The sequence below is a fragment of the Telopea speciosissima genome, chromosome 9, assembly GCF_018873765.1.
Source record: "Telopea speciosissima isolate NSW1024214 ecotype Mountain lineage chromosome 9, Tspe_v1, whole genome shotgun sequence".
NCBI classification, from domain to species: domain Eukaryota; kingdom Viridiplantae; phylum Streptophyta; class Magnoliopsida; order Proteales; family Proteaceae; genus Telopea; species Telopea speciosissima.
In genome coordinates, this window is record NC_057924.1 from 61,748,647 (window position 1) to 61,820,221 (window position 71,575).

At 38.7% G+C, this 71,575-nt stretch overlaps 6 protein-coding genes across 10 annotated transcripts in view; 4 read left to right on the forward strand and 2 right to left on the reverse strand.

Annotated features, from left to right (window-relative positions):
• The window catches only part of LOC122639589 (G-type lectin S-receptor-like serine/threonine-protein kinase At2g19130), a 2,527-nt gene extending 2,278 nt beyond the window's left edge, over nt 1–249 (reverse strand). Inside the window, exon 1 of the mRNA XM_043832457.1 lies at nt 1–249. This exon is cut by the window's left edge and continues 2,278 nt beyond it. Within this exon, the coding sequence (XP_043688392.1) occupies nt 1–231 (231 nt within the window). The 5' untranslated portion in view covers nt 232–249.
• Nucleotides 250–16,397: 16,148 nt separating this feature from the next.
• LOC122639532 (G-type lectin S-receptor-like serine/threonine-protein kinase At2g19130) lies at nt 16,398–19,094 on the reverse strand. Its single transcript, XM_043832394.1, has 2 exons — nt 18,992–19,094; nt 16,398–18,830 (listed from the first exon to the last, which is right to left on the reverse strand). The coding sequence occupies exons 1-2, from the start codon at nt 18,998–19,000 to the stop codon at nt 16,605–16,607; spliced, it is 2,235 nt and encodes a 744-aa protein (XP_043688329.1). The 5' UTR covers nt 19,001–19,094; the 3' UTR covers nt 16,398–16,604.
• A 5,104-nt stretch (nt 19,095–24,198) lies between these two features.
• LOC122638566 (trafficking protein particle complex subunit 1-like) lies at nt 24,199–50,664 on the forward strand. 5 transcript variants are annotated; one of them, XM_043831416.1, is made up of 7 exons: nt 24,199–24,227; nt 24,824–25,060; nt 26,209–26,323; nt 27,492–27,610; nt 30,146–30,203; nt 47,107–47,112; nt 50,584–50,664. In XM_043831416.1, the coding sequence occupies exons 2-5, from the start codon at nt 24,837–24,839 to the stop codon at nt 30,192–30,194; spliced, it is 507 nt and encodes a 168-aa protein (XP_043687351.1). In that variant the 5' UTR covers nt 24,199–24,227; nt 24,824–24,836; the 3' UTR covers nt 30,195–30,203; nt 47,107–47,112; nt 50,584–50,664. The 5 variants fall into 5 exon arrangements, with proteins under 5 accessions (XP_043687351.1, XP_043687353.1, XP_043687355.1 ...); XM_043831418.1 differs by lacking the exons at nt 24,199–24,227; nt 47,107–47,112 and adding an exon at nt 40,142–40,161 and having other exon boundaries at nt 24,791–25,060; nt 30,146–30,196; nt 50,584–50,654; XM_043831420.1 differs by lacking the exons at nt 24,199–24,227; nt 47,107–47,112; nt 50,584–50,664 and adding an exon at nt 33,290–33,300 and having other exon boundaries at nt 24,791–25,060; nt 30,146–30,198.
• Nucleotides 40,951–45,675, forward strand: LOC122639233 (disease resistance protein RUN1-like). The gene is made up of 5 exons (XM_043832054.1): nt 40,951–41,569; nt 41,681–41,795; nt 42,071–43,169; nt 43,724–44,453; nt 44,801–45,675. Exons 1-5 carry the CDS (start codon nt 40,951–40,953, stop codon nt 45,673–45,675), a joined length of 3,438 nt encoding a protein of 1,145 aa, XP_043687989.1.
• A 5,435-nt stretch (nt 50,665–56,099) lies between the features above and the next one.
• Nucleotides 56,100–56,813, forward strand: LOC122639234. Its single transcript, XM_043832055.1, has one exon. It carries the CDS (start codon nt 56,100–56,102, stop codon nt 56,811–56,813), a length of 714 nt encoding a protein of 237 aa, XP_043687990.1.
• A 9,525-nt stretch (nt 56,814–66,338) lies between these two features.
• Nucleotides 66,339–68,419, forward strand: LOC122639235 (disease resistance protein RUN1-like). The gene is made up of 2 exons (XM_043832056.1): nt 66,339–66,916; nt 67,270–68,419. Exons 1-2 carry the CDS (start codon nt 66,339–66,341, stop codon nt 68,417–68,419), a joined length of 1,728 nt encoding a protein of 575 aa, XP_043687991.1.
• Nucleotides 68,420–71,575: the final 3,156 nt, after the last annotated feature.

The window sequence follows — 71,575 nt, forward strand, 5'->3', positions numbered from 1 at the left end:
CCTTTCTGAGATATTTCTGTACCAAATGCCTATGTAATAGTTTTGAGATTTATTACCTGTAGCGAAAAAGCCCAATTCAAAGTTCCCATCTGGTTCAGAGATAATGGTCTGGTCTCCAGAAATAGATTCACCAGCAGAGATGGTGCTAGCTCCATTAGAAAGAAGGGTTGTGAAAGAGAAGCAATAAAACAGAAACAAGAGTAAGAACCATGAACTTTCTGTGATACTCATTTGGGCACAACCACTGACAGACAATTTAGATACTTCAGTTTGCAATACGAGGATGAGATAAAGTATAGTCTTTATAAGAAAGAATGAATCACCAAATATATGCCCACCTTCAAAGTAACTTGTACTGTAATTCAACATTTGAACGAGTAAAAGGAGCAACACAACTTCGAAAACATCTCCAAGGTACACTGAATCTTGACGAAATATGTAATGGCATGGGATTCTCCATCTGCATTGGTCTCCCACCTCTGTGACTGAAGAAAAGACGAAGTCTATACTTCTTTCACCTGCTCCCCTCACCTGCACTGTATCTCAACGCATAAGACTACTGTTAAACATTCATTTGAATCTTAGATAACAATAAAATAGTGAATTTATATGGCTTGTAGTGGTTTACTTCAAGCTTTCTTGTTCCTCTTTCCTTTTGGTCCACCTATATCAAACGCAACCCAAGTCGAGGTTTTGGTGTCTTGCCGTCTGATGATGGACTGATGTGTGGAGCCTCCGGGGGACTATATGGGTATTTTCGGTAAATTTCCTGTATAGGGTTTTCGCTATAAATCTATAGCGAGAGTTCTTTTTCTATATTGCAAATCTGAGAGAGGTGTGAGAAACGAGCGACTGTAACCCTATTCTCCATTGAAAGTGAAACAGATTTCATCTCACCGTGGACGTAGCCAACCTTGCCGAACCACGTAAATCCTTATGCGCATTGTGTGATTGTGTTTGCGATTTCCATTCTTCTCTACAACGTGTTAGGTTTTACACCACATTTCCATTTAAAATGACTTGCTTGAGTTCTAGCTAACTTGATTCGACTACATCTTGTTCGAATTTATATTTAGCTTTCTAGGTTGATCTCTTCTTAGATGTTTGATAGACTTCCAAGTCTTGGCTTCTAGGAAGATGCTTAGTTAACAAATATGCAAGTGCTTCTAACAATATCAAAGCATGCATGGATGGTCTACTCCGTGGTTTGAGGTATCAGTATTGGATTGGCCGTATTGGGTGATCTACTGGTATCGGCACAGGCCAGTCCCGATACCTAGCTGATCCTATATTGATGGAATGGTATGGATCATGGGTAAAATTATAAACAAATAATAAAACCAGTTTTTTAGAAAAAACTAGAGGCAAAGCTGTCCAATATGGGCCGATCTGTGCCAATCTTATAGATATTATACTGGTTTCCAGGATGACCAATATCCGTTCTGATACCGTGCACTAAATCCATAGTTTGTTCCCCACAAAATATTATTTGTAAGAACCGCTTCTCCCTCCTCCTAACATTATAAAATAATTTAGTGCGTAGAACACTTGTGGCGATGGTGTTGCTAGGGCCGCGGTTATGATAGATCCGCTCCACATGGCAGTGGGAACGGCTGATGGTCCTGGAGTTTTCTTCAATGACTTGCACTAGGTTTTGGAGTTGATCTTGTAAGGCATTGAACTGCACCGTCGTCAATGGTTGAAAGCACGACTGTGCACAATGCAAGGCCGTGTACAAAACTTTTTGCCTTTTCATAATATTGGATTTATAATGTTCATATATTTTGGAAAAATCTAATCATATATGGGCTAATAGGAGATCTGGCTTGGTTTTATTTATTTGTTTTATTTTTTTCCCTTTATACAAAATTTTACCATTTTCTTTTTATCCTTGGTTTAAACCACCTTGTTAATTGTGTTGACAAGGCTATCGCAATCACTGTGGGTCTTTGATCCAAAACCCAGAACCTCCATGCTTACCCTATCTTTCATCGTTTTAAATATTTCACAATTTTCACAATGTTGGATTTATAATGTTCATATATCTTGAAAAAAAAAATCTATTCATGCACTGATTGAAGATTTGATTCGATTTTGATCATTTATTTTATTTTTTCCTTTCATGTAAGTCTTTTTACTATTGGTTTAAAGCACGTTACTTGTATGGCATTCTTTGTGAGTCTTTGATCCAAAATCCAGATCCTCCGTGCTTACCTTACCTTTCCTCGTCTTAAATATTTGACCATTACTTTCAAATCATTTTTTACCATTTTCTTATCGTTGATTTAAAAAACATGTTAATTGTAAGAACAATGTTGCGGCAATCGGTGTGCATCTTTGATCCAAAATCCAGATCCTCCATGCTTATCCTATTTTCCCATTTTTTAAATATATGACAATTTTCCATATATATTGAAAATATATATATAATCTTGAGCACTTATTGGAGATCTGGTTGCTGGTTCAATGTTATTTAATTGCTTTTATTTTTTTTCCTTTTTATATGTATATATATTTGTACCATTGGTTTAAAACACATATTTAGACAGATTTATTTCATTAATTATTTTTTTTCTTGAAAAGATCCAATCATGCATTTTGATTGAAGACTTTTCTTCAATTTCATTAATTGTATATCCAAAGGTTCTCTATAAAAGGGGATGAACTCCAACTTTCTTCTCAGCTTCTCAATTTTACTATTATTCTGAATAGTACTTTGTCTTCCTTGCCCAGTTCTGTTGTCATTATCTATGTCGTCCCTTCACAAAGAATTTTCACCTATTGGTATCTATTTAGTGATCAGTTTGCTAGTTTCTTTGATCCCACTTGGTGTTCTTTTACTATTTGCTTCTTATAGTTCTACCTATCTAGAAAAATTGTCGGCCCATGAATGTGGTTCCGATCCTTCCGATGATGTCAGAAGTCATTTCGATATACGATTTTATTTGGTTTCTATTTTATTTATTATCCCTGATCTGGAACTAACCTTTTCCTTTCCTTGGGCAATACTTCTTTGTATTCTCTACTGGTTGAATATCTGACCTGTGTTGAAAGGCACTGCCCCTTGCATGTTATTTCATCTCCATTGGTACAATTTAACGGTTGCTGGAATGCCAACCGTTGAGCTAGAGTCGAGAAGCCCACTGGGTTATAATGAAAACTCCAAAAATGCAACCTGGGAGTTCTACGCATCAAAAGTGGTACTCACTGCAAGTCTTTGAGATAATAAGGAACCAAAGTGGAAACTCATGGGCAGATGTCGTCCTCGACCTCCAGGGGATAAGTCAAATTTTTGTTGCCATTTTTGAGGCGTTACCATATTTGCAAAATCAATGTGTTATATTAGGCATATACTGTAAGACAAAGCAGATATACAGAAATAGAGAAATACCTGTTATTGCACACCAGTTGCAGAGTGAAACGAACCAGAAAGGACGAAGCACGGACAATCGAGTTGAGTCGTATCTGTAAGATACTTTCCTTAAGGATTTAGATGCCCCCTCTTCGCACGGGGTTGACCTTGCACTTTACCCTCCAAGATAAATACAACTCCTAAACGTATAGGTTGCGAACCTAATACGAGTATCAAGGATATCAAACGGCTATACAACCCTCTTATTACTTAAGCGAAAATACGTGATCTCTGGGCAATTGCGGGGACAATACGTTTACGTTGTCTATATCAAATGCGGGAATGACATGGTGTATATATATAATCTTTGGAGTACCCTTTCATGAAGGGATACATCCGTATGAATACGGGTGATATACGTACGGGGTGTAACCCTTACATGGGAGGTGTGACCGTATGTATACCTCCACGTCGGGAGGGGGTGTAACTATTCATATATATGTACGAATAGACAAGTGTGGTTCAACCGTATAGATGAACCACGGGTGAACCAAATCGAGTTTTAAACAAAACATTAAAACTCCTATAAGGTTTTGGTTACACCCACACCCACACCCCCACCCCGACCCGACCTCGGCCTCGGCCACGGCCCGCCTGCTCGGTGATGCTGCGATTCAAAGCACCCAAGGACCCCCACACACTAGAGAGTAGGGTGTCTTCCTCTCAAAAGGCTCACACCTTAAGGAAACAATCCTATATATATACCCCTCAAGTAACTCTCCCACAACCAATGTGGGACTATTCTTGAGCTCAATTCTAGCCTCTTGCACACAAGAGAGTACAACCAATTTCAAACAAAATAGAGGAGGGAAACAAAAAGGAGGGAATGAAACAAAACACAATTTTGAAACTTTGACACACACTTGAAAAGTGCTTTTTGAAACAAGTGCTTTGACCCAAAGTGCTTCTATAAAATAATAATACAACAATTCCCCCATAAGTTTCAAAATAGTGATACATATCGAGTGATAAGTATATTAGACATAGTAGGACACATCGTTGCGGGTGTCTTGAGGACTTGAACCTACACTAGGTCGATGAACACGCCCGCAGTACGGTGAAGTCGGACTTCTTGAACCTTTCCTCATCGGTGTAGCCGACAAGTTCTGACCACATCCTACTAGTCGACCGTTTGTGATATCCCTTTTATAAAGATGGACATTTTTAAGCGGCCTTGTCCCCTATCCTGGTCTCATAGATGTTTAGAGAATTCGCTATAAAATTCTCATCGGTAGGCGGCCTCACCTCCTACATCTATTTAGGTCAGTCCATAGTGTGCACCACGTTAACACACCCCACTTTACATGAGATCCGACTAGATTAAGAGTCTATAAGACTCATCCTCCTTCCTTTGTGGTGGTACTACTTTTCCTATCTACCTAGAATGAGCAAAAAATGTAGTAGTACTAGACGGATCATCCAGTGACTTCGTTTGTACCCTTTGAACCTAATTCGGAATTTACCTCTTCACATAGGTTGGGTGTCCATCACATGACCTATGTCACAGCCTATAAGCTCATTCCCTTAGATGAATCATGAATTATTTTTGTAGGCAACGGTTTTGTGAAAACATCGGCTAAGTTGCTTTGATTTCACAAAATCAATAGCTATTGTTCCTTCATTAATATCTTGCCGTACAAAATTATGTCTTAGGCGGATGTGGCGCTTCTTTCCATTGTACATTTTATTCTTAGCTTTAGCTATTGCCGCTTGATTATCACAATGAAGTGATATCGAAGGCAATGGTTTTGCCACAATGGAATATCGCCATCAAAGTTCGAGCCACTTTGCTTGAGTTCCGCCTTTTCCAAAGCTATAAACTCAGCTTCCATGGTGGATCCTGTGCCACAGATTGCTTACCGATTTCCACGAAATCGCTCCACGCCTAGTGTGAAAATATATCCACTAGTTGCTAATGTTTTCTTGGTATACGAAATCCAATTAGCATCACAATAGCCCTCTAACACTTGCTGGTCTTCCCTTGTAGTGAAGGCCATAGGCTATCGTTCCTTTAAATATCGCAATAATCTTGTCATAGCATGCCAATGCTCTATACTTGGATTATGAGTGTATTGACTCAATTTCCCAAGCTGCTAAAGCGATATACAGTGCAGTGCGAGTTCATTAGATATGAATGAACCAATGATTTGTGAGTATTTCTTTTGGGAGACAGGTTCCCCAAATTCTTTTGTAAAAACAATTAATGTCCAAAGGTGTTTTAACCGATGATAAATCATTATAACCATACTTCTTTAGTATGGTTTCAACATAATGGGATTGGGATAATATAATCTCTTTTTCTTTTACGATGATCTTAATTCCAAGAATTACATCAGCCTCCCCATGTCCTTTGTATCAAACTTAGACATTAAGAAACCTTTAGTTTGCTTTACAATGTCTAAACTCGTTCCCATTATCAACATGTCATCTACATAAAGTACGATGAACACACATTTGCCTTTATTGAACTTACTATATAAGCACCTATCAGCATCATTTATGAGAAAACCATTCGATACAAGTACCGAATCAAGTTTTTCATGCCCTTTTTTGGAGATTGTTTGAGTCCATAAAGTGATCTAACCAACTTACATACCTTGTGTTCTTGTCCAGGCACAACATAACCTTCAGGTTGCTTAATGTATATTTCTTCTACCAAGTCGCCATTTAGAAACGCTGTTTTCATGTCCATTTGGTGTATAACCAAATTATACATAGATGCAACACCATCATTACTCGTATAGTAGCTATTCTTGCTCTTTGGAGCAAATGTGTCAAAGTAATCTATATTCTTCTTTTGTCTAAAGCCTTTTACTACTAACCGGGCTTTAAACTTATCTAGTGATCCATCTCGGTTTCAATTTCTTTCGAAATATCCACTTAGTATCCAATACTTTGGAACCTTTAGGTAAGTCAACTAATATCCATGTGTGATTGGCTAAAATGGAATCTAGTTCACTTTTGATGGCCTCTTTCCAAAACACGGCATCTAAAGATGTCACCGCTTCTTTATACGATAAAGGATCATTGTCTAAAAGATAGACAACCCAATCACCATCCAAAAAAGTAGCTTTCTTTTGCCTTTTACTCTTCCGTAATTGACTTGAATCACTAGATATAGGTTCAATATTCTTTGACACTTCTTGGCCAAAAGATGATACACTACTATCAACCTTCCTTTCTAATAGGTTAGACTTAAGAGGAAATACATTCTCAAAGAATTGCATCCCTTGACTCAATGATATCATTTTCGTCAAACACATCATCTATGGTTTTAATAACCATAAATCGATATCGATCTTGAGCTGCATATCCAACAAAAACACAATCACATGTCTTTGGTCCTAGTTTCCTTTTCTTTGGTTCGTATAGCCACTTTGGCTAGACAACCCCATACCCTTAAATGCTTTATGGTAGGTTTTCTTCCATACCATAATTCAAAGGGTAACAATCCGGTTTTCTTGTGCGGAACTCTATTTAAAATATAACATGCCGATAACATGGCATCCCCCCCACATGTCTAGGGGTAACCCTGAGCTTATGAGCATTGAATTCATCATTTCCTTCAATGTTCGATTCTTCCTTTCTGCCACCCCATTAGACTCAGGTTGATAAGGGGCGGTGGTCTCATGAATAATACCATTGTCCTCACAAAACTGAGAAAGATTAGAGTATTCGTACCTCTATCGTTCTAAGCCTTTTCACTTTCCTCCCTAATTGATTTTCCACCTCGCCTTATAGGATATAAAAGCATTACTTGCTTCATCCTTGGACTTAAGAAGGTAAACCATGGTAAATCTAGAGTGGTCATCTATGAATGTAACAACATATTTTTACCTCCTCTAGATTCAAGTGACTTATAGTCACAAAGATCACTATGCACCAAATCAAGAAGGCCACTTTGTCGTTCCATTGACCTATGTGGTCTTTTAGTGAATTTTGCCTCCACACATGTGGGGCACTTTGTCAATGGTTGCTTAATATGATTGTCTATTAAGCCTTTCTTATGCATATAAGAAATATAAGATGCATTGCAGTGACCTAATCTACCATGCCATAAATCATAATAATCAATAAAGTACGGAAGAAGCACTAGGCTTTTCTTTTATTATCTCGAAATACTTAGTACAAATAAACCATCACTAAGATACCCCTTGCCCACAAATACATCATTTTTCGAACTACAAGCTTGGGGCTCAAAAAGTAACTTCATTCTGCCTTGTTGAGAAGCGGCCCGAAATAAGATTGCGTCTTATTTACGGCACATGCAAGACATTGTCCAAAACAAGTGTCTTTCTGAAGAGAGCTTCAAAGTAATTTTCCCTTTGCCGATAACCTTGGTTGTGAGAGTTGCCCATATAGACCTTATCATCTAAAATAGAATAACTCAAAAAGAGTTTCGGTCCCCACGGATGTGCCTCGTAGCACTTTGTGTCTATTATCCGATCATTTGGTTTTTCAACCAAAAATACTTGATTATCATTGCTTGCAAAGACTTCCTCTTCAAGCAAGATTGACTTTGCCTTATCGGCAAAACCTTCTTCTTGTTCCCAGTCTTTCTTGAAGTGACCCGGCTTCGCACATGAAGACGTTTCCTTTCTTCCTCTTTGAGTTTGAACTTTTACGAGCAGGATTGCCTTTCCTCTTAAGATTTGATTTCTTCTCTGTTTCCACGGATGGGCATTGGATCGAATGTATCCAATGGGCTTTTCACCTGTGTCTTTAATGCGGTTCCGTTCCTCTATTTTGATGCGAAATACCACACGATCAAAAGACCAGTCCTTCCTCTTGTGTTTCATTGTAGTTTTGAAATCCTTCCAAGAGTCACTAGTTTATCAATTAAAGAACTCATGACAAAGCAGTCTGGTAAAATCATGTTCTCTTTAGCCAAATTCCCAACCATAACCTGGAATCTGTCTACTTGAGAAGAGATGGTTTCACCTTGATCATCCGGAAGTTGGAAAATTTGACACCACATACTTCTTTAAGCCGTATCTTCCGAGTATATTTGTTGACCAAAGCATTCCAAATCATGTAAGCATGATCAAAGGAATTGTAAACATTATACAATTCATTCGATAGAGCATTAGAATCCTGTTCTTGCATTGAAAGTCGCTTCGATCCAAGCAAGCCTCTTCATATCAAGATCAATATCCTCTGTCCAGGAGGCTTGGGATCGATCAATGCAACGCCACCCCTATTTGCGTTAATGCAAATAGCATCATCTGCTTCCACCGTTTAAAATTCACCCGTGAATCTGTGCTATCTTATCAAACTACGAGACTATTCTCGAGTTTCTCCATACTCGGTTGTATGGTAGCGGCGATATTTTGGGCAGCGGCAGCAGAGGTGGAAGGTCCCAGAGCGATAGTATCCACGAGTATTATTCCCGGCCATAGTCTTACACAGAAAATAAGCCAAATAAGGTCTAAATCCTTAAGATTGTTATATTAGGCATATCTTTGTAAGACAAAGCGGATATACGAAATAGAGAAATACATTATTGCACACCGGTTGCGGTGAAACGAACCGAGAAAGGAAGAAGCACGGACAATCGAGTTGAGTCGTATCTGTAAGATACTTTCCTTAAGGATTTAGATGCCCCCTCTTACGCAAGCGGGGTTGACCTTGCACCTTACCCTCCAAGATAAATACAACTCCTAAACGTATAGGTTGCGGAACCTAATACGAGTATCAAGGATATCAAACGGCTATACAACCCTCTTATTACTTAAACGAAAATACGTGATTCGAACGGAGCATTGTTGCGGGGACAATACGTTTCATTGTCTATATCAAATGCGGGAATGACATGGTGTATATATATATCTTGGAGTACCCTTTCATGAAGGGATACATCCGTATGAATACAGGTGATATATGTACGGGGTGTAACCCTTACATGGGAGGTGTGACCGTATGTATACCTCCATGTACAGGAGGGGGTGTAACTATTCATATATATGTACGAATAGACAAGTGTGGTTCAACCGTATAGATGAACCACGGGTGAACAAATCGAGTTTTAAACAAAACATTAAAACTCCTATAAGGTTTTGGTTACACCCACACCCACACCCGACCCCGACCGGCTCGGCTCGGCAGCGCGCGATTCAAAAGCACCCCAAGGACCCCCACACACTAGAGAGTAGGGTGTCTTCCTCTCCAAAAGGCTCACACCTTAAGGAAACAATCCTATATATATACCCCTCAAGTAACTCTCCCACAACCAATGTGGGACTATTCTTGAGCTCAATTCTAGCCTCTTGCACACAAGAGAGTACAACTAATTTCAAACAAAATAGAGGAGGGAAACAAAAAAGGAGAGAATGAAACAAAACACAATTTTGAAACTTTAACACACACTTGAAAAAGTGCTTTTTGAAACAAGTGCTTTGACCCAAAGTGCTTCTATAAAATAATAATACAACACAATGTAATGTGCAATAATTACCCCCATATCAATTCTTGCTGTATCACTTCCATCAATGGCAAAACTTAGGAAAGAAACAGTTGTTAGCTTCATTGATCCATACTATCGATTTTTGAGTCCTATTTTCTATACTGATAAAAACCCAAACAGTAGTTATTGTTCATAATTCTGTGTCTTGGAAATTCGACAAGGATGAAGATCGAATTCTTTTTGAAGCTGCCATGCTCAAGGACGTTGGAGCTGGAGTTGGAGCAAGCAAGCAGGGTGTGATTTAAGGTGGGATAAGAATGAGGGTAGCAAATTTACATCCCTAGTCCCTTTAAATAATTGATGTGTAATTTTATGAGGGTAAAAGTGTATGGTTATAAATTCTGTTCGTAACTTTTTTGGTTATATATATGTTTTGATAAAATGGTAGGACTTTCACTATCTCTTTTTTTTTTTTTTATAAAACCCGAATATTATCTGGGACCTGGGCCAACCCCTACGATTTTATTAAAGTGAAACCAAAATAATAATGAATACAAAGGGGGGTATATTTCCCCCTAACCCCAAGCCCAAGCGAAAACACTAGCACACAAACACTCAAATAAAGAGCTCACAACCAAACCCAAACATATATAAATTTATAATCTTAAAACTGGAAGACCACTTGCATCCTCACGAGAAATCCTTCGAAGATCCTGAGGTAAGTTAGATTCTCTGTGAAAAACCGTATCCCTCTTCGAATCACAAGCCAAATCAGCTTCAAAATCCGCAGCCCTATTCCCTTCACAGTATGTGAAAGAAATCATAGGTTTAAGAGAGTCAATCAGCCCCAAAACTTCCTAAAACCAGTACCAACCTTTCCAAAATCTGCATTTTCTTTTCGCAATGCACAAAATAGTTGCCGCCGAATCTGAATTAAAATAAAAATCCTTAATTCCCAAACTCTCACAAAGCTTAAGACCATCTCTCACTGCCCTTAGCTCAGCAATGGAATTGGTGCACTCACCATAGAAGTTTGCAAAGGCAGCAATAACCCTTCCCTCCATATTCCTTATGATACCCCCACCCCCTCCTACTCCCAGATTACCTTTGCAAGCACCACCATCCACATTAAGCTTAAGAGGGGAAAAAGGGGGGCACCAGAACACCGGAACCAGCGTTTTAAAGGCTCTAGAGTGATGAGTCACACAAAAGAACTGAAGCATAAGAGATTCCCTGAAAGAAGGAGATTTAACAAATGAAGAATAAAAAAGGAATCTCATTAATCCAATTTCTAATTACCTTCACAATGCAGCCGGCCGATCGAGCCTTCTCCCCATGCCTGTGATTATTCCTTTCTTTCCATAGTTTCCAAATTATGAAAGACGGAAGCAAACCAATAACCATACCACACAAGCTATTGACCTTTGCATGACTATGCCAAAGCAAAATACAACTACGCACCTCCTGCAAAGGAACAAGTTCCACTTCACACAGCTGAGAGAAAAAGCCCCAAACTTTACGCACTGTCCCACCAGCAACCAGACAATGAGTCGCCATTTCACACCAAGTAGGCCCACAATACTGACACTTCAAAACTAATGGCACCCCCATCTTCATGATGGTATCATCTGTGGGAACCCCCCCCCCCCCCCATTCAGGACTTGTCAAGAAAAGAAACCAATCTTAGAGGGGATCATTTGATTCCAAAATCATTTAGCAAATGGTTTATCGATCGAACCAAATCTGATTTCATTCCACAAAGACTTTGTTGATATCTTACCATCACTCGTTAGCGTCCAAGCAAGGCAATCCTCCTTGTCAGACAGAGAGAAAATTCCATTCAACAGGCTATCACAAACAGTACTTGAGTCGATCTTAAGCATCACTTCCTGATTCCAGCTCCCATCCACATTTAAAACCTCCTTAACCCGAACAGTTAAATCAAGATGAAGAGCACCATCTACAAAATCCACCAGAGCTCCCCAACCGGACCAGTTATCCAACCAAAAATAAACATCACCTTTTCCAATGAGCCACCGAGAATTTGACAACAGAATCTCTTTATGCAATAAAGCCTTTCTCCAAGACGTCGACCCACCCGCCTTCAAACCTGTTAATAAAACCACAAATTTGTTTCAATGAAATCTTCAACCCTTTGGAAAATATTATTGTATCATCATCAAATAAACTGTGCAAAATTCCCGGGCATCCCCTAGGAAGCTGAAAAAATTTCGCTCTTCCCTCCACAAATAAGGATCTCAAACCCTTGCTAAGGACCTCCTCTGCAATAATAAAAAGAGAGGGCGACAAAGTGTTCCCTTGACGCACCCCCCTCGAAGATTTGAAAAAACCTGAGGGAACACCATCAAGAACCATAGAAAACCAACAATTTTCCACCGTCTTCTTAATCAAGTTGATCCACTCTTCTGCAAAACCAAATTTATGTAAGACTTTATACAAAAGGCTCATTCAAGTCAGTCGTAAGCCTTTGCCATATCTAGCTTAAGCACCACATTACCACCACGGGTTCCTCTATTTATGTCTAGAACTACCTCTTGCACCAATGCTATATTGTCATGAATATTCTGACCCTGAATAAAGGCTCCTTGCTCCTTCGAAATAATAGAGGGGAGGATGGTGGCTAACCTTGTCGAAATAATCTTAGTAATTATTTTATAAGCAAAGTTACACAAACTGATAGGGAGAAAGTCCGACATTACCTCTAAGTTATCCTTCTTTGGAATTAACACCAAGTTGGCCGAAGTGTAACACCGCAATTAAAAGCCCCCAACAAAAAAATCCTTAACCATAACCCAAACAACATTTCCTATAATCTCCCAACAAGCTGTAAAAAAATACCCCGTGAAACCCATGCGGCCCTGGGGCACTATCCGCCGATAAACCTAAAATCGCCGCTTTCACCTCCGCTAAAGGAGGAGAAACCAAAAGAAGCGCATTTTCCTCTTCATAAACCAACGGGTATGTACTGGAAAAGGTCCTCATCCTGCTAACAATTTTGAGAAGAAAAAATGTCTGAAAAATCTCACCGCCTCAGTAGCTATATCCGCGGCATCTGTGACCCAACTGCCATTGACATCTTTAATTTTATTCACACATTGATGCTGTCTTCGAATATTGACTTTCACTATCTCCGAATCGCTTTTAATGTAGCAATCAAACATTTAGAACTACTTTGCCGCAAAGCAATCAACTTTTACACAATGATTTTCATGATTACCCTTCGCAAATCCAGGTCTCTAACAATTAGAACTATTGGCAAAAGAATGAGTTTTTCAACACATAAGATTAAGAGGTTAGCAAACTTGTCACTTCCCTTTATACAAAATTTTACCATTTTTATCATTGGTTTAAACCACCTGTTAATCGTGTGGAAAATGTTGTGGCAATTAGTGTGGGTCATTGATCCAAAACCCAGATCCTCCATGTTTACTAAGGGTGTACTAAGGGTGTCAAAACCAAACCGGAACCGAATACTGAACCCGAAACCGAGCCAAACCAAATAAATTTGATTTTGTTTCGATTCTAGTATATGAGTATTTAATTCGGTTCGGTTCGTTACGGTTTTAGTTCAAAAACCATCGATTAGAATCGAAACCAAACCGAATAATCTACTTAAATCCAAAACCCTATATGACCTTTCGTATTTCCCCTTTATTATCTTACGGTTTTACACTTATGCAAATCACCATGAAGGTACGTTCTGTATTATTCTCTAGCATACATAACCCTTACTCAAATCAGTACGAATGTACGTTCTGTTTTCTCTAGCATTTTCAGCTTTCTTTCCATCTCTTTGCTTGCCTTCTTCTTCTTCATCTGCTCTTCTTGAGTGCAACTTCCATCTAATATGGAACTGAATTGGAACTATAACCAAACCGAACCGAGCAGGTTCGGATTCGGTATCCAATTCTAGAACCGACTCGGTTTCAGATCACACCATCAATCTATGGAACCGAACCGAACCGAAATCGATCCGATTGACACCCTTATTCCTTACCCTACCTTTACTAGTTTTAAATATTTGACCATTTTCATAAAGTTGATCGTTGGATTTATAATATTCACATTTGTTGGAAAAATCTAATCATACACTAATTGGAGATCTGGTTCGATTTTGTTTGTTTGTTTTATTATTTTCCCTTTTATACAAAATTTTACCATTTTCTTACTGTTGATTTAAACCAGCTACTAATTGTGTTGACAAGGCTGTGGCAAATCAATGTGGGTTTTTGATCTAAAACCAGATCCACCATGCTTACCCTATCTTTTCTCGTTTTAAATATTTCACGATTTTCACAACATTGAATTTATAATGTTCATATATCTTAAAAAAATATATATATTCATGCACTGGTTGAAGATCTGATTCGATTTTGTTCATTTATTTTATTCTTTTCCTTTCATATAATTATTTTTACCGTTAGTTTAAAACACATGTTACTTGTATGGCAATCGTTACGTGTCTTTGATCCAAAATCCAGATCCTCCCTACTTATCCTCGTTTTAAATATTTGACCATTATGAGAAAAATCTAATTTGATATGGTTTGATTTTTTTCCTTTCATATAGTTTTTTACCATTTTCTTACTATTGGATTAAAACACATGTTAATTGCAGGGACAGGGTTGTGGCAATCGGGGTGGATCTTTGATCCAAAATCCAGATCCTCCATGCTTACCTTACTTTCCCACTTTTTAAATATTTGACAATCTTCATATCATTGAATTTATAATATTTATTGAAAAAAAATATAATCTTGAGCACTTATTGGTGATTTGGTTCGATTTTTATTTATTTGCTTTTATTTTTTCCTTTTATATATATTTTTTACCATTGGTTTAAAACACATATTTAGATAGATTTACTTCATTAATTATTTTTTTTCTTGAAAAGATCAAATCATGCCTTTTGATTGAAGATTTTTTTGATTCAATTTCATTCCTTATATATCCAAAGGTTCTCTATATAAAGGGGGATGAACTCCAACATTCTTCTCAGCTTCTCGGCTTTACTATTGTTCTGAATAGTACTTTACCTTCCTTGCCCAGCTCTGTTGTCATTATCTATGTTGTCCCTTCACAAAGAATGTGCACCTACGTCTATCTATTTAGTGATCAGTTTGCTAGTCTCTTTGATCCCACTTGGTGTTCTTTACCATTTGCTTCCAATAGTTCTACCTATCCAGAAAAATTGTCAGCCCATAAATGTGGTTCCGATCCTTTCAGTGATGCCAGAAGTCGTTACGATGTACGAGTTTATTTGGTTTCTATTTTATTTATTATCCCTGATCCGAAAGTAACCTTTTTCCTTTCCTTGGGCAATACTTTCTTGTATTCTCTACTGGCTGAATATCTGACTTGTGTTGAAAGGCATTGCCCCTTGCATGTTATTTCATCTCCATTGGTACAATTTAACGGTTGCTGGAATGCCAACCGTTGAGCTAGAGCCGGGAAGCCCACTGGGTTATAATAGTTACTCCCCAAATGCAACTTGGGAGTTCTAAACAGCAAAGTGGTATTCACTGTATTGTGCAATAATTACCTCCATACCAATTCTTGCTGTATCACCTCCATCAATGACAAACTTAGGAAAGAAACAGTTGTTAGCTACATCGATCCACACAATCGATTTCTGAGTCCTATTTTCTGTACTGATAAAAACCATGCTGAAGGGGCTGCAGAGGGACAATGGTAGATGCTAAGAGTGGTTGCAAGAGCTGACACCTGCTGGAAAATTGTTATTGTTCATAATTCTGTCTTGGAAATCCGATAAGAATGAAGAATTCTTTTTGGAGCTGCCATGCTCAAGGACGTTGGAGCCCGAGTTGGAGCAAGCAAGAGGGTGTGATTTAAGGTGGGATAGGGATGAGGGTAGCCATCCACTACCATCACAGATCTCAGAAAAAGTTCCATTTGGATCGCTACCAAAAATATCGGAGCAAGTCATTCTTTGAAACGGGTACAAGAATTCGAGACATACATAACAGGCCTCTTGTGCAATAATTGCTTTCCAATCTTCCTTTTTGTATAAATAACGACTTGAAGTCATAGTCCAATGGTTCCGCCATAGACTGCTAGCAGATGTTCATGTGGCTACATAGACATAATGTGAGATTATTTGGGGTGGAGCATGGACAACCACTTTTTCTGCTTTATATAAATAATTTCATCATTGTTCTTTCTTAATCCCATCTCTTTATGGAAACCGAACTACATAGACAATTCATGGGATCATATAGGGTGAAGAATGAAGAAATTTTCTTCATATGAACACTACTAACCAACAAGAAGATCGATTGAAACTGACAGAAAGCTATAATGCTGTTGATGTAAAGAAGCTCTGCTTTTTATTGACTGATACCTGATGTCTTAATATATCACATTGGCAACTATGAAAATAGAAAATAGAAAATAGAAGTCTGTATATAAACTAAAGCAAACAACATATTAAATTTAAATTAATGTATAGAAATCTAGAGTAATCTACAGAAGAGGGAAGATTTATTTCCACTTATTGGTTGAAGAAGCCCCAAAAAACTAAATGAAAAGATATGAGAAGATGGATGCAATACTAACTAGTGTCTTTAAATCTTATTCCTACAAACCTTTTATAGCTAACGACATAACTGACTATAGAAACAAGTTGCGAATAGAACAAAAGAAGATATTTAAAACTATAGCTCTAAGCTTTGTTGAACTGCAGAATATATACTATGCTCTCACACCATTGTGTGAACTGCTTAAGTACTTCATCTCAGTTTCAACTTATTCATGTCATGGAAATTGTTGATGACGTAGTGCTCTTGGCCTGAGAAATATGTGTTTGCAAACCCCAAATTGATGATGACTTAAAGGCATCTTCATTGATCTCTGCAAAAGTTTGGAGAGTTCTGGGGAGCGGAGGTGGGTTAACATCCATTACCCCTTCAAGCATCTGAACCACTAGCCCCATCGATGGCCTATGAACTTCATCATCTTGGATACACCAACAAGCAACTCTACATGCTCTGGTGAGTTCTGCATGATCAACATTACCTTCTAACCTGTAGTCCAGGAGGCTAATGACTTCTCTGTTTTCACTGATTTTTTTTGCTGCCCAAGTAGGAAAGTATCTAACTTTCAAATCTCCACGTTGATTGGAGTTTCTCCTCCCTGATATAAGCTCGAACAGCATCATACCATAGCTGTAAACATCAGCTTTGGCTGTGATTGCCACACCCGAAATCCACTCTGGTGCAAGGTATCCAAAGGTCCCTCTCATGCTTGTCAACACCCGACTGAATTCCCGGCCAACAAGCTTTGCCATGCCAAAGTCTGCCACCATGGGACAAAATTCAGCATCTAAAAGTATGTTCTCAGGTTTGATGTCACAGTGTATGATGCAGTCTCTGCACTTCTCATGTAGATAAGTTAGTCCTCTTGCTGTTCCAAGAGCGATTTGGTATCTTGTTTTCCAATCTATAATCTCAAAGTCCTTTTTGTCATGAAATAGATGGGAATCTAAAGAGCCCTTTGGCATAAAATCATAGACCAGCAATCTTTTTGTACCTTGACAGCAGAACCCTCGAAGGCGAACGAGGTTAATGTGTTGAATCATCCCAATCGTGCTTACTTCAGATCGGAACTGCTTCTCTCCTTGACTGAAGCCTTCAAGTTTCTTCACAGCTACAAGCGTCAAACCAGGCAATGTTCCTTTAAAGACGCAACCAAATCCTCCTCTTCCTACCTGTTCGGAGAAGTTCTTGGTTGCAATTTGTAAGTCTCTGTACGAAAACTGAACCAAAGAATCCTGAATTTGATTTGAAGGTCCGAATACATTCCTTCTCCGCCGCCTCCAGAATAGCACCAAAACAGATCCCAAGAGCAGTAAAACTACAACTCCTGAAATAACACCAACAATGACACCAGTAATTGGTCTCTTCTTCTTACCTCCAGACTTTGAAAGCTCAGAAGCAGCAAGTTTGAGATATAGGTTTCCTCCGCCACCGTCACCTTCTGAAAGTTGTTGCAGATTCAAGAGATCTCCTTTCCATACTGAACACCCACCATCATATGCATATGCAGTGCAAGAACAGTTATTCAGGCAAGCCAATTCGCATGCTTGGGCACTCTCAACTGCCAAAGATTGTGGATTTATTGGCAAGCTCATGTTGGCCATCGCTAAGAATCCATCTTTCCCCCCATTCATAGAAACATTGTTTACACAATGCAAAGGGGTTCTCCTCACGCAACCCCCAGACCAATCGCTCAGATTATAATAATCTGCTGTTGAGTGTGGAGTAAAACCTTGCAAACATTCACAGAAGTGTATATTTTGCTCGTTGCAGGTACTAAAAGCCCCACAGAGAGCATAAACGTCGCATATCTGTTTTGGCTGAGACCAAAACAAATTCCAGCCAACACCATCCAGCCATAGTAGTTGCTTGACCTGCCCCGTTACATCCATTAAAAATCTAGTGATGATAGAAGTATTGTATACATTATAAGTGAAATAGCTCTCGTTCTGGTTTGAAACATAAGAGTAGTAAAAGTAATTATTGCCCTCCATCTCAGGAACTAGGCTGAAGATATGCCCATTCCAAGACCCACTAGTCCAGTACCTTTGAGAACTATTCCACAATAGGAAATACTGACTGCTTCCGGCGGGGTCCAACTCGCAAGAGAAGATCCCCATAGCAGGATCCTCTGAATTCTTCCACGAAGTAAGCATCTGTGAAGTATTGGTGAGTTTATTCAGCCCAAGTTTCCCACCCGGTAACCAAGTATTAGTTTGGTGATCAAAACTCTGCCAAATGAAAGCAGAGGAGTTTAGTTTGTGTCTCAAAACCAGATTTCCAGAGTCAAGAAGCACTGCCTCTGTAGAATTCAAGGTTATGGAGGTCAAATTGGTAGACCAAATACGGGTTTTGGATGAGTCGAAGAGAACTAGATTGCCATCCTCTAGGAGTTTCAGTTGTGAAGAAGACTTATCAGAGATGGGTTTATCTCTGTTTGCCTCCCAAACAATTGTCCTTTCTGAGATCTTTCTGTACCATATGCCTATGAAGTAGTTCTGAGATTTATTACCTGTAGCGAAAAAGCCTAATTCGAAGTTCCCAGCTGGCTCAGAGATTATGGTTTGGTCTCCAGAAATAGAATCACCAGTAGAGATGGTACTAGCTCCATTAGAAAGAAGGGTTTTAAGAGAGAAGCAATGAAACAGAAGAGAGAGGAAGAAGAACCATGAACTTTCTTTGGCACCCATTTGTGTACAATCACTGACAGACTAAGACAGACACTTCAGTAAGGAGAAGAAGAGGATAGGGATCGTCTTCTTGAGACGCAATATATACCCACCTTCACAATACCTCGTTTTGTTATTAAACATTTGAACGAGTCAAAATGGAGCAACAAACTTCGAAAACATCTCCAAGGCACCTGAATTTTGACAAAAATTTAGTGACTAAATGACATGGGAATCGTCATCTGCAGTAGTCTCCTCCCCAAGTGACTGAAGAAATGACGATGTTAACAATTACTTCTTTTGTCTACTCTGCCCACCTGCACAGTATCTTACTCTCTCATCTTGTAGTGAGTCAAGAAATGTCCACTTATGACTTGTAGACTTGACTCTTTTACTGAATTCTTATTCAAGTTCAGCTTCTGTACTAGTTTCTGTTGTTTTCTGTATAATGTAAATGTTTATGTCTTGCAGTGGATTTGAGAGAGAGAGAGAGAGAGGATACAAAATATTGATGAAAAAGCCTATAATGGTCTGTCAAATGAAGGCACTGCACTCGTTGTCCCAGGTTCCCAGCTGCGCGCAGGAAAATGTGTACGGTCGATTCCTTCTCTTTGTAGTCAATCTTAGCTTCTCATGTTAGAGGGGAAAATCGAAGGAATTACCTGTGAAAATAACTTTTTGTATGTGGGTAAGTCAAAAACGGACTGCTAGCATTAATTTAGTATTATGCATTCAATGGCTTTTGAATGAAATTAACGAAGAAGAAAACGAAGAAGGAATTGGAGAAGAGTGGGGCGGACGCCTCGAAGTGGAATGAACAAGTTTCTCCTCCACTCCATATATCGCCTATAAATAGAGGGTGACGGGAGATGTTCGACACTTGTAGGAATATTTTGGGTGTGACTGATATTCCTTGTTGAGTTTTCATGTACATGCTGTGGGTGAGGTGTATGAGTTGTGATTTTAACAGTAATAATGAAGGAATTTTTATCCTCTCAATTATACTGTCTGTATTTGACGTCAAGTACATCTAATAGTTGGAGGGATCCACCTCGGATAGTGTGTTCAGACAGGGGGGTAGGATAATCATTTTTGCTTCCTCTGTTAGATGTACTTGATGTCAAGTATGAGCAGTGTAATTGAGAGGATAAAGATCCTGTAATTGCCTCGTGGATGTAGGCCAACGTGCCAAAGCATGCATGGTTTGAGGTATCGACATCGGTTTTATAGTTGTCCAATCCCGAGATCAAGTGGATCCTGAAACATTTTCACGGATCGGGTATAGTATCGAGTGGTATGTGCAGCCTATCCCCTAAAGTGCGCTAAATTATAACGTTAAACTTCTAACACATGAATTTCAATCATGCATTAAGGCTTTCCAAAGTCCTGATGTAGTGACCCTTGGCCAATGAGGCAATGACACTTGTATAAATAATTGTATTTTTTTTAAAGAAAACTTTGAAACTAATAGCAAATAGAACAAGATAGTTGAACATTTGATCGGCATTTTTGTGATTTTATTGATTCCTCGCCCCCCTCCTCCTCCTAATCTCTCAAGATACGGGTTTAATCATCAAAAAGTCTCAAAAGGTAGTAACGTGTTACATAATTCTCAACATCCAACTATCGAATAAAGTGGTTTTTTTTTTTTTGGTAAATGGAACAAGGTGGTTGAATGATTGGAAATCTACGGATCTTTCTCCTCTTGAGGCGGTTTTTTCAAAAGATCAAAACTGAAAATTGCAAATAATTTCCATGATAAATTTCGAATTTTTCCTGATTTTAATTGCACAAATTATGAAGTTCAACATGATTTGTCACAGTTAATACATGTATCAAACAAGTGATTGTTTGCATTTATCATACAAAATTAATTGATTTTATAGATTTTTAGTTAAATATTCTTTTTTATTATTTATAGGATTTTTTAGAATTTTTTGGACTAAAGTTAGTAAATTAAGAAGAAATTTGTAAATACCAAGCTCGGTTCTCTATATAAATTCACATTTGATGGAAGTCTTGTGGGCAACCCACATTACATTACAAGAAGACTCCTCACCCTTCTCTTGGCCCTCCTCGTTTCAGGTATATATGTTCACTTGGCTTCTTTATTCTTTTACTTTCTTGTCTCCTCTTTCTCCATAAACTCACTCAGTTTAAGGAGATTAGTTCTTTAAAGGGTTCCAGTACTCTTCATGGCAAGTCCACAACAATGGCTGGTGTGGGCTTAATTTATACTGATAGATAGGTATAGGGTCGCTTGATCACCCTCACATGCATAGACTATGTATAAATTCTGTACCAGAAAAAACCATCTCCCCACTATTAGAAGTTTATTGGATCTCTCATGTTTTTGTGTCAATGGCCTTCATGCTAGAGTATTGGCATATGCTTATTAGATCACCTATTTCCTTTCTTAGGTTGAATAGTGTTGTTGAAATAAAAGTACTGATTTTTGGTAATTTTTTACTAGGTCTATGAAGGTTTCAAAAATCGGAATTGAATCGGCCGAGGTTGATCTCGATTCTATTCGATCTGGATTGGCCGAACCCATCCCAAAATCTAGGGTTAGGGCACAATTGGACGTTTCCTAACTAATTCCTCATAGATCTTGAGATCAGAATCGTCTGATACTAATAAACCCTAGGCTCTACGGACATAAATTCTAAATTATCATAGTTGTAGAAGTACGTACCAATTAATTATCGCAATAGCAAAAGAAATTATTGTTTTTATATTCTTTCTTAGGCAAGAGATTGTTACCTGGTCACATGGTTCCTACACCAACAAAGGGCCATGAGAGCAAACGTAGAGGCATTAATATGAATGAAATTTTTTATTAAGAAAATTGTCTATAACTACGAGATATGAAAATTAATTACAAACAAGTACGTTTTACAATTTTTATACCTACTTGTCTTGTAAATCTACTCGTTTTATAATTAATTTTTTGTCTCGTAAATCTAGGAAGGTGTCCTATAGTTTAATCTTTTATGACATCAATGATACAACACAAGTTTGATCCCAAAAACAAAAAATGATACAACACAAGTAAATGGGTTTGGATAGAACTGGATCCAATTTAAGATGTCTGGGTTAAATTGATCCACAATAAATTATTCACCCTAGTGAACCCATTAAGATTTTGTAGGTCTTGGGTTCTATCTTCACGGACCAACATGTTTACGGGTTCAAACAACTATAGGCTTAACAAGGCCCAAATTATCTTTTTCTATTGCTCATTATTTTTTTTTTTTTGGTAAACCTATTGCTCATTATTAAAGTTCGTTAAAACTTAAGGCCAAAACTATCAATTTCATAGATTTCAAACTTGTTCCAAAGATTCCAATCTAAGGGTTTCAGATTGATGGGCATAACAGGATTTAAGTTACCACATGGGCCTTAATTTTAGGCCATCCAAAATTCATCAAAATGACCCATAGAATACCTAAAAATTTAAAATTGGCCACATGAATTTGGGCAAAAATCACCACAAATCGACTATTAAAGCATGACAGACAATTTCCAATTCGATGACTTAGAGCCCTATGGCTGAACCCTAGAAAGTTGACCCAAATATTTACTTCAAAACAATAGCCAAATGGCATTGAAACGATAATTGTGTGCAAGAGAGAGAAATAACAACAAATTTCCAATTCTCCACATTCATCCAATTAATTATCATGAATTAAAAACTTTAAACACTATGGATAAAACACTCATATATCATAGTTAAAGGTGGGTTTAACCCTAACCATCATGGCTTGTCACATCTTGAAAAATTACAAGGCTGAGAAAATAATATTGAAAATATTCTAAATACATGGGCTGATATTCTCGGTGCCATAACGCAGCCTGCGCCCAGACACATGGGTCTGCTATTTAGGGAGGCAAGGTGGTATTTTGCCCACCCCCATGTGTCTGGCCATAGCCTGCACCCCTGACATAAACACAAAAGATACGCATGCTGTCAGCATCTCGATTCTTTCGCACACTCTTTCACAAAAAGTGAGACACATTTGTATTTTTTTCAGTTCATCTATTTGAAAATGTAGACTCCACATAAATAATATCTTTTTCAAAACTCCAATTGGTGTGGTGTGCAGATTCATTCCCACACTAACAACCTGAGAAATCCACTCGTATACAATAAATTCTTAAACCATAAGAGGATTGACATTTGTTACTAAAACCACTAACAACTATGGCCACAAGTGAAAAGAAAAATCAAGAAATTTAACAAGAACCACTGCCTATAAATTTGTAAAATGGATCAAAGCAAGCGGAGTTTGCTCTGATACAAATAATATAAATAAACTTTTAAGTTTTTACACACGTAGTGGAAGAAGTTCAAAAACTTACCTGAGCTAGAGTACCAACGTAGGAAAACTTTTGCCTGGATGGCATGTTTGTAATTTTATAACCGAATGGTTGCCACGTTGTAATTTACAAATTTACAAAGTTCCAACGTTACCCTCCTTGTAGAGATGTAAACGGATATTCGAAAATCCGTATTCGATCCACATTTGTATCCGTTTAGGAGAATCTGAATCCGTTCGAAACTAATCAGATACAAATATGATAATCCCCCTATCCGATCGATTATTATCTGATTCGTTTAGTAATTTGACGGTAATAAAATATCTGAAATATCCTTTTAAGTTACCTTATTGGATTTTTTTTATTTTATTTTTATAATTTTATAAATTAAGATTGTGTGATTCTTTTTCTATATTTTCTATTGGTTTATATATATTGTTTTATACAATGTGATACATGGAATCACATATCTATGTGAGAAAATCAAAGGCTAAGAAGAGTAGAAGAACGGGTAGTTGTTGAACTCTCAAGTCTCAATCTTAACTCTCATCATAAAAATGGTAAAGACGTTAACGGATAGTCGAAAGTTCATCTTTGGTCTGCGTTCATATACGTTTAGGAGAATCTGAATTAAAAAAATCACTATCTGAAGACTATCCGAATCCATCCGAAAACCGATAGTATATTATCCAACTCCGTCATAATATAAACGAACACGAATATGATAATGCCACTCCAACCTAATTCGATCCGTTTACATTTCTACCCTCCCCCGAGCTCATTGCAGGTATCTTGAGTTCAAGGAATCAATATTTGACAGACGTTCTTCTCAGCGGCGATCATTGGACGGTAAGTTTCCTCTCTCTCTTTCTCTCGTCGATACGTAAATTCAAACCCTAGAGTACATGACTTGGTTTTTCTGTTTCTTATCTCTCTGGACGTTGCCAGTGGAAGCATAGAGACAGTGGTATCACAATCGAATCGGAAACAATTGTGACATTAAGATGTTGCAGAGGCAGGGCCCAACCTGTATCGATTGCACCAGAAATGGAGTAGGAATTATTGTTATTAAAAAATTCCTAGCTACTGTGAACATATTTTTGTAGATCTTAATTTAGGCATCGGATAATAATTCAGTATTCACTCACAGAATCCTGTGCCAAATTCATTATCAATCCCAGACTCCATTTTGAGGTGAAACTCATACCATGTCATTGTGTAACGATTGGGTTTCTTTGTTTTGGAACTCTTCTTGTGGGGTTTCGTTGTATTTTTTATTATGAGCTTAAAATGAGGGGAAAATTCATTTCATTCTACAATGATCAGTTTGTTTACTGTATCCTTTTTGCTTTATTGTTGTCTAATCCAGATTCCCCTCCCCCCTCCCCCCTCCCCCCTCAATCTTAGTATGCATTAACTTTTGCAAATCATGATTGGTTTACCAGTTAGGGAGGAAGAATGCAGTTTTTTGGAGGATCAGAGATCAGCCCGTCACCGCCAGCACCGACTGGATCAGGAAACAATGCTCATATGATGTACATTTTCAACAGGAATGGGGTGTGTTTGCTGTATAGGGAATGGAACCGCCCCCTGAGGACCCTGAACGCTAACCAGGACCACAAGCTCATGTTTGGTCTCCTATTTTCCCTCAAATCTTTCACTGCTAAGATGGATCCCACTAGGTAATATTCCTTCTCTCTCTCCAATGGAGAAGGCTGTAAAACAAAATCCCAAAAGCAATTTCACTATTCTAATTAATTGCTTGAAGTTGGTATGTCATGTTAACTGCATTTTTACAAATAGATTTATTCAATGTTTGCTGGATTTATTATTGTGTAGATTTGTGTGAGGAACCATCGATCAGAGACTCGCATTGAGGAAGACAACCAATTATTTTAGTTTTTGATCTCAATTTTATAAAACTAAATCGAGTTAATTACTTAATTCGTCAGTTCTGGTTCATCATCTGTATTGATATTCTGCTGTCAATCTTGTCAAATATTATCCTGTCTATTGGGATTTCCATTTGCCTGATAACTTGTTTACTAGAGCACCAAAATGAGATGCAAGTACCATATAAATGAGTTTTTATTTGATTCTTCTATTTAGTTATCTTCGACTTTTCGATAGGGATAAGAATAGTATATTCAAGAGCTTAAAAAACATGAGTATCATGCAATTTGAAGGGTGCTAAGACTGCAAGAGAAGAAAAGATGAGTGAGAGGTAAAAAAAGGAGGGGGTGGGGTGGGGGTGCTGAAACAGTAACCAACTTTACGTCTTAGCACCCATGGAGGAGACTCATGTTGCTAGCTACAATCACCCTCAGTTGCACCTCCTCCTCAAAGTAACTCCCCCAAACTCTAGACAACACTCTCTCTCCTTTAGCAAAGCATTACACATGGTCCCAGAATGAGCTGCCCTTCCCTTGATTGGAGGCTGTACTTCCCGAAATCGTTCTTCCAAACTTAAAACATGGATTGCACTTCATGAATGTCTTGTCTCTTTTCTTTCTTTTTAATTTGTCATGTTGTTGCCGACCTACTGTAATATGCTGAGGAGGGTCACATTAGCATAACCCTGTGATCTAAGGTGGGTACTGAATTTAGAGGATCAGTACATTTTAATGGTCTATGCTCTAAATATTATGGAACCACACACATTGTGTTTTTTTTTATGAGGGGCCATTGTCTTCTTTTTTTCCTTTGAAGTTTTACTTTTATTTCTTTTGGGTGCCTTTACTTGTATTTTGTGATTAAGTATGGTTATGACCCTCTCTCAGTACATCCATTTTGATATATTAGTGCTTTTATAGTTTATTGCTTTGAACAGTGTTGAGAAAGGGAATCTTGGGGTGCCTCAATTACCAGGACAAGGTTGTTCTTTTCATAGCTTTCGTTCAAACACATACAAACTGAGTTTTATGGAGAGTCCCTCTGGGATAAAGGTTAGTTCAGACCTCCTTTCATGTGCTTTATTTTATTGAGTTTATCTTGATACCATGATCATATAGCATGTGGGACTTATATTAATAGGATCATCTGTCTGAGACTATTGGGAGTTGAAAGGGCATTAAACATTTAAAATTACATAGAGCCCTGGTCAGTACTTGGAATTGGACCCTTATTTATGAGATTGATATCATGATGATAGTCCTTCCCTCAGCTAAGTAAATTGGAATAACCAAGTGGGCATCATCATCCTCAGCTTAGCGATGTAGTTGTTCCAAGCTGTTTCCATGTAGGAAATGGTAAATTGTATGTGTTGTCATTCTGACTAGGAAGAAAGGCATTTTCTCAACTAGGTCAAAAGTCACAAAATTCATTTCACTTCTGATACCCTTGTTCAATTTGATGTTGTCTCTGTCACTTGTAACATGTGGAAGTGCACTGGTGGGAGGCAGTTTGAGTCCTCCTGAGGAGCTTGAGATAGTAGGCTGGGACTCCTTTTACCCCTTTCTTCCCAAAATATTAAAATGTTTGAATTTTAGCCATTTTTCAACATGTTGATAGTACTTTCTTTCATAGTTGTCAAGGCATCGCCTACGCATCCAGGCGCTCTTTGCTGGAAAGGCGCCTTGGTAGTCTAGGTGACGCCTCCTAGGCACCTTGTTGGTGTCACCTTGATTTTTTCCCCTCCTCCAATGCCTAGGGTCACCTAGACTCTGTGACAACTATGCTTTCTTTCCTATAAAATTATCAGTAGTTTAGGTTCTGAAATCTTTATTGAAGCAATTGCTTTATTTATGGTATCGATGCCATGATGATAGTCCTTCCCTCAGGTGAGTAAATTGGAATAACCAAGTGGGCATCATCATCCTCAGCTTTGCGATGTAGTTGTTCCAAGCTGTTTGTAATGGGCTATTCTAATCCCCCAAGGATTAGGGTTAGAAAACCTCATGCAAATTGTTAAAAATTCTTGGGCTTCGCTGTGATTTCTGAAATAAACTTTGCATTTGTTAATTGTTCCCAGCCTATGGGAATCTTTAGACAGTATGCATGCTTAATGTTAAAAGGATGTTTTATTGGCTTGCGCACATGGTTTTTATTAAACTGAAACAAGTGAAACACAAACAATAAATTTCATTTGTTGCTTGATCTTTCTCCACGTTGCAGATAATCTTGGTTACTCACCCCAAAACTGGCGATCTACGGGAATCCCTGAAGTACATCTACAACTTGTATGTGGAATATGTTACTAAGAATCCACTTTATACTCCAGCAACTCCAATTAGGTATTGTTTACTCATATCCTCAGTGAATAATGGGAGCATTTTAAAATGTACACTGCAACAGCCAACAGATCATCAGGAAATGTATACACATGCATGGGTTTGGGGAAGTTGGATGCCACCTGTGAGATATTTTTGTTTAAAGTCCTGTGATGCAGTCATAATAACCCTAATTCTATTTGACAATTGAGGACAATGTAGCTTCTGAAATAGGGCCCAGATTATAGTATACAATAGGTGAAAGCCTGGACTGATGAGGGTAATAATATGGAAACAGAATTAACAATTAAATCTGTAAACTTGAATAAGCTAAAATTAGAATTCTAGTATGCCTAGAATTGAGGTCGAGTAGAACTTATTAATCAATAAACCTGTAGCTGTGACAAGGTTCAAAATTTCGGATTTTGCATCCATTTTTCCCTCTGCCAAAACCGAAATATTTTGGTGAATTTCGGTAAAATTTGGGAAAGTAAATTTTGCATATAAATTTCGATATTCATTTCGTTTTGGTTTCTTGCTGATCTGCAAGACAGACCAACAGGCTCATGGGTGGATTAGGCTAAAATAGGGGATGTGATGGGAATTAAGTATTTAAACTCAAATGTAAGAACAGATTCTGATATGTGGTGCATATCAGCTTATAAAACATCACAAAAGTGATAATCTGAGAGAAAATAGAGTTCCAGAGATGATTAGTAATCGAAAAGTAACAGGAAAATAGAGAATATGAAGAAGAATAGAATAGAGAAATAAGGAGGAAGAACAGTGATGGAAAAGCAATAAAATAGCACCTATTATGTATTGATTAAGTGAAAAGGAGAGAGACTTCACAGCTTCTCACTAAAGTAAAAATTTATTTCTCAAATCACTGTCTATGCATCCGGGTTTACAGCTATATATTAAGACAAATGAAATAAGAGAATGGAAGCCTAATAGAAATAGATCTTGACCAAACCATTAGCATGAGGAATAACAAGAAAGTAGGCAGCAGGGGGGAGATAGGAGGGAGGGGGAAGGGATAAGTGTTCATAGCATAAAGGAGGGCAGATGGTTACTACTTTTTTTAGACCTGGCTGTATGCGTACAATTAATGATGTATTAGAATCAGAGCAACAGCTGGACTATAGAGATTCATATTATGTCAAATTGAGAAAAATTAACAAGTTCAGTTAACCTTTAAACAGAGAGTTGTAACTTTTTTTCTTAATTGAACTTCTCTGAACTGCAGGTTAAGGGCAGCTAGTATTAGGTGTCCAACTCCTCTTATGTTGAGGCTTCATGTTCTGGTCATTGAATTCATAGGTACTTTTCCTGATGGAGTTATTCTGTTGTCTGGTATAGTTTAGTTATGGTTAGAATGCTGGCCTCTGATGAAACTTACAGAATAATTTGGTAATGTGGAGCCGTAGAGACACGACTTCCTTACTGTCCATGATGTTTTGTTTTACATCCTTTCAGATTTTAGTCCGTGATGTTTTGTTTAGATAGGGACAAAGCCCCCTTGAAAATGCCTAAATCACCCCCTATTTGATGAGCACAAAAAACCGTCCCTTAATTTGATCTGGATATTTCCTCTTTCGATCATCTAACAAATGTACAAGTGCAGATACACATGTGGCCATATGTGTGGGGGTAAGAGAGATGGGGAGGGGAGATCATAGAGAGAAGGAACTTGAGGAGGAGAGAATGGGGGATAAAGAGGATTGGGGCAGGGGAGAGTGTGGCAGGAACGGGAGAGTTGAAATTTAAGGATAGGAGGAAGTAAACTTTGATTTAAGGATAGGAGGAGTAAACTACACTGAATCCATCCAATTGCCTATTCTGTTATCTTTTTTTGTTGTACTTTATATTTTTCCTTCTGAAAGCAAAAATATTGATTTCTTGCAAGCAGCTCCAGCTGTTCTTACACTTTTGTTTCTTATTATACATGTGGTTGTTGCATAATCCAATAGTTTCTTGCTCCGATGGAGGATAATCTGGAGTCTTCTGTCTTTGGTGCCCATTATAGCTTGCTTTTTCTCCTTTCAGCTGGCTGTACCCCTGGGGCCTTTAGTCTGCAGAAATAACCTCTCTCTCTCTGGGACAGATTTCCTCCTGATTTTTCTGTTTGCTATAATCTATATATGTAATAATACATATAATGATATTTTGGGTTGGTGGGGGAACCATTTCAGTTCAGCTGTAGAACTGATATATAGATGTTGTTGCTGGCTTGTAGCCAATTTTAATATTTCCTTTATTTTCTTTTCGGTATTATATTTTGGTAGATACTGATTATTTATATGTGATATACATATTTTGGTTATTTTTGGTGGATGGGGGAACCATTTCACATTAAATGTAGAATTGAAATATGAATGTTGCAATCATGTGAGCGTTGTGATACTTGAAGTACTCTTTTTTTTTGGGACTCTTATACTGTAGTTACAACTATAATTCTTCTTGGAACTTTTTTTTTTCTTCCTTTTTGGATTGCAAGCTTCAGTTGCAGAAGATAGTCTGTTGACTGATTTCGTCTTTTTTTATATTTTATTTTAGATGCGAGTTGTTCAATGCGTCTCTTGATCAATATGTGAAGAACCTATAATGAGGTGAAGTATAATCATCACTTTATAATATGGGCCTCATAATTGAAAAGGAATGACTAATTACATGGTAAGTTTTTCATTTGACAGAATGCGGAGATCGAGATACGAAAATCAGCAACATAATTTGATTTAATTGATGGATGGGGAGAAGCTTAAGGTGTCTTGTGTCCGTTTGTATGGTGCGTTGATTTTGTATGGCAACTGGGACCTACAACCTAGTGCAACTCTTACTTGTCTATTCTATATTTTGTTTTTGTGAAATGTAGTTATCATGTCTATTAGCTTCTCTTCTTCTTCTTCTTAATCGATTATTTAGCATCTGTTGAGAATGTTAAGGATATCACTATCGGATTTTGTGCATTTATCCCTACATGTGTCACTTGTGTGGTCTTTGCTCTGTATTTAAATGTTGCAACCAAATTCGGACTATTTTTCTTCTTTCTTTACTAAGTTAAATTTTCTTCGGAGAAGCATCAGGAAAATTGTCCCTATATACACCCCTCTTTTCTATGGGTACGGATCCTCTCCAACTACTTGGGCATCCAACTCCTCTCCAACCACCCATCCAACGGCTGGGAGAAGAAAAAGCTGCATTCGAGAACACAAGATGACGATCGAGAGGTGCTACAAGATTACAAGATTGTTCCTCTCATTAGATTCTTCATCGTTGATACAGTAATTCAATAGGGTAACCACCAATTCCACCATTGTTCAAATCATAAATTACCCATTAGATTAGATCAGCTCTAAGACTGAATTGGGAACAAAACCAAGTGGCACTCAAGAAATTACAATAAGAAAAGATATGTTCATTGTCCTCAATTTCATTTTCACAGATAGGAGTTCATCTTGAATATATTTGGGAAGTACATAATTTCCTACCAGATAAGTGGTGAGGTGGAAGTAATCACACCCAGGAAGGAGAGAGAGAGAGCCTTTCCCTATAATGACTGTACAAGGCCTGAGCCAAGCCCAACGTGATGAAATATTGTGTCTCAATTCCTCAGCCGAAGCCCCAAAATGTTTATGTTGAACAAGACATGAGGTTTGGATGGTTGGGCGAAGTCCAAACTGTGCCCAGTTGCTCAAGGTAAAGATGCCTAATAGCAATCTCAATATTGCTTGAGAATGCTGCAAATTTTAAGCTTCAACTGGTTGGATGAAAAATGAAAAAATGTAAAAAAAATAAAACAAAAACTTAGATAGAAAAAATTTATATTATTATCAACAGAATCTATTACAATAACATTAAACATGCTAGCTCTCTCTCCCATAACTCTAATCTAATGTTGCAACGAGGCCAAGTAAAGCGGGTATAATGTCTACTAGATGGGCCTACGAAGCTTTTTCATCTTTAAAGTCAATTTGCATTAATCTCGTATTGCATTATAAGGAATGTCTACAGTCTTAAAGAGAGTGACAGATGACACAACTCAGCCCCACCGTCTTTTCTTATGATTTTAAAATATGTGGTTGCAATGGGTGTGTCTTAAAATTTGTGATTGATTACAAAGCTCTCCAATACTATTGTGACGCTACAATTTGATCGTCGAGCCATAACAGCTAAGTCTATTTAACTAAGGGAAAAGTTCTCTGTCCGGGAGTGTGCCCTATGCCAACACTCCCATGAGTCTTTCTCTCTAGTCTCCATGTGAAAAGACATCTCTGCCCCCTTGTTTTGAGGAGGAGAGAGATAGACACATGGGAGTGCTGGCGTAGGCCACACTCCCGGACAGAGAACTACTTCCCATTAACTAAATAAGAGAAATGTCTGAGAGATACAGTTTTTCCTTGGAGCATCTGGCATTGATAGCCAGATCATGTGCAGTATGGATAAAACTACTAGCTTGTTCACAAAAAAAATAAATTAGGAAATGCAACCAAAATATTCTTAATGTCCCATAAATCAGTGAAAACTTCCCAAGGCCATTGCATAGTGGGTTGAGAGAGCCTCTGGATCAGATCTAGGTAGTCAGTCCAGATGGTGAGAGGTGCTCCGTGCCATGATCCTGTCTGTCGCAGTTCGAGCAACAGTCCTTTTGCTACTGCTTCTTTTGCTGAGCCTGTATAACCAAAATCAGAACAGGCACATAAAAATTTATTGTTTTGAATGATAATGGCCGCCCAACCTGCTTCCCCTGAATCTCGTAAAAAACTGCCATCACAGATAATAGTCAGAGAATCTGGATTTGTAATTGCAAGTAGTCCCCTGATGGTGGGGGGGGGGGGGAGGGGTTGGCATTGGGGCTAAGATCAGGTTCTGGATCAGTATGTGGTGTATGAGGTATAATGTGTAATTCTCTAATCCATTTGTTCACATTTTGGATTATTGAGAGAGGGTTTGGTGATGAATTTGAGACCCAACAACAGTTTCGTTCAGACCAAAGAAAATAACATGTAATGGAGAAGATGGCTAGTATGGTTTTTAGATCAAAAGATGGGCAAGGGGGGTGGTATGAAAGGAATGGAAGAGTTCAAGAATGGAGTTAACCTTTAGGGACTCAATTCGCGCCCTAGTGGTCCTGCAATCCAGATGTGTTTTGAAAAGTCACAGGAGAGGAAGAGATGCCAAGGTGTTTCTTTGTGTGATCCACAGAGAGCACACAAATCCTGAATTTCATAGAATTTTGATAAAATTGACCGAGTTCCAATCCCATTTTGGAATATTTTCCAAAGAAAAAATTTTCATTTGAGATGAATTTTCAGTGACCAAAGTAATTTCCAAACTCCTTTGAATGGATGCGAAGGAGATTGAAAGGGAGGGCTGAAAGATAGATCATTTAAGAGCCGAGCAGCCACTCTTGTGGTTAGGTTCCCTGTCTTAGTAAAGGGACAAAAGATGGAATCTTCATGTGGATGGGTGGATAAAGGAATTTTGAGGATATGGTTTGTTGTTTGTGGTGGAAAGATGGAGTGTAAAAGTGGAGAGTACCAGATTCTGCCACACAAAAGGTCTGAAATAATGTGTAAGGAGGTCTATGTTGACAGGATTGACCGATAAAAAGGGGGAAAACTCCTGGTATCCAGTTGTAATCCCATAATGAAATGTGAGATCCATTTCCAACTTTCCACTGAGTCATTTTCCACAAGGAAGGGAGAATGTGGGCTATGTTGTTCCAAATTCAGGACCCTTTCTTTGGTTTAAGGTTGAAACTTAAAGGTGAGGAATTTGGAAACTATCTAGCCTTAAGCAGCTTGCTCCACATTGAGGTAGAGTTTTTGACCATCTGCCATCCAAGGCTAATAAGTAGAGCCTCATTTTGAAGGGACGATGAGCGGAAACCCAATCCTCCAACAGTCTTATGACGACAGATGGATTCCATGGGATGAGAGTGAGTTTCCTGTCATTTGATTTTGCCCCTCTCCAAAATCGAGAATTTATGGAATCAAGAGAGTTGTGGATTGATTTTGGTAATAGGAAATAGGACATGAGGTTAGTTGGCATTGAGCAGATAACAGATTTGAGGAGAATCGAGCGTCCTACTTAAGTTAAGAGAGAAGTTTTCCATGAATATAATTTCCTTTGAACTTTGGAAATGAGGTTGTTACAGTGAGAGCATCTTTTTTGGGACGGTGAGAGTGGGTTGCCAAGATAGATGGAATCAGAGGACATTTCATGCAAATGAAGACGTCGATAGATTTGAGAATGCATCTCAATTGGAGTACTTTTACTAAAAAAATATCTTACTCTTGTTCCAATTAATGGAGTCTCCAGATAAATCTTCAAAAAGTTGAAGTATGGCTTGGATGGTATCCATCTCTAGAGATTCTCTGCAAAAAATCATGGTATCATCTGCGAAAAGGAGATGGGTGATTTCAGGTGCACGTCTTGCAATTCGAATCCCCTTAAAAAGGTTTAATTCGCGGTATGTAGCAAGCAGATTGGAAAGACCTTCCATAGCATGGATAAAAAGGTATGGACTGAGAGGGCAGCCTTGCCTAATACCGCGGGAAGGTTCAAAGAAATCAAACGCGCTACCTTGCAATTTGATTGAACAGGATACATATGACATAAGATATGTAACAAGGTCACACCATTTGGAAGGGAAACTAAGAAAAGAAAAGGATGCCCTAATGTAACTCCATTCTACTCGATCATAAGCTTTAGACATGTCTAGCTTAATTGCAACCCATCCCTGTTTGCCTTTGCACTTTTTTCATATAGTGAATGATTTCGTGGACAATGATGAGGTTGTCAGTAATTTGACAACCCTTAACAAATGCAGATTGGAAAGGGAAGATGAAAGAATCAAGGAAACCACGAAGTCTGAGAGCGAGGATTTTTGCAATGATCTTATAAGAAACAGTGCATAGACTGATAGGGCGGAAGTCAATAGGGTGCATTGCATTTTCATTTTTTGGGATGAGGATTATTAAGGTTTGATCTGTTTGGCAAGGAAGGGTCCCAAGAATGAAGGAGGAGGAGACAAATGCAGTATATCACTTTGCAAAAGGTCCCAGATTTTGTAGTAAAAAATTGCAGAGAATCCATTGTGAGGCTTTATATGGGCCAATACTAAACACTGCATTTTTTATCTCGTCAATGGAAGGAAAGGAGATGAGAGCTTGAAAATCGGACTCATGAATGGTGACTGAGAAGAGGGGTTCAATGAATGAAGGGTCAAGGGGTTTTGATGTGGTGAGAATAGAGGAGAAATGGTTGGAGAGAAGAGAAATGGTTCGAAAAGTAGAAGCAATGGAGTGGATATCAGTGACCAATTGGCCCTCAGAGTTCTTAATGCAGCAATGTGATGATTTTTATTATTGAAATTGGCAATAGAGTGATAGAAACGAGTGTTCCGATCCCCTTAGGTTACACACAGGTGTCTGGACTTTTGAGACCAAAAAATTTCTTCAGCTTAAAGGACCCAGTGGATGGTAGAGGACACCTCATGAATTTTAGCTACAATCTAATTGGATGGTTCTTGGTTCTCCAGTTTAGCTAATTGACAGAATCAGGAGTCATGAAAAGATGTGATGTTGCCGAAGACATTGTGATTCCAAGAGTTAAGAAAACTCCTAAAATGTAGGAGTTTAAAGGTTAAATTCCTATCACCCAAGATTTGCCAATTGGAGTTGCAAAATTCCAAAAATTAGGGTGGTAAAACCAAACAACTTGGAACTGGAATAACTTCTTGTGGGATGAAGAGGAGAGATCCATTTTAAGAAGAATTGGATTGTGGTTGGATCCAAAAGAAGCAAGGGTAGAAAGGGAGATCTGCTGCAACCAAGATATCCATTGTGGATGAGCAAGGCAATGATCAATTTTTTCCTTAATCAGGTTGTCGATACGTTTTTTGTTCGACTATGTGAAACGTGATTGTAGACACTAAATTTTGTCACCCCTTGGCGATGATGACAATAGGACACGGACAGACATCGGTATCTCTCTCAAGAAGGACTCTTGTTCCTATGTCTAAGCCAAAATCACCCTAAAATGACTTATAAAATCTTTTTACCAAATGTTGAAGGAAGTACTGCTCACCTTCCCCAACCACGGAAGAAAAAAAACCCTTGAAAAGCTCAAAGAAAAAAGCCTAATAGGCCTAAACCTGCCCAAAAACAATCAAGAAAGCCCATTTAAGGCTCAAAAAGTAGGAGGAATGACCCATACTGTCCACGGCACCGTGGTCAGTCCCCCACGACCCCGTGGAGGCCTCCCCCAGGAGCGTGGCAAAAAACGACATCGCCCCGAGGGGCAACAACGTCGGCCTGCTGACATCATCCACGGCGTCGTGGAAGACTTATCCGATGCCGTGAGGGTAGGACACCTCCTATAAATAGGAGGGTCCCCCTCCCCTTATTTTCATGGGTTCCAAGCCTAGGGAGACCCTCCCAATCCGATTTTTGTCCTCTTTCAAGTCTTTGTAAGTGAGTTTTGAGCAATATTCCGAGTTGTGGGTAGATCCATCGATTATCCGCTTGAGTGAAGAACGCTCACCTCCTAATCAAGATGTTATTCCGTTCGCATATGGATAACAAAAGCCTCCTTTTATAGCCTTTATTATGTCTGTATACAGATAACGAGAATCCCTTATACAGTTGTTGTTCTGTCCGAAGTCTGAGTAACGAAACCCATCTCATATAGTCCTTACTCTGTCCGACAAGAGAGGGAATCCGATCGTCCGTCTCCACCTGAGCCGCAGGACATCGCATATTTCGTATTTGGTACATTTTCATTTATTTCTTGTATTTCTTGACAGGTATCTGTCTCTGTCCTTCTTATTATTTTTGGCATAATATAGGTCATTAAAGTAACCTGCTTTAGTGTACATAGTAAATGATTTTTTTTCTTTCTTTGTCATGTTTAGTACATCAAAATCTAGCCTGGCATGTTGATACAGGATGAATTGTTAAGGAAGAATATTTGAAAACAAGCATCTAGTAGAAAGACCGGTTTATCGGGACGAGGTGGGTGCCTAATACTTCCCACTCTCGTAACTTGACTACTTACCTTGAATTTCTGACCAGACCATATAGAATCACGTAGCCATTTCCGCTAATCTCGAATGGGGTTACACCCATTGGGTCCTAGGTCCTAATCCTAGGTGGCGACTCCATTTCTTTATGAAGTATAATCCCAATCCCCATGATAATCTATCAGAATGATATGTCGTTATTCATCGAAACCAATTCTTGTCGCCATAAGGCGGAGGAACCCTCGTCCCGAGGACCGCGATACTTACAGTGATCCTCTTAGAGGAATATTAGCCAGGTTAAAAGAAGAAATGATGTTGTTAAGGCTAAAAAAAGAGGAGTTAAAAGATAGACAATTACCACCCAATTTATCCTCAGGGTTAAGAATTTGGTTAAAGTCACCAAGTAAACAAATGGTAGAGAGAGATTGGTAAGGAAATCATGTAATTCATCCCAAAACCCTGTCGTTCTGTGGGAGAGGGTGGGGCATACAATCCAATCACACACCCAAGGTTCAGCATTCCCAATGGTAGGGAAGGTGATGGCAGTAAACCGGGGTTGGGTTATGATGGAATCCAACTGAATAAATTGTTTACCCAAGCATAACAAGCCACCACTCAATCCTTTTCTTCCAGTACTAGGTGAGAAACCTAGGATTCTATAATGCTGAAGATACCATGGGATCTGGGTCTTATCAAGATTTTGGATTTTGTCTCTAGAAGGAAAAAGATATATGGGTTGTGAGAGAGTAGGTGTCTCTTTAGTGCTCGAATGGTTCTTTTGGAATGGAACCCCCTTGCGTTACAACTTAAAAGGATCACGGTGAAAAATCCACAGAGAATTAATGACAAAAAATATAATGAGGATTAAATGGAATAAAAAACTACAAAAACAATAATAGAAAGAAGAAAACTAAAAAACTAGCAAAACAGAAAATAGAAACCTAATGTTATATACAATATGATGACGGCTAAGACAGTAGAGGCTAATTTAGATGCTCCAAAATACCATAAAAAATGTATCAAAAGATAAATAAAAGGTAGAATGATAAGGAATGAATTACCTGGAAAGATGAAGAAATTGGAATCTTCTGTGTTGCGTATTAACCGTCGTCCTCCCCATTATAAGTAGATAATTTTTTAGAAGGAGAGGGGACATGTTCCTCTTCTGACTGCATCTCACATACCAAGACTTTAAGGCGAGAGGTGAGAGCGGAGTGGGATTTGGATTGAGCAAAGTGTTCAACACATTTTGCTAGCAATTCAGAATCAGTAGAGTCCTCTGGAAAGTCCTGGCTATAGTCCCCAAACTTTCATTTTCTGCAACCGAAAGATTCCTGGCCCTCAGACTGGGTATGGGAGGGATTGAAGGAGAACGAGTTCAATTGTTGACTAGAATCCAGAAGGGTAAAAGGGTGGAACAATTGGAAGATGTTAATAGTCTTTGGTTCAGAGGTCACTGAGAAACTTGGAGGGGGGGGAAAATGGAGGTGTTAACAGTGATGGAATTGGCATTGGGTCTTCCAAGAGAGGGTTAGTAATGGGTTGCGGTAGAGTATGAGATTGATTATCAAGGGAGGGTTGTCTAGCATCCATAGGGTACTGATCACCAGTAACTTCAAGCTTACCGGGTTGAGGAGCCATAGGGGGAGCAAATGATCCTTACTGAGTATCTTCAAATGGAGAAAGTGGTACTTGGTCAGGGGCCTTCGAAAAGCCCAAGGAGCACTCTTCGTGATGATGTTGGGAGATGTGATCTATAGATGGAAAGGTAAAGTCTTGTTGTAAGTTGGTGGCCAAACAAATTAGAGCCTCAAGCTCTTGGACTTGAGAATGAAATTCCTTTGAGGAGGCCAGGAAATTGGTTAAATTTGAAGTAGAATTATCCAGCTGGTGTGTAACAAAAGCTTGGAGCGCTAGTTCAGGAATGCGCATGGACATAGAATCTTCAGTTTGCAGAGCTTGAAGAAAGCAATTGTTTTCCAAGTAAGCAGTAGCTTTTGAGGTAAAATAAAAATCATATTCTCCCTTAGTAATGACTCCTTCACCATCATTGCAAACCCTTGGCCGAGCTTACCTTATCAGCACTGATCATAATAATATCTTCAGGGCTGGCTTTATTCTCATTGTGAAGACCAACAAAAAGAGGGGGTGCCAGATAAAAATCAATGCTTGCACAGGTTTGTCACGAAACAAGTAAGCAGTAGTACTATAGGAAAGTAATCCACAAGCAAAGCATGCGAAAAAACATTCAAAATGAACAAATACCACAAATCCAACACCTAAATCCAACTCCAGTTTAGCAGAGGCACATAAGGGTTGTTGAAAAGTGAATAAGATTTTCACCTTGCTCGTCCATGGAGGTAATCCCCAATATTCCCAGTTAAAAAGAACTGTTAATGGCTTTCCAAAAGAAGAAACAACCTGGGAAATAGATTGTTCGTTAAAGCATATTTTAGGAACATTAAGCAATTGGATCCAAACCGGTATTTCTCATAATTTAGAAGATTCACAGTGGGGTTAGAAGGATCCAGCTCCTCTCTAGGGAGCTCAGTGCCCAGGGGGCATCCAAGGGTTGGGCTGTGCCGCACACATCTAGGCGCATGCCTAGGGATGTGTGCAGCACAGCCCAACGGCTGGATGCTCCCTGGGCATGTTGGGCTCCTTGGAGAGAAGCTCAATCCGGGTTAGAAAGGGGACCCTAGAAAAATATGTAAAGGGTGTTCAGAAAACCACCAAGGTGCTTCAGACAAGATTAAATTCCTATCCTCTGGAGAAAAGAACTCGACAGAGAAGAAGCCACCATCATAGACGAAAATACGTCGTGCTCTCAGAGCTTGTCATACAAAGGCAAGATAATTTTTAAGAGGTAAAATGGGTGGGTCAGCCCAACCGAGCACCATACCAAAGAGTGTGGAGGGTCCAGCGGGAAGAAGGTCATCATTGCCCTCAAAGGAGGGATCAGAAGTACAAAGGCGGGGTTGGTTTGACTTACCTTGTTTTTGGCCAGAAGAAGGAAAAAAGTGTTGACGAGGGGCTTTAGGGCGGGAAGAAGAGGAAGATCCACCTCCCTGCTGCGTTTTCGATGACGACTAAATCCTTTAGAGGGTGAGTGATGATCGGGTGTAGCTTGCAACAGGGAAGGGCTGGGAGTAGAGGCAGAGTGGAAGTTTAGGCCCAAAGATTGGGGATTCGAAGAGTTCCACCTAGGGGTGAAACATAGCCGGGTTGGGACGGGTTTTTTAAAACCCTAGCCCAACCTTGTGTCCTCTTAGCTCAACCCAAGCCTAACCCGACCCTAGGTCGGGTTGAGATATCTCAGCCCGAGCCCAATCTTGCCGGGCTCAGCCCAAGTCCAACCCGGCCCTAATTGACCCTAATCGGGCCAGGTTGGGCCGAGTTGGCCTTGATTAACCCTGATTTTTGCCAAGGGCTATTTTGCCCCTAATTGACCCTGATTTTTTCTAGTGCCTGGTTGGCCTTGACTTGGCTTGCTTTTTTGCCATTTATGTCGTCCTACACACTAAAAATATGAGACAAATGTGATTGGGTATTGGTTTGTTTCATACTTAATTGACTATTAGACTTTTCTTTGGGTTAAAAACTTAGCCCAATCTTAAAATTGTAAATATTTTCATTTAATAGTTAATTAGCTTTTTTTTGTAACCCAATAGATAAGATACTAAAAAAAAATTACAAAATTTAACAATACATTGTAAAGCTTAATCTACCACAAGGGAGGGTCGGTCTGACTGTGTTTAGCCCGAGGCTTTAACCCTAACCCAGCCCAACCCTGACTCAGGGCCTAAAATTTCAACCCTAACTCACCCATAGGATTGAAAAATTCAAACTAGACACTCTTCGGGTTCAGGATAGGCCACGACGGGCTCCGGCGGACTGGACCAAACTTGCACCCCTAGTTCCACTGAGGTGGAACTAGAGGTCGTGTGGAAGAGGATTTGTGATGAGATTGTCGGTTAGCTTGTGCCATAAAAGTTACTCGAATAATAAATTCCTCTGGTGGTGGGTGGGGGAAGTGGGGACCAAGAAAGTGAAATGGGGAATTAAAGTAAAGGAGGGTACATGAGGCTTGGGAAAAATGGGGTGAAGCCTTGCTATACGAGCGGTCAGAAGAGTTACACAACACAAAAGATTCCCATTACTTCAAAGGGAGAAAGAAACGACGAAGAGAACCGAAGAAAAAGCAGGATAGCGATGAGTCAGAGATAAAGAGAAAAAGAGAAAAAGGTAAGGGGATAGAACACTGAGAGACACATTTTCACTTCATTCAAGAGAAGAGAAGAGAAGAGAACAGATATCAAGCAAGCAATTTGATCAAATGGCAGTAGCTCATGATCAGGCCTCTTCTTCTTCTTCATCCTCGTTTGGTTTAAGGAGTTATGAAGTATTCTTGAGCTTTCACGGCGAAGACGTTCGCACCAATTTCGAGGACCACCTCTACTGTGCCTTGGATAGGGCTGGAATTCGAACTTACAGAGATGAGGATAAACTCCCCAAGGGAGAAATGATTGGCCCGGAGCTAATCTCTGCAATCCAAGATTCAATAATCTCCCTTCCCATCTTATCCCCGAACTATGGGTCAAGCAAATGGTGTCTCAATGAGCTAACCCAGATATCTGAATGCAGAAAAACAAAGAAACAGATTGTGTTTCCCATTTTCTACAAAGTTGAGCCAATGGAAGTGCGAAACCAGAAAAACAAATATGAGGAAGCCTTTGTGGAGTACCAGAGGCACGTCGACGAATACCAGAAGGATTTAGTGGATAAGTACCAATTCCAATTTGGATCATCAACCGCCCAGCTGCCTGATAAGACCGTGCTGCACAGACACGGTAAGGCGATAAATGATCGTTTTATCCTCAATCGGGTAAAACGCTCAGGTAAGAACGCTGAAAGCTTAGAGGGACTGAGTTTGGTTCGACTACTTGTACCAACAGGTGAACGTACATTCAATCATTCCAATCACATTTTAATTTTATTTTCAAAAAAAACCCCTCATCCCTATGTAAATGGCAAAAATAGAACATCTGATCTGTTGTTACGTGCAGATGATGTATTCTCACTCGAGATGAAGTTGAAAACCGAAAAAGAAAATATACAAAAGTGGAAAGAGGCTCTGAGAGAGATTGGAGAATTGAATGGATGGCATCTCAAAGAGCGCATGCAAGTCCAACATTCATTAAATTAATTTTTGTTTAACTTAATTGGTTCCATATTTATTTCGATCCCCACCATGCATGATGAAGTCATGTATAAAGTTTGAACTACTTAATTGCCGGAGCAATTAATGTTAATGGTCCAGTGGCTGAAGGAAAAAATTTTAGTTTCTCACTCATATCTGCCATGTGGCCAGTGAGATTAGGTTGAAATTTTGTAAATAGTGTCTCATATTCGCTTGTGGTTTCATCCAAGTATTTTTCTTTTTTTTAATTATGTAGGTATGAAGGGAAGTTAATAAAAGAAATTGTTAAAACAGTTTGGACTACATTGAACAAGATACTCTTGCCTGTTTCTAATAAGCTAGTTGGAATCCAAAATCATATAAAAGAAATGTTAATGCGATTAGATATGGAGTCTGGTGACAGAAAGATTGTGGGTATCCATGGCCTCGGTGGCATTGGAAAGACAACAATCGCTAAGGTTGTTTGCGATACAGTCCTTAGCCATTTTGAAGGATATAAATTTATTGAAAATGTTCGAGAGAATGCTTCAAAATTTGGGATTCCCTATCTGCAAAACCAACTTATCAATGGTCTCCTGAAAGAAGAAAATCAAAATATTACTGATGTGGGTTCTGGAATTAAAGTGATCCAACAAAGGTACTGCCAAAAAAAAGTTCTTATTGTTCTTGATGATGTGGATCAAGATGATCAAGTAAAGTCTCTAGCTGGGGACTGTAAATGGTTTGGTAACGGAAGTAAGATCATTATCACAACCCGAAATATGGAAGTTTTAATTGCTCAAAAACCAGATAGTATTTATGTGCCCGAAGTAATGGTATTCGATGATTCTCTTAAACTTTTTAGTCATTATGCGTTTGGAAGGGACCAACCTCTAGAAGGTTATTTGGATCTCTCCAAAGCTATGGTAGAAAGTACTGGAGGACTTCCCTTGGCTCTTCGAGTTATAGGTTCATCTTTATTTGATGAAAAGAAAAAAGCAGTATGGAAAGATAAGTTAAAGCAGATGCAAAAATTTCCCGATGATCGTGTTATGAAAAGTTTGAAAATAAGTTATGATGGATTAGGATATCTGGAGAAACAAATATTTCTTGACACGGCTTTTTTTTTCATCGGAATGAATAAAGATATTGCATGTCATATATGGGAAGGATGTGATTTTTTCCCTCAAGCCGGACTTAAAGTTCTTTGTGAAAAGTCCTTGGTAACAATTAATGAGGATGATAACTTAAGTATGCATGATATACTTCGGGATCTTGGAAGGTTTATTGTTTGTGAAGAGAGCATAAAAAAGCCAAGGCAGCGTAGTCGAATATGGTCTCAAAAGGAAGTCTTCGAAGTACTGATTAAACAAACGGTAGGTATTGAATACACATTTGTTATTTGTTGTGAGGAGTTTGTGAATTAGGTCTTTGATGGCTTTTTCTTGGGTTATTAGAACAACCTTAGTTTGGTATTTAATTAAGGTCCTTTATTTTGTAGGGAACAATTAATTGTGAAGGACTCAGTATTGATTTCAGCCAATTCATTGATTTCTACAACGATAGACCAGCGAGCCAATGTTTGACGAGTGAAGGATTTGCTGCAATGAAAGATCTAAGGTTACTCTAAGTCGATTATGCACAATCTCCAGAGAACTTCACCAATTCTTTTTCAGAACTTAGATGGCTTAGTTGGAAAGGATGCTCTGACCAATTTGCGCTAACCAATTTTTGTCCAAAAAATCTGGCAGTTCTTGATCTATCATGTAGTGGGATCACAAAAAATTGGATTGGTTGGAACTGCATCAAGGTTTCTCTCTCTTTCTCTCTTAATTTGTTTATATTGAAAGTCTTTGAAAGAAAATTTGAATTTTCTTTTAGTCCTTCTTATGCTAATTAGATAAGTTACCACATATACTCTATTTTGCAGATGGCAGAAAATTTGAAAGTTCTAAATCTCAAGTCTTGTCGTCTACTATCAAGTACCCCTGATGTTTCAGCAAATCGACTCTTGGAGGTATTAATCCTTAAAGATTGTGAAATTTTGGATGATATTGATACATCGATTTGTTGTCACAAGAAGTTAGTCACATTAGACATGAGTGGTTGCAAGAGACTGGAGGATTTCCCAAGTGAAATTTCCCAGTTGACTTTTCTCAAAAGACTCGATTTAGGAAAATGCACAAATCTAAAGAAGTTGCCGGTGAATTTGGGCCGTCTAATCTCCTTGACAGAACTTAATTTAAGTGTGTTTGATCTGGTTGATCTCCCGATTGAAATTTGTCAGTTGACTTATCTGGAAAGATTCAGTTTAAAGTACTGGCGCAATCTAAAGAAGCTGCCGGAGAATTTGGGCCGTCTGACCTCCTTGACAAAACTTAATTTAAGTGGCTGCTATGATCTGGTGGATCTCCCAATTGAAATTTGTCAGTTGACTTCTCTTGAAAGACTCCATTTAAGTCATTGCACCAGTCTCAAAAAGCTGCCGGAGAACTTAAAGGGCATGATCTCCTTGACATTACTTGATGTCTATAGCTGCGTAAGTCTTGAATCGCTTCCAAATCTTCCTTCTACTGTAAGATCACCCCCACTGTTTTCGAACCTAAAATATCGAGGGGAATTCCGCATTGAATGGTGCTCGACGCTTTTACACATCTCAGGTCTTCCCTCAACTTTGGCCAGCCTCGTAATTAAGAAGTGCTATTCAATTGAATACATCCCTGAACTTCCCTCAACTTTGACCCGTCTTTCAATTGATTTTTGTTCTTCAATTTCATCCATCCCTCGTCTTCCCTCAAGGTTAACCCGCCTTTTCGTTTCTAACTGCCATTCAATTCCATACATCTTTGGTCTTCCCTCAAGTTTGACCCAACTTTGTGTTTTCCACTGCAATTCAATGAAAAAACTATCGAGTACACCAAGAGGAGGCGGCTTGAGAAATTTAAAGGAATTATATCTTGATAAATGCCCCAAGCTAGAACAAATTGAAATTGAAATTGAATTGAAGGTGCTGCTGCTGCTGCTGATGAGGAGCAGAAATTGGATTCCCTGGTGAAGTTCGACATTCTTGACTGTCCAAAATTAAAAAAATTACTAAAAGTGACGGGCTCGAAAAATCTAAGGGCAATAGAGCTCTCTATGTGTTCCGTCGTATCCGATTTTGAAGGCGGCGAAGGGATGGAGTCTTTGGAGGAGTTGGAGATAAAGAGTTGCCAAAAATTAAGAAAATTACGATATCTGCGAGATTCCAAAAAGCTGAGGGAACTAAAAATCGAGTTTTGTCCGGAATTGTCCGAGATTGTGCGGCTTGGGGACTATGAATCCTTACAAAAATTAACAATCAGTCGGTGCATCTCGATAGAAAGATTACCTGATCTCTCAACCATTAAAAACTTGAAGCATCTACAGATTACAGGCTGCAAGAATCTAACCGAGATTCATGGTGTTCACAGATTGAAATTCTTAGAGAATTTGAATATTAGTGGGTGCGACGACGACGACTCCATCATCATCGAAAGCTTACTTGATCTGTCAAACTTACAAAATTTGAAGAATCTTTCGATTAAAGGTTGGAAGAATCTAACCGAGATTCATGGTATTGACGGATTGGAATTGTTAGAGGAGGTCAATAGCAGTGGTTGCGAGTCCTTGGAAAGATTAACACTTCTGTCAAAAAATTTAAAGAGGCTAGCCATTACTGCCTGCAAGAAGCTAACTGAGATTCAAATCGGTAATGAATTGCGACATGGGTTTACATGGAATGTTGAGGAGTGTATATCATTGAAAAAAAATACCAGATCGGTTGAAGTTACGTTTCCCGAAACTAAATGGTTTTGGATGGGTGAGTCCCACCCACTGAGGATGGTCGGAGACCCAAATTGAGAGGGGTACTCCGATAATGCATGTTGCCGTGGATGGAGACTTCAGCTAGCATCCAGGTTTGCTTTTCTTTTCTTTTCTTTGCAATCCCCTCCCTTTATGTCTTTATTTATTTGGAATTTTATGGATTGGGATTTTTTTTTTTTTTTTTTTTTTTGTGTTTAATTATTATAGGAGTATTTCTTTATTTGGGCTTTGACTATTTATAGTATCCTCAGTTTGATCTTATTCCTAACTGTACGTGCAGATGACTGAGTTTTTAGACCTTAGAGACCAGCACCAGAATTTTCATCAGTACCATTAAGTACCATATTAATGGGAATTGCTAATGAAAGCAATGGGAAAGGTTCTTCTTCTCAATGCTGCCGAGGAAGAGGCTGACGATGTATAGATGGATTTCACAAATCGACCTGATGACACCACCCCTTGAGATGGTCTATGGAGATGGTAGGTGAGTGATTATTTTTTTAATATCCCTTGATGGCCTTCGTTTTTTTCCTTATAAATTATCTCTAAAATCAGGGTTATGGGATTTCAATTTGAATTTTTCTCTCCCCTCATTTTCATTGGCATTCTTGTAATCTTGATAATATTGTTCTTTAACAAAGAATGTGTTTTGAGCAGAAGTTGATGCCTAGATCAAAATTGAGATTCCAAGCCATGATTCTATGCCCTAACCCTCATGCTCTCTCCGGAGGGTGGAACCTCAAAGATACAAGGGTGAATTTCGTACCTTAAAGCTTTCGTCCTCCGGAGTGAGCATAGATATAACTTGAGAGTCGTCACCTAGATAAGAGTCTAGGACCCGAAATGATCTTCCTGGAGTGGGGAGATGTTTGACTCAAATGAATAAAGCAAAAGTCTTCACAAATCTTTGGGTAAGTGTCAAATTATGTTTTGGCGAAGATGTTCTTGGTGGAATACATATTTAAATTCAATTATTATTTTTTTTGGGTGTTTCCTTGCATTATTTATTTTTCTTTAATTAGCTTTGGATGTTGGCTGCAAATGTATTGGATTTGGGTATTCAGGTTGTTTGTTCTTCCTTCTCTCCTAATGTGATTGTACTGGTATTTTCACATTTTCTTTCTTCTTTAATGTCATTATTATTTTTTTTTGTGTTTTGCGTTTGCAAATGAGAAAAGTGCATTATCATTTGAAGTTTGTATTTTTTTCTAGGAAAGTTGCCTTTTTATTATATACCATCTTCTTTTTCATTTTGAAGAAACCCACTATTTGATATCATTATTCATTGATTTAAATTACAATTTCAAATGGGAACATACAAAACTTCAAATGGGAATGCACTTTTCTCATTTGCAAACGCAGTATAACGTGTGGGACAAGGAAGAGACCTACTTATATCTTTTCTGTTTCGTAATTTGGTTTGAGTGTTTCCTGTAGGCTGATAGAAGCTTGTGTTTGAAGGATCAGTATTGGGTATCCATTTCTCCACTTCCCAACCCCCCCCCCCCCCCTCTTGCGTCCCACACTAACCTTGATGGTCGAAATTGCTTCTCAAGGAAATTCTTATTGCATGGGAAAAGCATCGGGGCTTTTAGTCATTACTCGACCTATTTTCCTGTTGAATCTTCACTCATACCGAAAATTTTCATAAATACTTCTCCACAAAAGAATCCAGTGTTCCAGCCCTGGTTTTTCATCCATTTCTTGGGTTTGAATGAAACCTTGTGTCTGTACTGACTGACTCATTTGGTGTTGTATTCCAATTTGCTTGTTCGTCAACGGATTGTTTTAAGGGGCATGTTATATTCCTAAATTGTGAGAGATATTTTGGTTGAAGATGCACGATTTCATACAATAAGTTCATACTCAGAGATGAATGCCAAAAAACGAAAGCAAATGGAATTCCACTCTCGATTTGTTTTTGCCAATATCACACACGTTAGCAGTCTGAAACAAATGGTATGGAGCAAAAACAATCAGAATTCCCTATTGCAGAAAATGAAGGTTGGGCAAAATTTGACTCACCTCAGGGAGTGACATCTACCCTTGGAACAAACAAGGTAGGCCTTGGTTAATTGTGGGGAGCTTTGATGCACTTGCATCCACAAACACAAGCATGACCAAATGAACACCTTACATCACTTATGGCTACCTTTTTTTCAAAATTCTGGTTTGTGCAATGATCTTGACCAAACCATTAGCATGAAGAATAACAAGAAAGTAGGCAGCAGGGGGGGGGGGGGGATAGGAGGGAGGGAGGGGGAAGGGAGAAATGTTCATTGCATAAAGGAGGGTAGATGGTTACTACTTTTTTTAGACTGGCTTTATGCAAACAATGATGTATTAGAATCAGAACAACAGCTGGACTAAGTGATTCATATTATGTCATTGAGAAAAATTAATAAGTACAGTTAACCATTAAACAAAGAGTTGTAATTTTATTTCTGAATTGAACTTCTCTGAACTGCAGGTTAAGGGCAGCTAGTATTAGGTGTCTAACTCCTCTTCTGTTGAGGCTTCATGTTCTAGTCATGGAATTCATAGGTACTTTCCTGATAGAGTTATTCTATTGTCTGGTATAGGTTTTCTATTTTTTTTTTTCAAATAAACAATTTATTGACGATTAAAAAGGAGGCAAACAAGCCTAAAGACATGCTAAAGGCAAAGAAAGCTAAAGCAAAAAAAAAGGGGACAGCCCTAAAACATATTGGCGACGGCAACAAACTACTTGCTTACCCAAGAGAAATAATAAAATAAGGCTATAGGAGATCTGTGAGGCGCACCGAGCGGGTCCTTACCCTATTCAATCGTCGGGAGAGCTCAGCATATAAACCAGGTCGATCAAACACCACGTACCAAAAGAGCATCCTCCTCTGGCGAAAAGGGAGATGGGATTTTTTGTAACCCCACTCCTAACTCCTTATCAACCTGATGTTTTTCTACTGTTGCGTCCACCGCCTTAACACCAAGATTTGCATTCTTTTGACTTCGAGTTATGCCAATAACTAGAATTGTCATATGGGAACCCACATGTCCAACTCGAAGAGCATTCCTACATCCAACACGATTTTTTCGACCCAACACCTAAGTCCACCCACCTTGCACCTCCCCTTGATCAGATTGGTCATAACCCGACCCACAAGAATCCGATCTTTGAACTGATTCCACCTTATTAGGCATATTCAAAAGGCTAGCCCCATCCTGAAAGTGGGAAATATGTACATTTGAACTCCCTCCCTCTCTTTGGTTCAGCACCAAAGATTTACCTTTATGCCCCGTCTCAACAGTACCCTGTTCCTCCCATGCTTGGACATCATCTTGGCTGCTAAATTTTGAACCAGCATCCGAATCCGAAACTGAACCCGAATCTGATGCCACCTCATTATCTTCCAAATTTGAAAACAAAGGAGCATTTACGTGAGGATTAATAGAAGTAGTAACCACCACGTCTTTCTCCACTAAATCAGCGCCCAAACCGGCATACACTCTATCTCCTTCCAAAAATCCTCCATCCGATTGGATCTGATTAACCAAATCCCCTTCAATGGGATTCCTTCCCAAACTAGACTCTCCAACCCCAACGTCTCTCCTCTCAAGCCTTCCGTCACCCTTGTCTGGTATAGTTTAGTTATAGTTAGAATGCTGGCTTCTAATGAATCTTACAGAATAATTTGGTAATGTGGAGGCGTAGAGACATGACTTCCTTACTGTCCATGATGTTTTGTTTTACATCCTTTCAGATTTCAGTCCGTGATGTTTTGTTTAGATAGGGACAAAGCCCCCTTGAAAATGCCTAAACCACCCCCTATTTGACGAGCACAAAAAACCGTCCCTTAATTTGATCTAGACATGTCCTCTTTCCATCATCTAACAAATGTACAAGTGCAGATGCACATGTGGCGCGCCATATGTGTGGGGGTAAGAGAGATGGGGAGGGGAGATCATAGAGAGAAGGAACTTGAGGAGGGGAGAATGGGGGATAAAGAGGATTGGGGCAGTGGAGAGTGTGGCGAGAAAGGGAGAGTTGAAATTTAAGGATAGGAGGAAGTAAACTTTGATTTAAGGATAGGAGGAGTAAACTACACTGAATCCATCAATCAAATTGCCTATTCTGTTATCTTTTTTTGTTTTACTTTATATGTTTCCATCTGAAAGCAAAAATATTGATTTCCTTGCAAGCAGCTCCAACTGTTCTTACATTTTTGTTTCTTATTATACATGTGGTTGTTGCATAATCCAATAGTTTCATGCTCAGATGGAGGATAATCTGGAGTCTTCTTCTGTCTTTGGTGCCTATTATAGCTTGCTTCTTCTCCTTTCAGCTGGCTGTACCCCCGGGGCCTTTAGTCTGCAGAAATAACCGCTCTCTCTCTCTCTCTCTCTTTGACAGATTTCCTCATGATTTTTCTGTTTGCTATAATCTATATATGTAATAATACATATAATGATATTTTGGGTTGGTGGGGGAACCATGTCAGTTCAGCTGTAGAACTGATATATAGATGTTGTTGCTGGCTTGTAGCCAATTTTAATATTTTCTTTATTTTCTTTTTGGTATTATATTTTGGTAGATACTGATTATTTATATGTGATATACATATTTTGGTTATTTTTGGTGGATGTGGGACCATTTCACATTAAATATAGAATTGAAATATGAATGTTACAATCATATACCGTAGTTACAACTATAATTCTTCTTTGAACTTTTTTTTTCTTCCTTTTTTTATTGCAAGGTTCAAATTGCAGAAGATAGTCTGCTGACTGATTTCGTCTTTTATTTTTTATTTTAGATGCGGGTTATTCAAGGCATCTCTTGATCACTATGTGAAGAACCTATAATGAGGTGAAGTATAGTCAATCACTTTATAATATGGGCCTCATATATGATTGAAAAGGAATGACTAATTGCACACTAATTTTATCATTTGACAAAATGCGGAGATCAAGATATGAAAACCAACAACATAACTTGATTTAGTTGATGGATGGGAAGAAGCTTAAGGTGTCATGTGTCCGATTGTATGATCATCATCATCTTCTTCTTCTTAATTATTTAGCATCTATTGAGAATGTCAAGGATATCACTATTGGATTTGAATGTTAAGGATATCACCATTGGACTTTGTGCATTTATCCCTGCATGTGTCACTTGTGTGGTCTTTGCTCTGTATTTAAATGTTGTAACCAAATTCGGACTATTTTTCTTCTTTCTTGACTAAGTTAAATTTTCTTCGGAGAAGCATCAGGAAAATTGTCTCGATATACACCCCTCTTTTCTATGGGTACAGATCCTCTCCAACTACTTGGGCATCCAACTCCTCTCCAACCACCCATCCAACGGTTGGGAGAAGAAAAAGCTGCATCCGAGAACACAAGATGACGATCGAGAGGTGCTACAAGAGTACAAGATTGTTCCTCTCATTAGATTCTTCATCGTTGACACAGTAATTCAATAGGGTAACCACCAATTCCACCATTGTTCAATTCATAAATTACCCATTAGATTAGATCAGCTCTAAGACTGAACTGGGAACAAAACCAAGTGGCACTCAAGAAATTACAATAAGAAAAGATATGTTCACTGTCCACAATATCATTTTCACAGATAGGGCCATAGGGTTTCATCTTGAATATATTTGGAAAGTACATAATTTCCTACCAGATAATTGGTGAGGTGGAAGTCTTCACACACACGAAGGAGAGAGAGAGAGAAGCTTACATGCTTTTAATTTTCTCGCTTCTCAACCTTATTACTACACGAGCAACTATTGTTTATGTGGTGTATCTCTATTGGTGTCTCCTTCCCCTTTTTTCTCTCTCCTCTTCTCAACCCTCTTTGTCCAAGACGTCCCTTTCCTAAGCCTATGATATCTTATTTTCATCTATAATGAAACTTTCGGCTATTCACACAACTCTTATTCCATCATCGTTGATTAAAGATCCAAATCCTTCTTCCAAATCTTAGAATGTACTCAAGGAATCATCTAATCTATTAAAATCTAATGTCACAACGAGGCCATGTAAAGTGAGTATAATGTCTACTATATGGGTCTACGAGGCTGTTTCATTTTTGAGATCAATTTGTATTAATATAGTATTGTATTATAGGGAGGCGTCTATAGTCTTAAAGAAAATGACATCGCACCACTCAGCCCCACCGTCTTTTCTTACAATTTTAAAATATGTGGTTGCCATAAGTGTGTCTTTAAGTTTGTGATTGATTACAAAGCTCTCCTATGCTATTGTGACGCTACAATTTGATTATCGAGCCAAAGAGAACAGTAACGAAGAAGAGCAGGATAGCAAACCAACGAATCAGAGAGAAAGAGAGACACATTTTCACTTCTTTATCCAAAAATGAAAATAATGAAATTGTAATCAGAAATATAAAGTAGTAGGAGCGTTGCCCGACCACAGATGCCTTTTTTTTAATTGCCACCGTTGATTTTTTATTTGCTGGAATATATATAAATGAGCCAACCACTCCTTGCTAAGAAGTTGTATTTTATGATAGAAATATATATTGAACTGTATCATAACAAACATTCACATTTCAAGAGAAGCGGAGAGATATCAAGCAATTAATTTGATCAAATGGCAGCAGCTCATGATCAGGCCTCTTCTTCTTCTTCTTCATCCTCGTCTGGTTTAAGGAGTTATGAAGTATTCATGGTATTGACGGATTGGAATTCTTAAATTATATGCGTATTAGTGGTTGCGACTCCTTGGAAAGACTAGTAGTTCTGTCAAAAATTTTACAGGAGCTACACATTATGGCTTGCAAGAAGCTAACTGAGATTCAAATCAGTTATGAACTGCGACCTAATTAAGTTTACATGGAATGTTAAGGAGTGTATATCATTGAAAAAAAATACAAATACCAGATCGTTTGAAGTTATGTTTGCCGGAACTAAATGGTTTTGCAGTGATGGATCCCACTTTGGCGGAGTCCACATGGGGCTTTAAATAGTAGATTTCTTGATTAGACTGATGGGAACCCAATCCAAATTCAGAGGAGTACTCCGATAATGTTGCCGTGGATGATGGAGACTTCGATCAGCATCCAGGCCGGTTTGCTTTTCTATGCAATCAATCCCTTGATTTATGTTTTTTTTTAATTTGGAATTTTAGGCCAGGATTGGGATTGAGGTTTTTAAGTTTGATATTCCTAACTGTACATGCAGAGGAATGAGTTAGAGGTTGGTTGCAACAATATATATTATCCACTTGTGGGGATCCGTGGACCTCCTGGCCTCCTTAAGACAGACAGTAATATCATGATGTGGAATGATGTGATTTTTGGGTATTTTCTTCTCTGATTACAATCTAGCTTTGGATTCATCTCTTTCTACTTTTTTCACTTTGCTGACCTGATGATATTGTATGATACCCCTTGGGATGGGCTATGAAGGTGTTGTTGAGTGATTATTTTTTAATATCCATTATCTCTAAAATCAGGGTTATGGGATTTCAATTTGAACTTTTCTCTCCCCTTATTTTCACTCCCATTCTTGTAATTTTGATAATATTGTTCTTTAACAAAGAATGCGTTCTGAGCCCAAGTTGATGCCTAGATTAACAAATTCAGATTTCAAGCCATGCTTTTGTGCCCTAACCCTCACGTTCTCTTTGGAGGGTACGGTGGAATCTCAAACGTACAAATGGTGAATTTCGTGTTTTTGGAGTTCCGCCTTTCGGATATAGCGTGGATATAACTTGGGAGTCGCCACCTAGATAAGGGTCTAAGACCCGAAATGATCTTCCTAGAGTGGGAAGATGTTTAACTCAAATGAATAAAGCACAAGTCTTTTTTTTTTTTTTTCTTTTTAATAAAGAATAAAGAATAAAGCACTAGTCTTCACAAATTTCTTGATAGGTGTCAAGTTATGGTTGAGGAAGCTGTTCTTGGTGGATTACATATTTAAATTCAATTCTCTTTTTTTTTTTTTTTGGGGTGTTTCCTGACATTATTTATTTTTCATTAATTAGCTTTGGATTTTGGTTTGCAAAATGTATTGGATTTGGGTATTCAGGTTGTTTGTTCTTCCTCCTCTCCTAATGTGATTGCACATTGTTGGATTATGGAATTGCTGAAACTTCTTAGCCATGGCCATTTGAGAGGGCACCCCAATCAATCTGCAGTGTGGGAATGTACCATGTTGCATGATCATGTATGCGAAATGCTGGTTACAGTGGTGTATGCTACTCGATCTGCCTCATGTTAAATGTTGTTGTTATTATTTGCTTTCCATTTGCATTTCCTCTTGGGTGCCATCTATTTTATTCTGAGAGAAGTACTCAGAAATTGGCCTCTTAGAGAGTCAGTTCTGGATTTTTAAGCTCCTTTCTTCACTCTCTTCTCAATCCGAGTATTCTCTCTGTGTTGTGTTGTATAAAATGTTTCTTTAGAGGTATTGAGGTGTCTAAATTGTTTGTATTACTGTTCCGTACGTATTCATAGGTACTTTTCCTGATGGAGTTGTTCTGTTGTCTGGTATAGTTTAGTTATGGTTAGAATGCGGGCCTCTGATGAATGTTACAGAATAATTTCGTAATAATCGACTTCACGTCCATGGTCCCTTGCAGTTGCTCCCTTTTTGGGGCCAAGGAATTGACAAGAGAGCAAGCAAAAGCAAAGAATCAGCCACTTTTTAGGAGCAGATTATGCAAGAGAGAAAAAGCAAAGGATCAAGTTTTACCATGTAATTTGTTGTAGATCATCAATATATAATTTTCTCTGTCTGAAAATTAATTTGTTCAAGAATTCGTTTGTGACTTGCCACTCTTAAGTTTCACTGTAAGTGTAGCTTGACTTTTGTCAAAAAAATCTATGATTTCGATCTTTACTTTTTTTTAATGAATACTTTAGCTCTTCCTTTCACTAGGGGACCTCTATTGCGGGGAAAAACAAGCCAAAGCTAACCCCAGAGCGATTAAGATAGTCCCACATCGATGAGTGAAGGGAAGATTGTGGTTCTGATAAGGATTGGAGTCATCACTCCCTCATGAGGCCTTTTAAAACCTTGAAAAGAAAGAACCATCAGGTGGTTCCAACCACCAATCTCACCTTTCTCCATAAATTACTCACTAAAGCAGTTCTAAGACCAAATGATAAGGAAATGTGTTAAATGTCCTCAACACAATTTTCACAGATAGGGCAATAGAGGTTCATACAATACATTTGGAAAATACATTTCCTACCAGATAAGTGGTGAGGTGGAAGTCATCACAAAAATTGGCAACCTTAGTTTCTCAAACACTTCCTCTCAGATTTCAGATTTATAGTTTGAACTTGGGAAGAAGTGCTTGGACTGGAACCTTCCACATAAGTGGTGAGGTGGAAATCTTCACAAAATTTGAGTGTTAACTAGGAAGCCACATTGGAGATATTTATAGCAGTTAAGGAAAGCATCCTTAACCGGACTGAGTCCTGACTTAAAACCCAGAAATGAATCATGGGCCTACACAATATGCAAAACTGAATCCCAGAGTCTCTGGGATTCCCAACTAGTCTTTCTTTATCCCTACTAAATGGGGTTGGCCTCTCTCTCTCTCTCTCTATCTCTCTCTCAAAACAATAATAAGTAAACCCAATGAAAAAATCAATTAACTTTGTAGGATATTAATACATGAATTTACAACAAATTAATTCTTCCATAAGTAGGCCTGTTCTGATCATGGGCTCATGAGCTAGTTGTGCAACAAATTCAAAAACATATTGAACAAAGCAACTATATTTGACATATATTTCACTAGAAAACTCTGAAATTGTAGAAATTTTATTCACTTTTCATCTATTTAATATCTAAAAGATATATTTTATAATACTTTTCAGCATTTTTGCATCCAAATCAAGCAAAGCCTTAGGGAGAAAAACATTAATTTGGTAATGCAAATGAATCAAAATTTTATTTTTTTTATTGAAAACTCAAAAGCCGTTTGAAGAACTCTTTCATCTTGTTTTTTTTCTTGTGGGTGTTGTGGTGTTGCTAGACACACCATCATTTCTTTTCTCAAATCATGGAAATGATCCTCTCAACTACCAAACAATATCTTTTGTTTATTTGTGATCTCCATTCTCAACACATGAAAACAAAGTATCTAGTATCAACCCACTTGAGGCATGCTCTTAAGTTAGCATTCCCAAATGACCTTATAAATTACTTCATATATTTTATTCCATCAAGCTGTTTATATTATCATCTACACTGAAGCTAATTCGTTCCGCTCTTTGGCGTGCTTCTTCTTCCACTATATTGGTGGGACTCCTTTGCTCCCTTCTTCTCTTCCTTGTTTTCTCCTTGATTTCTTCGATTCTAGTCTCCCCCTCTTTACTCCTTGATACTTTTTTAGTAGTTATGCACCAACCACGCCCTACACTACCAGCTCCACCCCCTCCTCAAAGATCTGCATTCCCGCAGCCCTTACACCACCATACACCCTCTCCTAATAATATCATGAACCACCCTTCTATGGAAACTTTTGAAGAAAGTGATACTGATGAAGATGTCTTCCTAGTTGATGAGAACTCAGAAGGCAATAGTTCTCACACATGGGACCTCACTTTAGTTGGTTTCATCATTGCAGGTAAACCATACAGGCGTCAAGCTATCGATGAAGCACTTCTTAAAGCCTGGAATACGAGATTCCCAATTACTGTCGCCTTGTATGATAAAGATCTTTATCTGTTCCATTTGCAACATGGCCTAGATTTGCAAAATGTCATCAATGAAGGCCCCTGGTCAGTCTCAAATAATCTCATCATCCTGGAGAACTGGGGCTCCAGCAAGGATTGGAGTTTTACTCATTATCTTTTTTGGATACAATTGCATGCAGTCCCAGAAGAACTTTTAAATCTGGATTTTGCTGCAAAAATAGCAACCAGGTTTGGTTCGCCATCATCAGCGATGATTATTCGCTCTTTTAAAGGTGGAGGCAGATTGCACTACATAAGGCTACGAGTTCTTTTAGATATTACAAACCCGATCAAGCAACATTATAGGTTGCAAAGAAGGGATGGATCATCTCATATGTTATTCATCAAATATGCAAAGCTTCCATTGTTTTGTTTCTACTGTGGTATCATTGGTCATGAAGAACAACGTTGTACTAAATTATATGATGAAGAACTTCATCACCGAAGCAATGTGCAGCGGTGGCACCTTGTCTAGAGTTTATTCGACGCCATTATAACTCTGATATCAGGGGAATAATTTCAAATGCCCGGGTATGTGAAAACGCCCCTACTAAGATTTTCTAAGGGACTGATGCTGCTAACTTTGGCAACACCAATCAAAGTTTCCCGGTTTCTCATTACACTCCGGCGACGAGCTCCGCTACTCCCGTCAATACTCCAACCGGCATGTTATCATACTACCCTTTCATCTCCCAAGATGCTAATCGTGTTTCTCAAGGTACACATTCTACACCTATCATTAATCACTCTTCTGTCTCCACATGTTACCTCGAACTTGCCTATCACTCATCCACAACGGCCTTTGGTTCCCAATATCTCAAATTCCCCTATTTCCATGCAAGATTCCCCTATTTCCATGCACTTTAATGATATGCCAATCTCCACCTCACAACCTCAATCAATCTCAGCCTTTCATCTTCTTCAACACCCTAAAATTTCTCAAACAATCTTGAATCTTCTCCCTTATCTCTCCAACGTGTCCTTGTCCAACAACCTATCATTAACTGCTCTCCTTCCTCCATAAATCCTAATACCCATATACCAACTTTACCTCAACCACTTATACCCACTCCACTTAACCTTAATGAACCTCCACCCACTAACCCAAATCCAATAAATCTTTCACAACCAATCCATCACCACTCTAATTCTGATCAATCCTCGGTTCAGATGTCACCCTCTCCTAAGAGACCTCGTAGGGAGTTTGATAAGGAAACAGGCAATAATGGTGAGATTAATTCGATGATCAAGGATGAAAATACAGATTCTCAGCATTTTTTATCATATGGCCCAGTGGTGGCTAGGGGAAATCAGCCCCATGGGTCATCATGAAAATTTTAAGCTAGAATTGTCAAGGTTTGGGGAGCCCCTTGATAATTCAAACTCTGAAGAATCTCCTCAAGTCTGAAAGACCTCATTTTCTGTTCCTGATGGAGACAAAAAAGAATAGACAAAGTTTTGAGAATTTTAGAAGGAAGCTTCCTCCTCATAGCTATTTTGTTGTTGACCCTATCAATACTGTTGGCGACCTTGCTTTACTTTGGTGGAATGATGTCCAGATTGATATAATCATTTCTACAAATAATTTTATTGATGCTAAAGTCTCTCTCCAGGAGTATCCCTCTTTCTTCCTTACTTGTGTCTACGGGGAATCTAAGAAACACCTCAGGCAAGGTGTTTGGGATTGCATTTCTTCATCTTTTGGTTCACAAAGGCATGATAGTTGGATCATGGTAGGTGATTTCAATTCTTATCTTTCCTGGATGGAGAAGTCTGGTGGTAGTCAGTCTCATAACAAAGACTGTGATGGTTTTCAAAGTTTTATTGATGACTACTTAATTGACTTGGGATATAATGGGAATCTCTACACTTGGAATAACAAAAGGTTGGGCTCGGAAAATATTCGGATTAGATTGGATAGAGATTTTGCTAATCCGACTTGGTTGCAGGACTTCCCTGATTATGTTGTACTGGTTAAAGCTGCCATTAGTTCGGACCATGCTCCTATCATTGTTGATACTTTCGGCATTAAACCTAAATAGGCTCGACCTTTCAGGTTTGAGGATATATGGTTCACTCACCCAGACTGTGGCAATGGCAAAACAAGGATGGAGCTTCTCTCCCTCTGGTTCTCCTGCTCAAAAGATCTATAAGAAGCTCGACAACTCTAAGATTATCTTTAAAATATGGAAAATATGGAATCGTGATTGTTTTGGAAATATCCATGTCAAAATTCAGAAATTGAAGGATGCTTTGGTAGATCTTCAATCTCAACCAATTTGATAAAGTCTCTCAAGATAGAGAAGCTGAGATCATTTCGGCCCTTGAGCAGGAGTTTCAAAAGGATGAAATATTCTGGAAACAAAAATCCAGAATTGATTGGCTAAGAGAAGGAGATCGTAATTCAAAGTTTTTTCATGTGGTGACTCTCAAGAGGCGACATCATAATAAAATTCTTCAATTAAAATATCCATATGGGTTTTGGATACAATCTGATGGCAAGGTTCAAAATCTTCTTTGCAACCACTTCAAGGATCTTTTCAAAAAAGAATCAACTAATGAAGCGGCTATTTTGGAGGTTAACCAAGGAATCCAACCGCTGATCTCGAAAGAGATGAATTCAGCTCTTGGCAAAATCCCTGATCTTGAGGTGGTGAAATCTACTTTATTCTCTATGGCTCCTCTAAAATCGTCAGGTATTGATGGTTTTCCTCCAAAATTCTTTCAAAAATACTGGGATTTTCTCAAAGAGGATATTTTTGCATTTGTGGAGGACTTCTTTATCAATGACAATCTTTCTACGGCTTTGAATAGAACTCTCATATGTCTTATACCTAAATCCAAGGATGCTAATTCTCCAGACCAATACCGCCCTATCAGTCTCTGTTCGGTGATGGTTAAGATCATCACCAAGTTGATTGCTTTGCGCCTCAAAAAAGTTTTGGATTCGGTGATTGATCATTCTCAATCAGCTTTTATTCCTGGCAGGTATATTTCTGACAATATCCTTATAGCCCATGAATTATTTCATTATATTAAAAATCAAAAAAGAAAGTACCATTCTCAACTTATGGCCATTAAGCTTGATATACGAAAAGCATATGACCGAGTGAATTGGTTTTTTATTGAAAATATGCTTCTCAGTCTGGGTTTCTCTGCTACATGGATTAACCTTGTCATGTCCTATATTAAATCGGTCTCCTATAGCCTCTTGATTAATGGCTTGGAATGTGGCCACATTTCTCCTTCTCGTGGTATTAGACAAGGTGACCCTGTCTCACCGGCCATTTTTATCATATGTGCTCAAGCTCTTTCCTCCATAATCAATAAGGCTGTTACTAGAGGAGATATTCAAGGAATAAGAGTTAAAAATCGAGGAGATCAAATTTCTCATATTTTATTTGCAGATGATTGTCTTTGTTTGGCAGTGCCCAAATTAAAGAAATCTTAGCCTGAAAATCTTGCCTTGAGCTCTATTGTAATGCCTCTGGCCAGGAAATCAATTTGAAAAAATCTTGCATCACCTTCAGCCCTAATTCCTACAACAAATTCAAAATATGGTTTTCTAGAGTCCTGAAAATTCCATATGGGGATGGGCCTTCTAAATATTTGGGTTTACCTACTGAATTTGGTGTTTCTAAGAAAATTCTTTTTCAGAACATCAACGATCGTACCCTTTCCAAATTACAAGGTTGAAAAATATTTCTTCTCTCTACGGCCGGTAAAGAAGTGCTAATTAAATCTTCAGTTCTTCCAATGTCAAACTTTGCAGGGTCTCACTTCAAAGTTCCAAAGTCTATCCTCGATGACATTAAAAAAGCATCTTCGAATTTATTTTGGAAGGATTCTTCAGATAATCGCAAATTACACTGGGTTTCTTGGGATAGGCTCTGTAAATCTAAACAAAAGGGCGGCCTTAGTTTCAGGGATCCACACCTTCATAATCAAGCTTTGCTTGCTAAAACTGCTTGGCGGCTTTGGTCTTCTCCAGATTCTCCATGGGCAAGATTGATCAAGAGTATTTATTTTCCAAATGGTGATTTTCTGCAGGCTAAGTTGGGACATCAACCATCTTGGGGATGGCGTAGCATCATAGAGGGTCGCAATTGCCTTTCTCTTGGCCTTCTTTGGATAGTAGGAAATGGAGAGGACATTTCTATCTAGAACGATAATTGGATTCCTACTTCCAAAAATTTTTAAATCCTTTCTATTAAACTAGTCGATTGCCAGTTGGAGAAAGTCTCGAAGCTGATTGATCAAAGAACAAGGAATTGGCGATTTGATCTTCTTGATGCTTTCTTCCTACCTGTCGATAAACAAGAAATTCTTAAAATCCAGCTTAGTCTCTATCCACAAGCGGATAAGTTGGTTTGGGGAGGTTCTAAAGCAGGTATTTTTTCTGTTCGCTCTATGTACCATCTTCTCAATAACATCAAGGATATGCTCTCTCATAACAAGCCCTCCTCTTCATCATCTCATAAAGCTTATCCTTTGATGAAAGAGTCCTATTGGAAAAGGATCTAGAATGCTCATACCTTACCTAAGATTAAGATGTTTTTGTGGAAAAGTTGTGCTGATGGTATTGCATCAGGTGAAGGTCTAGTGGACAGAAATATTCCTTTAGATCCTTCATGTCATAGATGTGGTCATCAGAAAGAATCGGTGGATCATATCTTTCTTTCTTGTCCCTTTTCTAGGGCAGTGTGGTTTGGCTCTCCTCTTGCTCATTTAAATCCTCAAGTTGAATCCCCTACTTTAAGTGATTGGTTTACTTGTTGGGATCCCATATTCCAATCTGATAAAAAGCAAGCTCAAGATCGATTTTCCCTGGCATCTTTTATTTTTTGGTATTTATGGAGAGCCCGTAATGATCTCATCTTTAAGAAACACCAATGGTCTCCAGAAGAAGTTATTAAAGTTGCTGAAAGGGCTTATCAAGAATTCTGGGCAACTACAGAAAGTGGTTTAAAGACCCCCCTCCTATCATGGACAGCCCTTCAAATCCACAGAGAATGATCAGAACTCAATGGACTCCTCCTCCTCCTCATGTTGTCAAAATAAACTGTGATGCGGCTTGGAATAAAGAGTCAAAACGTGGAGGTAATGGTATTATTTTTTGAAATCATCTTGGCCTTCCGGTTTCAGCTTATTCCTATGGCCTACAATGCGAGTCAACCATGATTGGGGAGGCGTATGCTATCAGATCTAATCTGCTCCACGCTGCTACGAATGGTTTCAATCAGGTATTGGTTGAATTGGATTGTTATAATCTGGTTAACCAATTATGCTCTAAGTCACCTCTGGAGATCGAGATTTATAGCATCTATCAAGATATTTTTCATCTGCAACAGTCTTTTGTTTCTTGCTGTTTTTCTTATGTTCCAAGATCCTCCAATTCTGTGGCGGACTCTTTGGCCAGGTCAGCCCTATCGGTTAAGTCTCCGATAGTTTGGTCACTTACCTCTCCGTGGCTTCTGCAACTCTAGTTTGCAGATGCTACTGCTTGTAATGACTCTTCTAATCAATAGATTTTCGTTCAACCAAATGACCTTAAAAATTAATAGTAGAATCTTTAGTAAATTAATATCTAAGACAAGATGTAGTCAAAATTGAAAGACTACAAAAATTAAGGCTTGACCTTAGCTCTCATGGGTTAAAAATTTTTATTTTTGTTTTTAAATATAAGGAGATCAATTACTTGTTCTTAAGGCTATAGATCAAACAAAAACTAAAATTGATTATACTAATCTCCCCATCAGAGTCGAGATTGCTGACATTATGCATTGAGCAAAGAGATAACTAATCGACACCCTACACTTTTTTTGACAAGATGGATCAATGTATACTTCAAAGGGGAATGGGGTTTTAGACAATCATAGTGTGGGTCCATGTAAGGAATTTGTTTAAGGGTAGGCCCTCGAGTGCAAAGGCAGAAGGGAGCGTGACTGCAAGACCCACCCATTGAACAGGGACAAAAGTCGGACTTAGTGATCCGACGGTGCCAAGTGGAAGGGTGGTAGCTCAAAGGATAAATGTTACTCAAGGGATAACAGTCTGATTCCAACTTCTTTTAAGGGTTTCTTTAAAATAGAATTAGTCTAATAATGCTTAAGCTGTTGGAAGCTAAAAAGACTATGAAGAGAAGCAATGGAGAAGGGTATTTGAAATTTGTCAATATATATATACGAGGATGTCTCATGGGTCACATGTTAGTATGGTATCTCACAGTATTCGATTCAAATAATTAAAACCACAATCAAATTTATAATCTCTAACACATTTATTGATGGAGTTATGTGCTTCACAATTCACATATGAGACTATGAGAGTGAGGGAGGGATTTGATACAAACCTTTTTAATGAGATTTTCATTCTAAAAATAAAAACACAAAGAAATATGTTCCAGCAAATATCAGAGTTCAGCCTTTGGCTGTGTGAGAAATAGAGCTAGGGGGACAATACATAGACAAGACTCGCTAACAGAGGAGAGAGAGATAGAGCACTTTCAACAATTCAGTTAAGAGCTTTGCCAAGAGAATTGTCATGTTTATTTCCTACAATATTTCCATTTGATGTGGAATATTGTAGCTATTGAAACTAGCCAATTCTATGAAGGTTCTGTGGAGGAAGATCGACTCGAATTTTCTGTAATGGTCTACACTGAAATAATAGAAATTCTTGCCAGAAAAAATTGCTGGTTCTCGGTGGTCTTAGATGGAGGCCCCTCCGGATTTTTTAAATCTTTCAGAGGGGTGCGGCAGGGTGATCCGCTGTTGCTGGCTTTATTCATCATTGCAGAGGAGGTGTTAAGCCGTGGTATTTGGGCGATGTTCATGGAGGGAAAAGCTGAGTATTTTCGTCTACCCCGAGGATGCCCAGGTACCTCGCACAGTCTGTTCGCAGACGACACGATAATATTTTTCGGGGGGCTGAAATCCTCTCTTAAGCAGATTTGTGGCTTTATTAACAAGTACGAAGGGTGTTCAGGACAGCTTGTAAATAAATCCAAGAGTTGTTTTATGATGAGTGAGAAGGCGTCAGAGCACAAGTGTCGCATGGAAGAGATGATTACAAGGTTCCCTAGGAAGAGATTGCCAATTCTGTACCTAGGTGCCTCGCTTTTTACGGGGGCGCCTTCGAGTGAGTTTCTTTGAGGGTATGCTTGCAAGATTGCGATAGAAGGTCGCAGGTTGGAAGGGAAAATTTTTATCAGCCTGAGGAAGGGTTACTCTATTGCAGCACGTTTTGGCATCCATGCCAATCCATATTATGTCATCTCTAGACATCCCTAAAATGGTGGTAAGAAAATTCAATGGAATCTGCTCTGATTCTTATGGGGCCAGTCAGAATGGGGAAAGCGTCATCATTGGGTGGGGTGGAACAAGGTGAGTGAGCCGATGGAGGAAGGAGGTTTGGAGGTACGGCGTCTTGAAGACATGATAAGAGCACTGCATTTAAAGGGTTTGTGGAAGGTCATCTCTAGTAAGTCATTGTGGAGCACATTTTTTTAGGCAAAATACTTGAAAAATGAACACATCGCTTGGCAGATTTTATGAGGAGGGGTTCCTACGGATGAGGCCATAATGAACATGGGGATCCCGTTGGCCTCGAAATGTCAATGTTGTGGACAACCGAGATACGAAACTGCATCTCACGTGCTGGTTTTAGGTGGAACAGCGCGGAAGGTCTGGAGTTTTTTCTCACAGGTGTGCGATGTGGAGCTGGTTCCGCTGCAGGTGGTGCGAAGCCACATTCTTTTTTGGCTCGACATAGCCAGCGAAAAGAACTTGTTGGGGATGATTTTAGGCACGCTGCCCTTGTATATAGTCTGGGAATTATGGAAAGAGCGGAACAGTCACAGGTATGGGGTGAAAGGGTGATAAGCCAGTAGCATTGTCAGGGCGGTTAGAAGCTGGATAGCGGAGACACCTTTCAACGTTTCACCAGGTAACACCCCCTCCCTGAAGGAAGCCCTCACGCTGTAATTCTTTGGCATTGTTTACTGCCCAAAAGCACATAAGATACCAATCCCTGTGTATTGGATTCCCTCCCCCCTTCGTCCATTAAGCTTAATGTGGACAGGGAGTGTAAGGGCAACCGGGTATTGGAGGAGGAGGAGGAGTCATCAGGAATAGGGAGGGAGTGGTGGTAGCAGCTTTTGCAAAGTATTATGGAGAGTGTACAGACACCTGTGCAGAACTAAGGGCTTTGAGAGACGGTCTGAAGCTTTGGGAAAGCTTAGGATACAAGGATTTCCAGGTGAACTCGGATTCGAAGACTACAGTGTTGAACATTGCAAAGAAAACACATTGCAGCTGGGAATGCTGGTACTGGTTCCAGGAAGTTCTGGGCTTGATAAGCTTAATGGACCCGGTCATCTCTTTCACCTTCCGCGAGGGGAACAGGGCTACAGATTATTTAGCAAAATTAGCCTGTGAAAGGAAAAGGGACTTAACTTTCCATGGGGAGTCACAGTTGCCCCAAGAACTACGACAAATTGCACACGAAGACACAATTGGTAGGCTGCTAATTAGATGCTAGAACACTTTGTAAGGGGTGGGTGTGAGCTTATGAGCGTGTGAGCACCTTATTTGATTTAGGGATTTGGGGAAAGGGGTAAGGCGGTTATGTCCCCCCCCCCATTTGTATTCTGTTTCACTGGTTTTATTTTATCGTAGGGGCCAGCCCGGGTCCCAGAGAATGTTCGAGTTAAAAAAAAAAAGTCTTTCGTTTCATCAAAATTTCTTTTTGAAACTCTTATACATTAAGATACTACTTTGACTGAATCACTGTATAGTTACAGTATATATATAGTTTGTCTATACCCTTGACTTCTCTAATGAAATCTTTTATATTAGGGATAAATATGTCATTTTGCCAAGGCCGATTGGAAAACTGAAAAAAAAAATCTAGAAAATGATTTGGAGAAAGTAGAAACAATGGAATGGATATCAATGACCAGTTGGCCCTCCCTCAGAATTCTTAATGCACTCAATATGATGATTTTTATTATTGATTTTGGCAACAAAGTGATAGAAACGAGTGTTCCGATCCCCTAGCGTCACATACAGGTGTCTGGACTTTAGGGTTGAGGTTAGATTAAGGTTGGATTCCCTTATGATCGATGAATTAAAAAGTAGCACATGTCATGATTTTAAAGGAATAATTGACAGAAATTACAAGATTACAGAGACAAAGAAAATCCCCGTTAGGTTGTGTCATAAAGGTTCCTTGAATAATAAATTCCTGGGGTGGTGGTGGGTAGGGAAGTGGGGATCAAGAAAATGAAATGGGGAATGAAAGAAAAGGAGAGTAAATGAAGAAAGAAATGACTAGGAGAACAGTAACGAAGAAAGAAATGACAAGGAGAACAGTAACGAAGAAAAAGCAAGATAGCGATGAGTCAGACAGAGAAACAGAGAAAAGAGAGAAAGAGAAGAAGGTGCGGGGAAAGAACACTGAGAGATACATTTTCACTTCATTCAAAAATGAAATAATGAAATTGCAATCGGGAGTTTGTTTATGTCCCTAGAGAAGTTAACGCTGTTGCAGACTCTCTAGCTAGGAAGGCCCTATCTATGCAGTGTAAGACAGTGTGGCCAAACTCCACTCCTTGGCTTAAGGAATCATGTATTTCTTCGGCTCTGAGCCTAACACTTGCTTTTGAATAAGATATCCCTTTACCAAAAAAAAAAAAGAAATTGCAATTGGGAAAGTAGTAGGAACGTTCCCCGACTACAGATGCCTCTTTTATGTGCCACCGTTGATTTTTAATCTTCTAGAATAAATAACTGAGCCAATGACTCCTTAATTGCAAAGAAGAAGTATTTTTTTTTTTTTTATGAACGTGTAATCACACAAACCACACACCAATCCCAAAAGGTTAACCGACTTTTAGGACCGTGGAATGGCGGCAAAGAAATTGTTTTTGATGGTAGAAATATATATAATTAATAAAGAAAAGAGAAGCAAAGAGATATCAAGCAATTAATTTGATCAAATGGCAGCAGCTCATGATCAGGCCTCTTCTTCTTCTTCTTCAACCTCGTCTGGTTTAAAGAGTTATGAAGTATTCTTGAGCTTTCACGGCGAAGACGTTCGCACCAATTTCGCCGACCACCTCTACTGTGCCTTGGATAGGACTGGAATTCGAACATACAGAGATGAGGATAAACTCCCCAAGGGAGAAACGATTGGCCCGGAGCTTATCTCTGCAATCCAAGATTCAATAATCTCCATTCCCATTTTATCCGACAACTATGCGTCAAGCAAATGGTGTCTCAATGAGCTAACCCAGATATCTAATTGCAGAAAAACACAGAAACAGATTGTGTTTCCCATTTTCTACAAAGTTGAGCCAACTGAAGTGCGAAACCAGAGAAGAAAATATGAGGAAGCCTTTTTGGAGTACGAGTACCAGAGGAGCGTCGACGAATCCCAGAAGGACTTAGTCGAAAAGTACGTGGAAGGCTTAGAGGGACTTCAGATGAATAAGTTGAATACAGAAATTATACAAAAGTGGAAAGAGGCCCTGAGAGAGGTTGGAGTATTGAATGGATGGCATCTCAAAGAGGGCATGTAAGTCACTCCAACATTCATTAAATTAATTTCTGTTTAATTTATTTAATTGGTTCCATATTTACTTAATTACTGTCTGCCTGGTATCAAATGCAATATTTGATGTTTATCAAAAAAAAATGCAATATTTGATTAATAGCCGGAGCAATTAATGTTAATGATCCAGTGGCTGGCGCAAAATTTTTTAGTTTCTCACTCATATCTGTCATGTGGCCAATGTGATGTGGTTGAAATTTTGTAAATAGTGTCTCATATTCGCTTCTGGTTTCTTCCATGTTGAACTTTTTTATTCATTTGCTTATGAACATTGTTCAACACCAAAAGAATTTACCTTTTTTTTTTGAATTATGTAGGTATGAAGGGAAGTTAGTAAAAGAAGTTGTTAAAACAGTTTGGACTACATTGAACAAGAGACTCTTGCCTGTTTCTAATAAGCTAGTTGGAATCCAAAATGCTATAGAAGAAATGTTGATGCGATTAGATATTGAATCTGGTGACAGAAAGATTGTGGGTATCCATGGCCTCGGTGGCATTGGAAAGACAACAATCGCTAAGGTTGTCTGCGATACAGTCTTTAGCCATTTTGAAGGATATAAATTTATTGAAAATGTTCGAGAGAATGCTTCAAAATTTGGGATTCCCTATCTGCAAAACCAACTTATCAACGATCTCCTGAAAGAAGAAAATCAAAATATTACTGATGTGGGTGCTGGAATTAAAGTGATCCAACAAAGATACTGCAACAAAAAAGTTCTTATTGTTCTTGATGATGTGGATCAAGATGATCAAGTAAAGTCTCTGGCTGGGGACCGTGAATGGTTTGGTAACGGAAGTAAGATCATTATCACAACCCGAAATAAGAATATTTTAATTGCTCAAAAACCAGATAGTATTTATGAGCCCAAAGTAATGGAATTCGATGATTCTCTTAAACTTTTTAGTCAGTATGCGTTTGGAAGGGACCAACCTCTAGAAGGTTATTTTGATCTCTCAAAAGCTATGGTAGAAAGTACTGGAGGACTTCCCTTGGCTCTTCGAGTTATTGGTTCATCTTTATTTGATGAAAAGAAAAAAGCAGTATGGAAAGACAAGTTAAAGCAGATGCAAAAATTTCCCAATGATCATGTCATGAAAAGTTTGAAAATAAGTTACGATGGATTAGAATATGTAGAGAAACAAATGTTTCTGGATACGGCTCTTTTTTTCATCGGAATGAATAAAGATATTGCATGTTATATATGGGAAGGGTGTGATTTTTTCCCTCAAGCCGGACTTGAAGTTCTTTGTAAAAAGTCTTTGGTAACAATTAATGAAGATGATAACTTAAGGATGCATGATATGCTTCGGGATCTTGGAAGGTTTATTGTTTGTCAAGAGAGCATACAAAAGCCAGGGCAGCGTAGTCGAATATGGTCTCAAAAGGAAGTCTTTGAAGTACTGGTTAAACAAACGGTAGGTATTGAATACACATTTGTTATTTGTTGTGAGGAGTTTGTGAATTAGGTCTTTGATGGCTTTTTCTTGGGTTATTAGAATAACCTTAGTTTGGTATTTAATTCAGGTCATTTATTTTGTAGGGAACAAGTATTTGTGAAGGACTCAGTATTGATTTCAATCAATTCATTGATTTCTACAACGGTAGACCAGCGAGCCAATGTTTGACGAGTGAAGGATTTGCTGCAATGAAAGATCTAAGGTTACTCCAAGTCGATTATGCACAATCTTCTGATAACTTCACAAATTCTTTTTCAGAACTGAGATGGCTTATTTGGAAAGGATGCTCTGACCAATTTGCACTAACCAGTTTTTGTCCAGAAAAACTGGCTGTTCTTGATCTATCATATAGTAGGATCACAAAAAATTGGATTGGTTGGAACTACATCAAGGTCTCTCTCTCTCTCTCTCTCTCACTTAATTTGTTTATATCATAAGTCTTTCTCTCTCTCTCTCTCTCTCTCTCTCTCTCTCTCTCTCTCTCTCTCTCTCTCACTTAATTTGTTTATATCATAAGTCTTTGAAAAAAAATTCAAATTCGCTTTTATTCATTCTTATGCTAATTAGATAAGTTACCAAATATGCTCTATTTTGCAGATGGCAGAAAATCTGAAAGTTCTAAATCTCACATCTTGTCGCCTACTATCTAGTACGCCAAATGTTTCAACAAATCCACTCTTGGAGGTATTAATTCTAAAAGATTGTGAAATATTGGATGATATTGATATCTCCATTTGTTGTCACAAGAAGTTAGTCACATTAGACATGAGTGGCAGCAAGAGACTGGAGGATTTCCCAAGTGAAATTTCCCAGTGTACTTCTCTCAAAATACTCGATTTAGGAGGATGCGTAAATCTAAAGAAGCTGCCGGAGAATTTGGGCAGCCTGATCTCCTTGACAGAACTTAATTTAAGTTGGTGCACTGATCTGGTGGATCTCCCAATTGAAATCTGTCAGTTGACTTGTCTGGAAAGATTCAATTTACGGTACTGCTGCAATCTAAAGAAGCTGCCAGAAAAATTGGGCTGCATGATCTCCTTGAGAGAACTTAATTTAAGTCACTGCTGTGATCTGGCGGATCTCCCAATTGAAATTTGTCAGTTGACTTATCTGGAAAGATTCGATTTAAGTTCTTGCTACAATCTAAATAAGCTGCCGGAGAAATTGGGCCGCATGATCTCCTTGACATTACTTGATATCAATTACTGCACAACACTTGAGTCACTTCCAAATCTTCCTTCTACTGTAAGATCACCCCCACTGTTTTCGAACCTAAAAAATCCTGGGGAATTTTGCATTCAACGTTGCTAGAAGCTTTTACACATCTCAGGTTTTCCCTCAACTTTGACCAGCCTCGTAATTTCAGAGTGCTTTTCAATTGAATACATCCCTGATCTTCCCTCAACTTTGACCAGTCTTTCAATTGATCGTTGTTTATCAATTTCATCCATTCCTTGTCTTCCCTCAAGTTTGACCTGCCTTTCCGTTACTTACTGTCGTTCAATTCGATACATCTTTGGTCTTCCCTCAAGTTTGACCGACCTTTGTATTTCGATTTGCAATTCAATGGAAAAACTATCAAGTACACTAAGAGGCGGCGGCGGCAGCGGCGGCGGCGGCGGTGGCGGCTTCGGCTTGAGAAATTTAAAGGAATTACGTCTTGACGATTGCTCCAAGCTAGAAGAAATTGAGGGTAGTGCTGATGACGAGAAATTGGATTCCCTGGTGAACTTCCACGTTCGTTGCTGTCCAAAATTAAAAAAATTACCAAAACTGACTGGCTTGAAAAATCTAAGGACTGTATACTATCCACTTGTGGGGATCCGTGGACCTCCTGGCCTCCTTAAGACAGACAGTAATATCATGATGTGATGTGAAATGAAGTGATTTTTGGGTATTTTCTTCTCTGATTACAATCTAGCTTTGGATTCATCTCTTTCTACTTTTTTTAATGTTATTTTCCTAAATACTAATAATAATGTGCTTTGGTTTTCACTTTGCAGACCTGATGATAGTATGATACCCCATGGGATGGACTATGAAGGTGTAGGTGAGTGATTATTTTTTTAATATCCATTATCTCTAAAATCAGGGTTATGGGATTTCAATTTGAACTTTTCTCTCCCCTTATTTTCACTCCCATTCTTGTAATTTTGATAATATTCTTCTTTAACAAAGCATGCGTTCTGAGCAGAAGTTGATGCTTAGATCAACAAATTCAGATTCCAAGCCATGATTTTGTGCCCTAACCCTCACGTTCTCTCCGGAGGGTACAGTGGAATCTCAAAAGTACAAAGGGTGAATTCCTTACCTTTAGGGTTCCGTCTTTCGGACATAGCGTGGATATGACTTGGGAATCATCACCTAGATAAGAGTCTAGGACCTGAAATGATCTTCCTAGGGGAGAATGGCGGATAAAGAGGATTGAGGCGGGGGAGAAGGTGGCTGAGAAAGGGAGAGTTGAACTTTAAGGATAAGAGGCAGTAAACTTTGATTTAAGGATAGGAGGATTGTATGGGCATGTTGTTTACAATTATTAATGTGTCACATTGCTGAACAATAGATGTCAAATTGTATGGGCATGTTGTTGTTAGCATCCTATATTTTCATATGGAGAATTGGACCCCAAAGCAATAAATTATGGTTTGTGTGATTACACTTCTATCAAAAAAAAAAAAAACTCAAAACTAGCCCGAAGGGTGATTAAGATAGTCCAACATCGGTAGATTGGTGTCCTCACTCCTTCATGAGGTCTTTTAAAACTGTGAAGGCGACATTAAGTTAGCTTTAGCAGGCAGCTCAGAGCGGACAATATCATGAAACGAATTCCCTGACCTCATCATTAGCGTCATATGTGGGATCCGCTGCTCAGACTGGTAAAGCAACATGCGTTCTTCCTTGGACTAGGGGACCTCTATTATGGGTCAAAACAAACCAAAGCTAACTCCAAGGGCAACTAAGATAATCCCACATCTGTGAGTGAAGGGAAGATTGTGGTTCTTGTAAGGATTGGAATCCTCACTCTCCCTCACAAGGCCTTTTAAAATCAAACCTTGAGGAGAAAGAGCCATCACGTGGTTCCAACCACCAATTTCACCATTCTCCATAAATTACTCATTAAAGCAGTTCTAAGGCCAAATGATAAGAAAAGATGTGTGTTCAATG

What these genes read in the sequence shown, in the direction of transcription:
- LOC122639233 (XM_043832054.1), top strand. Translation starts at nt 40,951, where the DNA reads ATGGCAGTAGCTCATGATCAGGCCTCTTCTTCTTCTTCATCCTCGTTT. An exon ending in TGGCATCTCAAAGAGCGCAT is followed by an intron (nt 41,796 to 42,070) that starts GCAAGTCCAACA and finishes TTAATTATGTAG; the next exon opens with GTATGAAGGGAAGTTAATAA. An exon ending in GACGCTTTTACACATCTCAG is followed by an intron (nt 44,454 to 44,800) that starts GTCTTCCCTCAA and finishes ATTGAATTGAAG; the next exon opens with GTGCTGCTGCTGCTGCTGAT.
- LOC122638566 (XM_043831416.1), top strand. Translation starts at nt 24,837, where the DNA reads ATGCAGTTTTTTGGAGGATCAGAGATCAGCCCGTCACCGCCAGCACCG. An exon ending in GCTAAGATGGATCCCACTAG is followed by an intron (nt 25,061 to 26,208) that starts GTAATATTCCTT and finishes TGCTTTGAACAG; the next exon opens with TGTTGAGAAAGGGAATCTTG. An exon ending in AGAGTCCCTCTGGGATAAAG is followed by an intron (nt 26,324 to 27,491) that starts GTTAGTTCAGAC and finishes TCCACGTTGCAG; the next exon opens with ATAATCTTGGTTACTCACCC.
- LOC122639234 (XM_043832055.1), top strand. Translation starts at nt 56,100, where the DNA reads ATGAACCACCCTTCTATGGAAACTTTTGAAGAAAGTGATACTGATGAA.
- LOC122639235 (XM_043832056.1), top strand. Translation starts at nt 66,339, where the DNA reads ATGGCAGCAGCTCATGATCAGGCCTCTTCTTCTTCTTCTTCAACCTCG. An exon ending in TGGCATCTCAAAGAGGGCAT is followed by an intron (nt 66,917 to 67,269) that starts GTAAGTCACTCC and finishes TGAATTATGTAG; the next exon opens with GTATGAAGGGAAGTTAGTAA.